We start from the raw sequence: 71,727 nt of genomic DNA, 5'->3' as shown, positions 1-71,727 counted from the left end.
TTTTAAGGTTTATTTATTACATATTAATACATTGTAGTTGTCTTCAGACACACCAGAAGAAGGCATCAGATCTCATTGCAGAGGGTTGTGAGGGACCATGTGGTTGCTGGGAATTGAACTTGGGACCTCTGGAAGAGCAGTCAGTGCTCTTAACCACTGAGCCATCTCTCCAGTCCCTGAGTCATCATTATTACAGAGCTATGGCTTCCCAAAGATTTCTGTTCTTTTCTCTCTTTCCTTCTTTCTTTCCACCACGATTCTTTCCTTATTTCCTTTCTCTTTTTTTAATAAGGATTTCTGTCCTTCCTTCTTTCCCTCTTCCCTTTCCTATCTCTCCTTTTTCTCCTTCCTTCTTTTCTTCCTTCTTTCCTTCCTTCGAGACAGATTCTCACCATGTAACACACACACACTACACACACACACTACACACTCACACGCACACACTACACCCACACACACATATACACACACTACACACTATACATGCACACACTACACACACACTACACACACACACACAGGACAGAGACACAGCATGCTTGTTGTCTTAGTCAGTGTCCTATGCTTGTAGAAAGTCACCAAAGAGTCAGCAGCTCCTTCCTTTGAGACAGGTTCTCACTATGTAACACACACACACTACACACACACTACACCCACACACTATATACACACACACACACTATACACACACACCACACACACACACACCACACACACACACACACATTATACACGCACACACACACACACACACACACACACACATTATACATGCACACACCACACACACACACACACACACACACACACACACACACACACACACACACACACACACACACACACACACACACACACACAGGGCAGAGACACAGCACGCTTGTTGTCTTAGTCAGTGTCCTATCCTTGTAGAAAGTCACCGTGACCACAGCAGCTCTTACAGAGGAAAGTATTTAACTGGGCTGGCCTACAGGTTCAGAGATTTAGTCTTCAGCATGGCAGGAATCATGGTGTCAGGCAGGCGGACATGGCACTGGGGAAGGAACCGAATTCTACATCTGAATCAGAAGGCAGCAGAAAGAGTGAGCCACTGGACCCAGCTTGGGCTTTTGAAACCTCAAAGCCCACCACCAGTGACGTACTTCCTCCCACAAGGCCACACTTTTTTTTTTTTTTATCTTTATTAACTTGAGTATTTCTTATTTACATTTCGATTATTATTCCCCTTCCCCGTTTCCGGACCAACATCTCCCTAGCCCCTCCCCCTCCCCTTCTACAGTGGTGTTCCCCTCCCCATCCTGCCTCCTTTACCGCCCTCCCCCCAACAATCACGTTCACTGGGGGTTCAGACCTGGCAGGACCAAGGGCTTCCCCTTCCACTGGTGCTCTTACTAGGCTTTTCATTGCTACCTATGAGGTTGGAGCCCAGGGTCAGTCCATGTATAGTCTTTGGGTAGTGGCTTAGTCCCTGGAAGCTCTGGTTGGTTGGCATTGTTGTACATATGGGGTCTGGAGCCCCTTCAAGCTCTTCCAGTTCTTTCTCTGATTCCTTCAACGGGGGTCCCGTTCTCAGTTCAGTGGTTTGCTGCTGGCATTCGCCTATGTATTTGCTGTATTCTGGCTGTGTCTCTCAGGAGAGATCTACATCCGGTTCCTCTCGGCCTGCACTTCTTTGCTTCATCCATCTTGTCTAGTTGGGTGGCTGTATATGTATGGGCCACATGTGGGGCAGGCTCTGAATGGGTGTTCCTTCTGCCTCCGTTCTAAACTTTAAGGCCACACTTCTAATCTCTCTCAGGTTGCACGATTCCCCGATGACCGAGCATTTATTTAAAGCTCCACACTTGGATATATCAATAAAAATAAAAGTAGATCTTTTCAAAAGTCTGCTGGGAGAGAATAAAAACCTCTAAATTATCAAAGTATCTTTCATCTGGGGGGAAAAAAGCTATGGCATGGTTGTGTCGCAGGAAAGCTGGCTGCTTCTGGAGGAAATGAAAAAACACCGAGTGATCAGGAAGGTCTTATCCACTAGGACAACAAAACAAAACAACAAATACCAAAACCTAACAAGAATAAAATTAACAAGCTAAGCAGAAGACTTTTATACCACGATCCTACAATCTACACACAAATACATATAAACAGTAAGATCTGGAAGGATAAACTTCCAATTAGTAATCTTGGGGACCCAAAACTATACTGTATTAAATGGGAGAGAACAATTACATTTCTTTTTACTTTCTTTTTTGAGATGGGGTTTCATGATACACCCCCGAGTACCCTGCGATTCTCTAGATAGTCCAAATTAGCCTCAAACTCACACAGATCCATCTCTGTCCCCAGTGCTGGGATTAAAGGCATGTGCTACCATGCCGGGTCACATTTTGGTATTTTTATAATGTGCATATATAATTTTTCTTTGAGATATAATATATAATATATAATACATATCATAAGTTCTCTTCAACAACAGCAGCAACACCCTTGCCATGATGGGGCCACTGAAATAACATAACCTAATGTCTCTGCTGTTGGTTGGCACCAACATCTGAATATTAGGACTCTTTTGCTAAAGATGGCTCATGCTTTGGTTGTAAGATTTAAAATAAAATCAAATTGGAACTGAAATGGTAGCTTTCTCTTTGTTGGGTAGCTTTTGTGGTGCTGGAGGTGGCTATTTAAGCTTTTAAGGGAGAAAAAGCATCAATATTCTTACCTGACTGTGAATGCTGACTGCTACACAGCAGGATCGCCAAGCAAGATGTCTCCAGTGGTACAATAGCGGCACGACTGTCATGTGGAATACCAACTGCTTTCTGGTTGGAATTGAGGCTCACTTCACAGGAGGGAATTCATGCCTTGTACTGTGAGCTTGGTCAAAAGCCTATATCTGAGGAGTTATAGCTCTTGGGGCAATAGTAATAATGTTATTGTGCTATCTGGTCATGATGTGACTTTTGAATTAGCTTCTAAATGTTTATGCCTATAGATTAACGCTGCTCTTAGTCTGGGGCACAGAAGCCTCATGTTGCAGTGGTCAGTGATTACTGCAGAGACTCATCTGGTGAGGGTGCTGAGAATAAGTGACTCTTGAGTTTCCAGCCCCCAACGAGATAGGTTTATTACCTCTGTTCCCCAAAGCTTAGGATAATCATAGAAGAGGGGAAAGAAAGGATGGAAAGAGGACAGGAGAATGTTACCTTCCAGACATGATGAGGTTGCTTTGTTTATGGACTTAGCTGTCGCTATCTGTTGTTTTTAACAGAATCTCAAGCATTCAATTTTACCAATAAGAGACTTGGGAGCCAGATGCTCGGATGACATCTGCTAGCTTAGAGAGGCAGAGAAAGCACCCAGCTGAACGTCCACAGCCGACATGCCAAAAGAGGATGCGATCTTTTGCCAAGCTGTCTCAAAAACCCTTCAAACGGAATGTCCCGCCCTTCTACTTCCTGTATGTCTCTCTATCCATCCTCCTGACCTTCTCTTACTCTCTGTTTTTTTCTTACGTTCTCTCCCTATCAACTGGTTTCTTGCTCTGCCTCTTGACCTATGGTTGACTTAATTTAATCCTGTTTACAATGAAGAGAGAGGTATGAGCTGGGGCTGAGCCACACAACAACTAGAAACAGGTTTTTTTTCAGTAACACAATCTCGGGAGTTCTCGGTGATCAGATATCCTGCAACAGCTATCCTCACAAGATCTGCAAAGGATTAGGCTTCTTAACATGGAAGAAGCTCGGATCTGCCAAAAAGTTTTTTTTGTTTTTTTGTTTTTTCGTTAAAGATTTATGTGAGTACGCTGTAGCTGTCTTCAGACACACCAGAAGAGGGCATCAGATCCCCATTAGAGATGGTTGTGAGCCACCATGTGGTTGCTGGGAACTGAACTCAGGATCTCTGGAAGAGCAGTCAGTGCTCTTAATTGCTGAGCCATCTCTCCAGCCCTTCAAAAGGTTTAATTCAATGTTTCTTAGTGCATTGGCAACATTGTACAATCACTGTAACATCTGATCCTAGACCATTTTAACATTCCAAAAAAGAGACCTGTGTTTAGTAGAGATAAACTAGCTCTCCCTACCCCAGTAAATTTGAAATTAAGGCATAGAAGGAAGAAAAAGAAGTTGAATGATAGAGAACATTATCATTTCTAGATGTTTTGTGTGCAGAATACAAGAATCTAAGCCTTTCCTTTCTTGACCACGAAGAACTAGAAGTGGCATTACTAACACATACGGTATAAGATACTCTTGGCAAAATGACAGAAATAAATGTCCATCTTTCTGGGGCTGGAAAGAGAAGGCTCAGCTAGTGAAATGCTTATCTTCTAAGCATGAGGACCTGCCTTAGTCAGGGTTTCTATTCCTGCACTAACATCATGACCAAGAAGCAAGTTGGGGAGGAAAGGGTTTATTCAGTTTACACTTCCACATGGCTGTTCATCACCAAAGGAAGTCAGGACTGGAACTCGAGCAGGCAGGAGGCAGGAGCTGGTGCAGAGGCCATGGAGGGATGTTACTTACTGGCTTGCTTCCCCTGGCTTGCTCAGTTTGCTCTCTTATAGAACCCAAGACCATTAGCCCAGGGACAGCACCACCCACAATGGGCTGGGCCCTTGACCACTAATTGAGAAAATGCCTTATAGCTGGGTTTTATGAAGGTATTTCCACAACCGAGGCTCCTTTTCTGTGATAACGCCAGCTTGTGTCAAGTTGACACACAAAACTAGCCAGTACAGGACCTAAGTTGGATCTCCTGAACGCACATTAAAAAGCCAGGCTTGGTGGTGGGTGCTCCTAATTTCAGAGCTGAAGAGATGGAGAAGGGCAAAGCACCAGGTTTTTGGAGACCTTATCTCAAAAAAACAAGAGGGGCAGCTCCCGAGGAACAACACCTAAGGCTAACCTCTGGCCTTGGCTTTTTCTGGCATGTGTACATACAGTTGCACCCACACAAACATGTAAACACACCAGGGCAGCGTACGTGCACCCCTCCCCCCATAATTCTTCTCCCACCCCTCCTCCAATTCTTCTTGTAATAGTCTATCCTATTACCCATCTTAAGACATTTTAACCTGAACAGAGCAGAGACAGGGGAGGCAGGGTTAGGGTTATTAGGGTGGTGGGACTATGGACCGGCTACTTGAATGGATAGCAGGGAGACAGAGGCTGTGCCCAGTGACGTCTATATTTTCGGAACAATTTACCTCTTTCATTAAGCATGTAAGATAAATAGTCTTTGTTGCTCTAATTGTGGAACTGCGGCACTGGGGTTATCCGAGCATGTTTTAGAAACGCAGACTATCCGATCCTACTTCAGCAGCAGAACCTGCACTTCAACACGGCCCCGCGTGAGAAGCTCGGCTTTTCTAGGTTCTAAGGTCACTTTACAAAAAGTAAGAGAAGGCTGAGTCCTGTGTACTCAGTCACTAGACCTGCAAGGGCAGGTGGCTTGGGAAACAGAAAAGGGGCGGGGCCTCACAACCAGAGCTTCAGAGGCTATCTAGTCGCTTTTGTCAGTTATTTCCAATATACATTTGGTTACCTGTCCTCTTTATCTTTGAGAATCCTCTTCTACGGCTCTAGAAACTCGGCCTTCCCAGCCGAGTAAGCCGGGAAAGCTCCTCTTGCTGGTGAAGACTGCAGATCAAAGTCACAGGTGCCGCTGTCAGCAGACGCCCGGGCTCCTCCCCAGCCCCTGGAGCCCCGCCCCATTCCGCCTCAGGGGGCGGAGGGAAGTCAAGCCCCACCCTTCCGAACCGTCCGGAAGTGACGTCATGCAGGAGCGGGCAGGTCTTTCGGTGCTCTTCCCCCTACCGTGCTCTTCCTCCCTAGTCCCTTCCCTCCCTTCCCCCTTTACTCCTCGGTCTCGGGGTTCTGCGGCCTCGGGGGTGGCGGAGGAGATGGAGTAAGCGTTCGGTGGCGGCCAGGCGCGCGGCCCGAGCAGTCACAGCCCGGAGGCATTGAGGGAGCGGGCGGGGGACGGGCCCTAGCACCTCCCCTCCAGGTAGCCGGCTGAGAGGTGAGTGACCTGTCGCGGGCACCGGGCGACCTGGGTCAGCGGCCAGCTAATGGGCTTCGGGCCTCCCTGGGCCTCGCGGCTGGCGACTGTTGCCTAGGGACGGGCCGGGTTGGACGGGCCGGCGGTGGGTGGCCCGGGAAGCCGGACCCAGGTAGTGACAAGCGGTAGGGAGCGGATCTGAGAGGCCAGTGACTCCAGGCGAGGCCTTTAGGCGACTGGAGACTCGGTGCCTGTGTCGTTCTGCTGCTAGGAGAGTCCCCAGAGCCGGCGCAGGAGCTCGGGTTTCCGCCGTGGAGATCTCGGTATCCTTTTGGGAAATTGGATACTGCTCCGGGACTGCTGAGACAGCCCCCCTCGTTTCTGAGACTCGGTTCCGGTAGCTGGGGGTCACCAGCTAAGGCCCTGCACTCCGGACGCCCTTTTCTGTCGGTAGTTGTCTTTCTGGCCTGGACGGTTATTGTGTGTGAGGTGGGTGGGGCAGATAAGGTTTGAGAGAATGAAATCCCCATCGGGGGCTCCTGTCCGCTTGTTTGTTTAAGCTACAGAGGAAGGTTTAGACAGAGAAAGCTTGCAGAAACTTCTGGGGATTCACCTGGACGCATTACCTGTGATCAGTAATTAAGGACACCAGTGTTTCCCTCTCCTAACAGGATTGATGAGACTTCAGACCAACGACTTAAAGTGATTTGATTGTAAATTATCAGCTAGAGTTTTTTGCACATCAAAACCAGGGATTGTTTGTGTGGTGACACTTTAAAAAAAAAACAACTGTATTTAAGTTTTCTGAGCCGGGCGCCTCAGTTCAGAAAAAAGCAATTTAACAAAAATGCTGTAAGTCAGTCAGCCATTATAAAACTCCAGCGTGTCTGGTGTTTGCTCGAAAGATTTCCTTTTCGACTTTGAAGACTTTCCCCCTCCTTAATAAAGGTTGGAGGAGAAGGGGATCGTGGTTATGTAGAGGAAAGGAACCTAATTGAAGATATGGACCTTTATTCTGTTCAGATAGATCTTACGCACATGTGAAGATTATTCACTTTGTCTGTAAGAGACGATTGCATATGTAATACAGGTGGGTTGTAATTCCATACAATAGGACACTGCTCTACAAATTCATTCTATATGTGGGAATTATATCATGTTGATATAATTGAAATTTGTGATTTATCCTCTCAAGAAAAAAAATAGGGCCGTCATACTATGTTTTGATCCTATTCTGTAGGAGTTGAAATTTGTTGTTTCTATTATTCCTTGTTAGCCATCTCTTAGGAGGTCCTATTGATTTTCTTGAATCTTCTTTCTCTTCATCTTCAGCATTACCTTCTTGTTCCAGCCACACTGATCTCTTGCATCTAGGGTGCTTAATTCCTGTAGTTTCTATGCTAGAGTTGACTTTTTCAAAATAGAGATCTGATCACGATTGCCTCTTCTCAGTTGCGTTGGAGTAACTGAAATTCTTTCTTTGTTGTTGTTGATTTGTTTTGTTCTGCTTTGCTTCTGTGACATAAGGTTTCCCTGTGTAAGCCTTGGCTGTCCTGGAACTCCCTTTGTAGACCAGACTGGCCTTGAACTCACAAAGGCCTCTGCCTCCCTGTCAATGCCCAGCCTCACTCCTACACAACTGTTCCCCCCGTATCTTCGTCTAGCTTCATCTCTACAGTACCTTTGGCAGTCTTCTTCTTCCCTGTCACTGTGTCTACCGTCTATTTTCCTGTTCCTCCTCCAGACACATGGCTATTGGTTATACTTCCTGGAAGTGTCCACAAGAGCCCGGAAATGTTCTTTTTCCAAACTCCCGGTTAATGCCTGTTTATCATTCAGTCCACTTCAAATAGTCTTTGATCAGTATAGATCCCCCTTATTAAGTGTTCTCAGGACACCACTGCAGCTCCCATAGTCATGTTTCTCACCTCCTGATACCGTGTACCTGTTTGTTAACTGAGTGTATTCACTGAGAGCTTACTAAATGCACCAGAAATGTACTGTGTTCTAGATGTATCATCGTCTTTAATTCCTATAACAGTCAACTAGGAGGTATTGGTGACTCCCCCACCCCCTATCATAGATGAGAAGTTAGATAGACGAGTGTGTGAGTTGGGTTCTCTAATATAGAATCAGTATATATTAGACGAGGATTATTAGGTTGGCTTCCATCGTAGGCTGAGGCAGTCCAGCATTGGCCATCTGCATGCTGGAGAGGCTAACCTGGTTACTGTGGAAGACTTGGGTATTCGTGGAGGACTGCTTGTCTTCAGGCCACACTGGAAGGTGGAAGAAACTGGGTTCTGCTGTCAGCAAGCAATAGGTTTGGTCCCCATGGACTCATATGTTTGAATGCTTGGCCCACAGGGAGTGACACTGCTGGGAGGCGTGGCCTTGTTAGAATAGCTGTGGCCTTGTTGGAGAAAGTATGTCACTGTGTGGGTGGGCTTTGAGGGCTCCTAATGCTCAAGCTCTGCCCAGTGCAGAAGGAGTCATTCTCCTTCTGGCTGCCTTTGGATCAAGATGTAGAACACTGAGCTCCTTCTGGATTACCATGTCTGCCTGGACACTGCCACGCTTCCTGCCATGATGATAATGGACTGAACCTTTGAAACTGTAAGCCAGCTTACAACTGTAAATGCTTGCCTTTGTAAGAGTTACCTTGTCTCTTCACAGCAATAAAACACAAGTTAAGACAGATGGCAACTACAGTGGCAGCAACAAGGTAGATTCAGTAGCCTGCAAGGAATGAAAGCAGGCAGGTGAAAAAGCCCCACTCTCTGTACATCAGGGCTGTCTCTAGAAGGGCTGCCAGCTCTACAGGACAGTCTTCATCTCCTCAGTTAACTCTCCCAAGAAGTACCCTTGTGGAGCCACCTCGAGGCCTGTCCCTTAGTTGGTCCAGACCCAGTCACATTGACAGGCAGTAGTGACCATCATACAGTAAGTATTAGAATTGGCATTGGCTGCAGTGGAGTTGGTATTGGATATTATATAGTAAGACACTCCAGTCTCGTACATGCTGTGCATCTGTCTCCCAGGGTTTGATCAAGATCCAGATTCTGATTCCTTAGAGGTCCATAGGTCCTTAGAGGTCCTTACACAGTCTGTAGGGTGTTTAGGTGTTTGCCAGTCTGAATCCTTTGTCTTGTAGAATTCTTAAGCACTTCATGAATTCGTTTTCACACATTGTGCTGTGCTCTGCTTACATTTCCCTTTCCTTCCCTCCTCCTTCCCTCCCTCTCTCCCTCTCCCCCCTCTCCCTTCCTTCCTTCGCCTCTTCTTTACACTTTTTCCTTCCTTTCACCCCTTTCCCTTTCCTTTCCTTTTCTTTTCAGTTTTTACATAATTTTTCTGAAAGTACATGATTTGCACTCGTGTGGGTCTGTGTGCTGTGGGGTACGCGTTAGGGCAGAGGAGACTTGCCACAGTAGGTTGTCATCTTCCACTGTGTGGGTCCAGGGATGGAACTCGGGCATCAAGTATGGCAGTGAGTGTCTTTACTGGCCTCGCCATCTCAGCAACCCTGGGCTTTTAGATAAGACTCTTATGGAGACCAGGCTGGCCCCGAACTTAATAACTGTTTAGCTGAGGCAGGCCCTGAAATCCTGATCTTTCTGCCACTGGGCATGGTAGGTTTCTTTGTCTATCTTCTCTCTTTCCTGCTTCCTTGCGTTCTGGGATCTGCCCTCTCTCTCCAGTTCTTTTATCTTCTGATACTGTGTAAGTATAAGTATTTTAACTATCAAATGTATTTTAGATAACAGTTTCATTGTAATACATTTAACAGAATACAATTTTCATTTTCTTGGGTGCTAAAAGGACTCTAGTTATTTGAAATTTAAGAGTTATTCTAGCATAAATGCAATTTTACATATTACATTGTTTGTTGTACCTAATGTTCATGATCAAATAATTATCTGCTGCTTCAGCTCCTGCCATCAGTGTCAGATGTAACATGCTACCCACTTTGCCAGGTGCAGGTGCGATCTAGTATACAGCAGAGTCACCTGTTGGTCCCATTGAAAGCCAGGTGAATGCTGAACCGGATGACAGAGTGAGGCAGCCTTCATTACTTTCATTTGTATTCTCTGAGCTCTAAGGGGCAAAGATGGTTGAGTTTCAGATGTCTTCTGAGTGTATGAGGAGAAATGGCTTATATTTGAGCAGACATTTCTGTTATTTATAATTTTGTCTGTTACAAAAAGTGGGGTTGGGGATTTAGCTCAGTGGTAGAGCGCTTGCCTAGGAAGCGCAAGGCCCTGGGTTCGGGTCCCCAGCTCCAAAAAAAAGAACCAAAAAAAAAAAAAAAAAAAAAAAAAAGTGGCTCATTTCTCTTCATTAATCAAATAAAATTGAAAGGCTATTTTTTTTTAAAAGATGCAACCAACCTGGGTTTTGCACATGTCAGATTTCTAGTGCTGGACACCTTTAATCCAGCACTGGAAGCAGAGCTCGGTGGGTCTCTGAGTTTGAGGCCAGCCTGGACTACATGGTGAGACCCGTTTCACGCAAACAACCCAAAACCAACCAACCAAGTGTAATTTAAAGTTTTAGGTTGCATCCCACTGTCCTACTTTTGTGTTAGTGTCATGTTTGTTTCAGGCATTCTGTCCTTGGCCACTTGTCGCAGTTATGATGTACTTTTCCTTGAGTTTCCTTGGGTGACCCTTCCCAAGTCATCAGTCTACAGTACTCAGTCATGGTTTTACCTTCAGTGAAGAACCGTTTCAGAATTTTGGGTCTCTATATCAAAAACTCTGTATTTTCTTATACTGTCATTTATACAACTCAGATTATACATATCCAAAATTGAGTTCCTCTTCCCTTAAAAACAGCTGTTACTCAATGTCCTAGCTTGGTAAAGGGTTTCTTCTGAACTTCAGTTTTGACCTCGGAGATGAATGTGAGGAGTGGGATTCCTAGTTTTAACTCCTCCCTTTATGAAGTTTCCAAGTTCTCATCCCTCTGAGAACTTATCTTGACAGCCCTCCTTGCTCACTGCTATCTCCTTAATTCAGCACTTTGAAATGTGAAGTGTAACAAAATCACCTAACAGTTACTTTATAATTATAAAACACATTTCTGTGTAGCCGGTCATCTTTGTCTCTATTCTTGTTTTGTTGGCTTTCCACACTGTACAGACTGAAGTTCGCTGAGGTCTTTCCATGCTCCCAGCTCCCCTCCCACGAGTAGATCTTGTACTCTGCTCAGTGGATGGATTCATCATCTACTTAATGCCAGGAACCTTCTGTGACTTCTAGCCTGGTTTGTTCAGTGCTCTGGGTAGTCTGGCTTTTCTGTTGTCTTTCCATATTTTCTCTTCTGCTTTTGTCTGAGTGTTTACTTCTCTGTCCTTCCTGTTCTCTAGTCCTTTGCCACTGGCCTTAAAGACAAACATCTTTAACATTACTCTCTGGGTCTTGTAACACTGTATATCAAGTATATAACGCTTTACCAGCTGTCTGAAGAATAAATCCTTTATAGTTTATTTTCCTTTATTTCCCTCCTGTCTTTTTCTTATGGAGGTATCAGGTTCATGGGAGGTTTTCAGTAATAACTAACTGGTAGTTCCCATGTCGCCTGCCTGTGTAATTAGTGTTGATTCTGTGTGGATGCTAGCTAGCTACCTCAGATTGGAACCTCAGTTCTGGAACTGGCTTTTGTGTTCACCATGATTGTTTTATCATTTTCAGTGCACATCATTAGCATCTTTCTGTATTATGGCACACAATGGTCCTTTCTCTAACACTGTATCCCTTTTTTTGTTCCCACCAGAAAGCATTTTTGAGCTCATCTTTTTTTTTTTCTTTTTTTCGGAGCTGGGGACCGAACCCAGGGCCTTGCGCTTGCTAGGCAAGCACTCTACCACTGAGCTAAATCCCCAACCCCGAGCTCATCTTTTTTATGCCTTGCTTTTTAGTTTTTTTTTTTTTAATGTATGTAACTATTTTGCCTGTATACATGTATATGTATCATGTGTGTGCCTGGTATCCATGGAGGAGAGAAGAGGGTGTTAGATCCCTGAAATTATAGATGGTTATGAGCTACCATGTGGGTGCTAAGAACCAAAATTGGGTTCTTTGCAAGAGCAGCAAGTACTCTGTTGTTTGAGGGAGGGTTTCTCTGTGTAGCCCAGTGTAGCTTTCCTGGAACTCATTGTGTAGACCAGGCTGGCCCACAGCCTGCCTCTGCCTCCCAAGTGCTGGGAGGAAAGGTTGTGTCACCACTGCCCTGCTGTAGCAAGTGCTCTTAACTCTTCAGTCATCTCTCCAGTCCTTTTGAGCTCACGTCAGTGTTTGTATACCTTGGCACATTCAGGTCTCTGATTTGTTGTTGGGATTTGGGCAGTCTGGGTCAGCCGCAGGACTGATCGCTTGAGAACAGAAACATCCCATTCACGTCTGTCTGCATCCTCCTGGATGACAAGGTGCAGAGTGTGTGTGCAGTGAGGAGCCAGTCTGGCAGAGGTAGAAGAGTGCATACGTTGGTTTTGAACAGGATTTGTGTCCTTTTACCTTATCAGAATCAGCAGCAGATGCTCACAGAGAGCAACTTGGCACAGCAAATAAGTGTTTTTATAAATGCCAATAGCAACATTTCTAGCTGCTTACAAAACACAGTGTTACATTAAAAAGGGAAAGGGAATCCATTTCTACTTAATATAGTTCAAATCTTTAATAGCAGGAAGTAGGTTACATTTGCATTATTGTAACTAACAGAGCAAGTAGAACACAGGCAAGTGATGTGTTAGTCCAGTGCTCTTCAAATATTTTGTTTGTGTACCAGTAAATGCATTTTGTGTGTTTTTAGATTGATGGCTTCTGAAAATTGTAGGAGCTGAAATAGTTGTGAAGGTCTAATTTCTAGGTTGCCATATAGTGTGGTTGTTCATTATTTCATGCAAGTCCGGAGTTCATGTAAATCTTATCACAGAGATATGTAGGACCTACACTTTCCATTTTTGTCTGGTACCAGGGCCTTGGACATGGGTGAGCTTACTACCACTGAGCTTCAGGCCAAGCCGTGAGTTAAACAGTTGATAGTGGCGGTTCTCTTTATTTGGTCTTTTACTGAAACAGAACCCTCCTCTCTGTGCCAGATGCCTTTTTCATATTTTGCCTTTGGCTGTGTCTGTAATCCTCTTACTTTTTAACTTGAGATAGGGTCTCACTACGTTTCCCAGACTAGCCTTGAACTTGTGATCTCTCACTCAGCCCGTTAGGTGGCTGTGATTACCGGCTTGTGCCTCAAGGCCAGGCTTAAGAACTCTTGATGTCTCCAGCAAAATGGTGGATTTTTATTTTTTTCTTAATGATGTCAGTTTTTGCTGTATTTATTTCAAAACTGTCTTGTTGCATATATAGACACTCAACAATTGAGGACGAATTGATACCTTTGTCATTACCAAGTGTTTATTTGTTTTAAAGTCTGCTGTGCCTGTATTGATATATTTTATAATGCCATTTTGTTAGACTTTCACATACCTTTGTGTTTTTAGTGTATTCTCCTATAAGCTGCTTATAGTTGGATCTTGCTTTTTAAGTAGTTGCCACCTCTTTATTGCAATTTAAATTTTATTTCTCCTGATGTCCATATTTCACTTGATTTTTGAAAGTTTTTCTCCTAACCTATATAGTTTGAGGCAAACTATTACTTTTCTTTAAAGATTTATTTTATGTGTATGAGTGTGCCTGAATGTATGTGTATGTGCCATAAGTATGTCTGGTGGTCACAGAGCCGGAAGAGGGCATAGCATTCCCTGGAACTAGAGTTAAGGATGTCTGTAAGACATCAAGTGGGTGCTGGAAACTGAAGCCAGGTCCTTTGGAAGAGCAGCCACCATCTGAGCCAACTCTCCAGTGGCTCCAGTGGAAGACTGCTTGAGCACTTTCCAGACCTCGTTCAGTTAGCTGTACACCCATAGTTTATAGTATGAAGTATGAGAAATGTGCTATTTCTGTTCTGTCTGTAATTTACCTGTTCTGTGGACACTTTTAGGACTTAATCCTGATTTTGAGTTACTTAGTATGACAGTTTTAGACATGTTTTCCTTTGTGTTTATTTTTTGGGGCTTACTAAATTTCTTGGAACTTTGTAGTTTGATGAGATTTGGAAAAGAAGTGTGCATTATTTTTTGAGATAGTTTTTTCCATCTCTCAATTTAGGGATCTGTTTATATGTCAAGCATATTAGACCTATAATTTTGTCTGATTGGTTTGATTTGTCTGAGTCTGTCCCTGAACCCTTAATCGTCCTGCCTCAGCCTTTTGAATGCTAGGATTCCACCACACATGGATTGGTTTGTTCTATAACTAAGGCATGGATATTCTTCGGTTTCTGCTAACTACTATAGTTGTCAGTGAGCCCCTCTCCATGGAGGAGTCTTGTGTGGACTCTGAAGCTCTTGCTGTCACAGCTCCCCTATTGGGCCTTGCAGTACCCTGGTAGTTTGACACTGTATAAGGCGTTCAGCATTCAGCCTCTGAATTCCTTCCTAGTGTTGTAGCTTTATGCCTTACCGTAGAACAGGAGAGAGAGCCCATCATGACTTCCTCAACCTAGCTAGGTTGTTGGTCAGACTTTTGTTCTTTTCCCTGTGGTTTGAAACCTTCCTCTTGGTAGAAAACTGGGACAGCATTCGTTGTATTTCTCATTGTAATCACAGACCCATGCTGCCTATTGGGTGCTGGAAGTTGTTTAAGAGGGCAAATTCACTCTCTGTTCTTTCTTCCATTACAGTCAAATGTTAGAGTAATATTAATACACAGTATTGAATATTTGAGGGCTAGAAAGGAAACTGATTGAATTTGAAATAAAATTTCAAGAGGTTTTGAAGTCTATGCTGAGGATATGAACACTTTCAATGCTTAAATAAACAAAATCTAATATGGGGATCTAATGATAACTCCAGTTCTCTCCGAGTTTTTTTTCTTCTTCTTCTTCTCTTTTGCTTCCTCCCCTCGCCTCCCCTCCCGTCTCTTCTCTCCTTTTCTCTTTTGAGACAGGATCTCCATGTTGTCTTGCTTGTCCTGGAATTCTCTATATAGACCAGGCTGGCTTGAACTCACAGATCTGCCTGTCTCTGCCTCCTGGGTGCTGTGATTAAAGGTGTCACTGTCACCTGACTCTCCGATTTCTTCATCTGACTTAGATTAGAAACTTCTACTTTGAAATGTCTCAGCCTGTGTAGTCTATGAAAAATTTTCCTGTGACTATATTTTAGGGATACTTTAGCTTGAAGAAAACTTCCTTTGGACAACAGATTATTATTAAATGAGAAAAGTTAAACAATTATTAATTTTAAAAAGTTACTGATGATTCTGTTTACTAAACAATTACTAATAGATGGTCATAAAAACACCTAATTATATCTAACCCTCATACAATGTTAAGCATGTTTTATGACCTCATGTTCGTCCATTTGAGTGTGGCTTGAAAGGGGGGGGAGGGGCATGAGGGTGAGAAGGTGCAAGAGCGGTCAGGTCCGGTCAGGTCCGAGGACAGCTGCAGGTGCTGGTTCTCGCCTTCAGCTCTTGGTGGGAGCGAGTCTTTTGTTCACTGCCTGATACCTTAGCTGGCCCAGGGCTGGGTATTCTGTCTCTGTCTCTCCTGTAGGGAGATGCTGGACGTCCGGATGCCTGCTCTCCGGTGTCTGTTCTTTTATGTGGGCTCTTGTGTTGTCAGGCTTCTGCGGCACATGCTTTCCCCACTGGGCTATCTCCCTTGCTTTTGTGCTGGTTTTTTTTTTTTCTGTCCTTTTGTTATCATTGTTTTGCTGTTCCTGCTCCTCCTCGTCGTTCTCTTCTTCCCTTCTTCTTCCTCTTCTGAGAGAGGCCTCACTCTGTAGGCCACATTGATTTCCACTTGTTGTAGCAGTTCTCCTACCTCAGCAGTCTAACAGACTGTTGTTGCCTAGGTTGGTTTGAACTGGAGGACTAGAGGGATCCTCCTGACTCGCTGTCATGAATAACTGAGACTATGGCTATACATCACTGTACCAACCAATACTTTAGAAAACGTTAGCAGATCATTTTAGGGTTCATATATTTTATATGTATCTATACATACACGCACACTAAATATATATATATATATATAAAATATAACATATATTTATATAGTATAGATTTACTGCTGTATAGGACACTGGGAAGAGTGTGTTCTTGACTAAAATTTATACTTGTGGTCACATTCTCTGATGACAAAAATCAACTTAGAACTTGCATGTGTTGCTCTTTTGGAGGGGACACATTTTTGGAACTTATGTGAATATGTGCCTGAGACAAGAACCGTTCAGTTTTCCATACCCTTTTGTGTTTCTAGGTGACTCGCACTACCAAGTACTGCAGCCATGGAGTCCATGCTCAATAAACTGAAGAGCACCGTTACAAAAGTAACAGCCGATGTCACCAGCGCGGTTATGGGAAACCCTGTCACTAGAGAGTTTGATGTTGGGCGACACATTGCCAGTGGTGGCAATGGGTTGGCCTGGAAGATTTTTAATGGGACAAAGAAGTCAACCAAACAGGTTAGTTTTGAATGTAATTTGAAAGCGCACACATATAAAATATCACAGAGTGACTTTGTTTTTGTATTAAGAAATGCCAAAAGGTCTCGGATGGATTTCCCCTGAAGCACAGTTCAGGTCGTCCTCTTCCTCCAACTCAGCTGTGTGGGTGGTGCTGCTGCCCTTGAACTTGAGTGTCCTGTTTCTACCCACCACACGTGAGGATTATAAGAATGAGTGCCATGTTTTGAATAAATTGTTTTTGTGTGTGTTTTCGGCATGCCTAGGTTTGGGTGAGTGTGTGTGTGTGTGTGTGTGTGTGTGTGTGTGTGTGTGTGTGTGTGTGTGTGTGAAGGCTGGAGGTCAACACTGGGATGTCTTTCACAACAATTCTCCATGTTGTCTTTTGAGCCAGGGTTTCTCAGTGAACCTGGTACTGGATTGTCTAGGCTTGCTAGCCAGTGAGCTCTGGGCAGCTACCCACTGTGTCCTCCTCCTGGCAGGCACATGCTGCTCAGCCTGCTTTTATGTCATGCGGGGGATCTGAACTCAGGTCCTCATGTTTGCACAGAGATCACTTTACCTGCTGAGCCGTCATTCCAGCCCTTTAAGGGAATCTTAAATGGACTCTTTCAGTCTTATTTTGTTTTATGAAATCAAAGCAAATGCTTTTAAATATCTTGTTATCTCTTGGTTGCAGATTCATCATTTGATATACCTTATCATCTTGCAGTTTTCTTCTCCTTGATTAATAAAATAAAAATCTCATGTTAGTATATTAGATGGTAATATTCAGTAAGGTATATGTTTTAGGATAAAAATTCTCAGTCTAAATTTTAATATTTGTCAATATGTTACTGGGCAAATATCCTATTACATTTTGCCAGCATTAGGTATAACTGTACAACTGTTGTTGTTGTATAATAGTACTGAGAACTGAGCATGGGTCTCACATATGCTAGGTAAGGACTTAACCACTGAGATGTGCCTCAGTCCAGTTGCTCTGCTATTTCCTCTTTTATCCTACAGAATTATAGAAAAATAGATCTCTCTAATTTTTATTTCATTTATTCATATTTATTTATTTTGGTGTATTGATACCTGATAGCTTTTACTACTACCACAAGAGAGGTACAATTATGAAATATAGTAAGTACTGTGTTTGGCTATATTAATTTTATTGTTTTAAGTTGTTTTCAAGTTAACTTTTTTTTAGTGGAGTAGTTTGAGTAAGTTATATTAAACAAAATTGGCCTAAGAGACCAGGAGGTAGTTTTTAGAAATGTAAAGGATGATTATTTAGTTAATAGATTATGTGTATTTGTGGAGTGGCGGTTGTACAGGTGATCGCATGGACCTTTTACAGATCCCCTGGAGCTGGTGTTACAGGTCATTGTGAGTCACTTTGCATGGGTGCTAGAACTGAACTCAGGACCTTGGGAAGAGCAGTCTGTGCTGTTAAGCACTGAGCCATCTCTCCAGCTCCTGGTCAATGTTTAAAATACGGATAACTTCTTGTTTTTTACATTGTTACGTTACATTTGCCTGTACTCACAGCTGTGCCCTGTGCTGAGGGCAGCGTGTAATTGATGGCTTTTTCTGTCTAGCTCAGGTCCTGGGCTTAGAAGTCTGCTGGTCAGGCTTGTTGGCAAGCGCCTTTCCCCATATCTCACTAGCCCAATTATTGTTAAATTTTATTAGCAATTTCTGTTGGGAATTGTTAGGGTTAGAAATACCCAGGCTTAAATTTTCTGTAGAAATAGGATTTTCTTATTTTTATTGTCATTTGTGTGGAAATCTATTTTTTTTCTTTTTTCTTTTTTTTCGGAGTTGGGGACCGAACCCAGGGCCTTGCGCTTGCTAGGCAAGCGCTCTACCACTGAGCTAAATCCCCAACCGTGGAAATCTATTGAGATCCAAAGCTGATCCTTATTTTAAATGATCGTTGATTTAAATTGTCAAATTTAAAGCTTATTTTCTCTTTGAACTCACCAAGTGTGTGTAAAAAGTGAGGGGTTACAAAGTATCGACTAGTTTAGAATCATTAAGGACGTTGTAAATGGGTACTCTACAGAATTAGTATAGACTGTTTCTCTGCTCATTTTCAACAATATAGTGCTGAATGACTAAGATATATTGTAAGAAATATTATTGATTTTATCATTGTAGGACTATCATAGTGTATCCTTAATAAACTAAAGCAACTTTGCTATTGTAAGGCACTATAATTTTGGGGGTCCACTGTCATGTACTTGATGACTGACTAACACATTGTTCCACAATGATTATGAATAAGATGAAAAGCCACACCAAACTTACAGAATTAAGCATTTTTATTAAGGACATGGAAATAAGCATTGTCTTTATGCATAACCAGAGAGTTTTGGGAGCAGGTCTTAATATTCGTTGGTTGTGAATATCTTAAAATACCATGATATGGTAGATGCTTAGAACAGGAGAGTAACAGGCTCTACAGGTGGTAGAGCCACAGCCCTGTTCTCAAACGTTAACTAAGTGTGGGAGCTGGCTTCTCCCAGGAGGCTTTACTTTATTCTATTCTTTCCTTAAAGATACTGCTTTGGGGTTAGAATGTATCTGGATAAACCATTGTTCTTGGTGGACATAGTTTTTGTTTGCTTTTGTTCTTAACTTTTTTTCATAAAATATATTTTGATTATATTTTTCTCTTCCCTTAATTCCTTCCAGATCCTTTCTACCCACCAACTTATGCTTTCTCTCTTAAGGAAAAAAAAAAAAAAAGAAACAAGCCACAAAACACAAAAATCACAGGAACAAAAATTAAAACAAAACAAGTAAAAGACCAATAAAACAAAAAATGCCAAAACTGCAGTACAGTTTTGAGCTATTTTCCTTTGGTGCCTGCAACCCCATAGTACTTCTCCTCAGCCTTCTAGTGCTGGCGTTATTGGTACCTGCTGTGGTCAGGGCGTGGCAGGGTTTCTTTACCCGAGAACCCCTAGGAATGCTCCTAGGTGTCCATGCCACATTGCCGTGGCGTCGTCCTCTGGTCGGTCGTTCTGCACCAGCCTCTTCAGTGGCTGGATCCGCGCAGGCTTTCATCAGCTGTTAGTTTCTCATGTTCCTGCCAACCTTGTCAGAGTTACTCTTGGTAGGGTTGTGTGTTTGGGGAGAGGGTCTGTGTAAGCTTTGAAATTGCAGTGAGACAGTTCCTTCTCACCTCTTAAACTTTTAGAGTACTGTGTAATTACAGGTATGGAGTTTACCTCATTGAGTCTCTGAATAGTTCTGTAACTGAGTCTTTCCCTAAAATTTCAGGTTCAGGCTTAAAAGATTAGCTAAACATAGGTATTTGGGTTTTTTTGTTTGTTTGTTTGTTTTTTTTTTTTGTGCTCTTAATTGCTGAACCATTTCTCTAGCACCCATAGGTATTCTTTTAAAAAATATTATGTACTCTAAAAATATTTGAGAGATTTTCTGAAACAATTATTTTTTTTATTTCATTCACTTTTTTTTTTCTTTCTTTCTTTCTTTCTTTCTTTCTTTCTTTCTTTCTTTCTTTCTTTTTTTTTTTTTTTTTTTTTCGAGCTGGGGACCCAACAGGGCCTTGCACTTGCTAGGCAAGTGCTCTACCACTGAGCTAAATCCCCAACCCCTTTATTCACTTTTCTGATCTTTGAATTGCACTTAAAAAAGCAAGATAATTAAGAACTAGAATTTTTGGAGCCAAAAATGTTGTATAAATAAGAAAATTATATAAATAAGGAATTTTAACACACACTGCCTCTCTCTATATATAAACATATACACACATACACACATTTTAAAAATTGATATACTGTTGCTTTATGTCTTTATGTCTGTCTCCTGTCTGTCCTGTCATCCGTCCATCTGAGGTAATGATGTCATCCTGGAACTCAGAATATGGCTGAGGATGACCCTGAGCGTCTCAATCTCACCTAGATTAGGTTGGCTGACTCTGAGTAGTCGTCACACAGCAAGCATTTCCCTGTCCATTTTAGTCACGCTGCTGAGTCTAGGGTTAGAAATGTGCTTTCACTGCTGCAGGACAGCCGTGTGCTTTATGCATGTGTGTGCATATGTAAATGTATAAATAAATAAACATATAAATAGGGAGTGGGTCAATATGTGTGAGTGAGGCTTGTTTATATTATGTAGGCAAAAGCATAATTCAATTATAATGACTATAATTAAAAGTTTTAAAAGAAACTTTTATAAAATGTAATATATTAAGTCACTTAGAGAAAAATGATCACAAAAGAAAATGATTCTAGGTTAGTAAATTTTATGAGTATATTATAAAAAATAAAGCAATCTCTATTTTAAAATAGGGATTGAACCCAAGGGTGGTTTGCAGATACACATGCCAGGTGAGTGCTGTACCACTGAGCCCAGCTTTTTTTTTTTTTTTTTTTGGTTCTTTTTTCCCGGAGCTGGGGACCAAACCCAGGGCCTTGCGCTTCCTAGGCAAGCGTTCTACCACTGAGCTAAATCCCCAACCCCTGCTTTTTTTTTTTTTAGAGAGAGAGAGAGAGAGAGAGAGAGAGAGAGAGGGTGTGTGTGTGTGTGTGTGTGTGTGTGTGTGTGTACACCACGGTGGTGTGGAGGTCAGAGGACAACTTTTGGGAGTTGGTCTCTGTACCATGGGACCTAGGAATCAACTCAGGTTCTCAGACTTACCCAGCAATTGCCTTTAACCACTGAGCTGTCTGTCCAGTCCTTTACAGACCTGCTGTAGCCCATACTGATCTGCAGTTACTGTGTGTCCAGGCTGCTCTCACACTCAGAGCCTCATCTCAGCCTCCCCGTGCCCATTAACGTGGTGTAAATAATACCTGAACTTCAGTTCAGCGTTTTGAAGAACTGTTACCTAAAGGAGATGACAAATGAAGAGTATAATTGATACTCAGCATTCCCTGCTGAGTCACAAGGATCCACAACGCAGAGCTCATAAAGAACATCAGAGTTTGAACAAAGGGCTGGTGGGTCTGAGGTGATTATACATTTCATTATATAATTTAGGTTTTACTTCTTGAACTATATTCTTTTCAGTAGAGTTCAACTTTACTGTAAGCAGGTAGCTTTTAAAAATTATGAACAGGCCTCAGCCTCCCGGATGCTAGTATTATAGTTGTGTTACTGTACACATCTGAGCATTTATTTCAATAATTTTATAGTCTTTATTTAAAGTTAGGCTAGTAAGAAAACAGTACTTTTTTATTTTTAAAGATTTTTTTATTAGTTTTTTGAGAATTTTATAGAACTTTTGAATACATTTACCTTCCCTCCCTTTCTACCTCCCTCCCTCCCTCCCTCCCTCCCCCTTTAACTATCCTCATATTTCTTCCACTCGGTCCATCTAGTCCAGTTTGTGCTGCCCAGCTAGTTTTGGCATGTGGCTGACCTATCAGGAGTCACACTGTTAAAGAAAACTGATTCTCCCTTACCTAGTGGCTGTCAAATGCCAGCTGCTCCTCAGCTAGTGGTGGGATTTCATGTCCACTTTCCCTCTCCGTGCTATGATTCTGTCTGCCTGGAGCTCGACAGATCTTATGCAGCTGTCACAGTTGTTGTGAATTCATGTGTGCACTGCCCTGTTGTGTCTGGAAAACACTGTCCTTGATGTTACCAGCCACCTCTGGTCCTTAGAATCTTCCCACCCCCTTTTCCTCTAAGATCCCTGAGCCATGGGAAGGAGGGTGTGCTGTATTTGCCTAATTTATGGCTGATCTCTCCACTATGGCTCTACGCTGTGTGCTGGCCAGTTGAGGCCTCTGTTATTTGCCGTGCACTGCAAAGAGAAGCTCCTGAGTGTGGTTGAGATGCTCTGATCGGTAGGTAAGCAATACGTCATTAAGCATATGTCCATGTAGCAGAAAAATAGCATCAGTTCTACCCTAGAGCCTGTGACTAGTCACAGGGGAACAGTACTTTTAATGTATGTAGTGAATATAAACAATGGAATACCACTTCGTGAATTTTTAAAGGTTTATTTACTCTTATGTATATGAGTGTCTACATGTGATACCTGTGCCCAAGCTCTTTGTTTTGCTTTTCAGTTTTTGCGTTTTAAAAACAGGGTTTAGCTGTTCAGGGCAGGCTCACCTCAACCTTGTGATCCCCCCTCGCGCCCCCCCCCCCAAGCCTGGTGAGTGCCGAGGTGCAGGTGCGTGCTGCCACACTCACTCCACTTCTGTAGTCCTGACGGGAATCAGAAGTGCTGGATCTTCCCGCACACTGGAGACTGTTTGCTGATAAGATGAACACTTTAGTTCAAAATGATAATAACAATTTTATTAATTGCTAGTCTTTATTGATAATCAGTGGACAGTAAACATTTGAGAATCTTTTAGATCTAAGCCATTGCTAGAGTCTGTGACTTTGTAATAACTACAAGGTAACAGGCGAAGCTATTTTTCTGGAAGTGGTAATTTTTAACTAATTAATCTCCTCTATTTGATGTGCTTGCAACCAGAAGAATTTCAGATTTTAGAATTTTTTGGGTTTTGAAATATTTGTTGACTTTACTGCTTCAGAACCTCTAATAGCTGAATTCTGAAAACCTTCAAACATTACAGGTTTTAATTTAAGAAAAGTTTAGGTGTCAGGTCTTCAGATTATGGCTGCTTAATCTGATAGAAAAATAATAAAAATACAAACTGGAAATCATGTTGCTCTAACATTATGAGAAGTTTCAGAATGCTGGCTTTAGCTTAGAGTTCTCAGGAAGCTTGAAATGGCTAACAACACAGTTTGGTTGAGATTGATTAATTGTAAGTAACTGATTGAAGCAGAAAAGTCCTAGTGCTAGTTGATAACCTGTTGTGATCTATGGAGGCAGAATGTGTGGTTTTTGACCCAGCACAGTGCAGTTAGGATCTGCTGATAGGGTAGTCTCTGTCTTCATGACCCGAGTGCTCCTCTTTAAGAGCAGTGAAAAGGCAAGAGCGCCAGAGCCATTTCATGTGATCCGCTCTGAAAGGAACTGTGAATAACACATTTAAATTAGATGCATTTATAAAAGGTGTTAGAGAAGGGCACTTACTAAAATAAAATCCTTCACGTGATTGCAAGGGAACAGTGAGGTAGGAACTGGACATTGAGGTCATCCAGATTTAATTAGTATCATATGAGACCTTTGCCTTCTGTATGCTGTATTTCCTAATGGTCAAAAGAGGAAAGATGTCTCGTTACAGTCTGAACATCCCTACTCTAAAAACCCAAATTCCAGCAATTTGAGTGACAACATGATGTGGTAAGTAGAAAATTCTACACCTGATTCCATGTAGCAGATTGCATTTAAAATACAAGTGCCTAAGTTCTGTTTAAAAATTATCTTCAGGCTGTGTGTAAAGTGTATGCAGAACATGATGGACTTCATGCTTACACTGCATCCCATCCCCAAGAGAGCATTTGTAAAATCCCGTGTCTGCATCAGGAGCAGCCTGGTCCCAAACCTTCTTTTGTATAAGGGTTATGCAGACTGTATATGAAACTTAAAGCTGCCACTCAACTTCCTGACCCCTATCCCAGGGGTATGATCACATGAATCTTTTTCTGTTATTTCTAAACTGACAGATTGGTGTAGTTTATCTAGAATTAAAGGTTAGGTGCCCTGAGTCTTGACTCCTCTCCTTACTTGTTTTGGAGTCTTACAACATTCATTCACCAGTGACTCTTTAATGAGACAACTATAAATTAATGTCTTTGGTAGACTGATGCCCTGCAACTTTAGCTGTGAGGTTTGTTGTGTAAGTGTTCTCCTCCTTGCCTTTTATAATGCTGTGGTTTGAAAATAACAAGGGCCAGGATTTGTGTTCATAGTCAGTAGAAGGACAAGTGGCCATCCAGTGACTCCCCATAGACAGGGCAGGGACAGGGAAGGAGGAACACAGGTCACTCACATTTTAAAGCTTCATACATAATAGATTTTGTATAAACAATAATCTCTGACAGAGAACCTGTCTTTGTAGTGTCCCCCCCCCCCGCTTATATTTTGTTGCTGGGCTGGGTTTTGTGGTACAGATCTGTGATTCCAGCCCTTGTCATGTACAGGGACCCTTAGCCTACCTTGCCTGCGCTACGGGAGTCTGTCATTGTGAAAGACCTTTTGAAGTTCTCAGCATGTGTTAGAATGCTTGAGTTGGGAGTACTACATGGTGGAAATGAGTGGCACATGGTTTGTCTGTGTGTCTCCTAATCCCAGATGGCATTTCCTATGGTTCCTTATGTCAAGTGAGCCGCACAGGGGCTGGGGCTGCTGAGTATGTTTGCATTTCCTTATCTCCGTTTGCTCTGCTTTTTCATGGTATACTACTGTAGTATTGCTAAACTCGCTATACCGTTCGTTTTCGTTCTTTGTTCATAAACTGCTATGACACTCGTATATAATTTTACTGCTGTGATATATTTCCTGATAAAATTAGCTATATATTTTTTTTTAATTAGGAAGTGGCTGTTTTTGTCTTTGATAAAAAGCTGATTGATAAATATCAAAAATTTGAAAAGGATCAAATCATCGATTCTTTAAAACGTGGAGTCCAACAGCTAACCCGGCTACGACACCCTCGACTTCTTACTGTCCAGCATCCTTTAGAAGAGTCAAGGTAAATGTTTGAAACTTCATACAGGAATTGTACTGAATAAATAGTTAAAAGTAACTATGTGGTCTATTACAGATATCAACAAAATTTCTTGAAAAGTAAGTGTTGCGATCAGATGGATCGTTACCCTAAAATTTATATCACCATGCATGAATATGTCTTTTTATTTTTATGTGCGTGTGTTTGCTTATGAGTTTATGTGCACCGTGTGTGTTAATGTGATCTATTTGTCTTATGTCTCATAACGTGTTTGAAGTTTCCTGAGGTGAGAAGGGCTAATGGACTTTCCTTATCATACAGATTTTTATACAGTGATTTAAACATAATGACTTAGGAAATTAAACATTTTTCTTTCAAGTTATTAAGTTGGGTGTGTGATGTATATGTGTGGGCATACATGTCATGGTTTGTGTAGAGGCCAGAGGACAATATCAGTTCTCTCCTTCCACCGTTATATGGGGCCTGGGAATTGAACCCAGGGCAATAGACTTGCATGACAAGCTCTATCTTCTGAGCATCTTTCAGCCTTGAAAATAGGAATTTATTTGCCGTCAGGAAGAGACGCAATTCAGAGATTACTTCATGACATGTAGTTGTAAGGTTTATGAAAATTGTAGCAAGCATTAATCGTAGGAGGATGGACGCTTTAAGGACTAGAAGAAATAGTTTCCAGTTTTCAATGTATTGTTAGACTTGAGGTGATGGATTTAGATTCCACATTTCTTTTCATTTGAAAAATAGGCTCAAGAAAGAAGGAAAGCTGCAGAATCTCAGACACGGTAGATCAGAGTGCAGAGCGCTGTCCAGTGACTGGCTTCTTGGAGCTGAGCTCGGCTTGTCCTCTGCACTCGTAGGTTTTCATTGCTCAGCCCAAAGCCAAAGACTGGTTGGGCCTGGAGTGCTTGGTAATTACGACATCAGCACTTAGTCCATTGAGCATGCACAGCAGAAGCTGGTGCCTGCCTTGTACTTTCCATGGTTATCTCCCTCGGTTCTTCCTGTAACCCTCCGGAGTGCGTCTTTTAGCACCATCTTACAAATGGACAGAGAGAGGCTCAGAGAGATGGTGTGTGGCATCACCAAGACAGTAAACAGAAAAGCCACAGCTTGGGGCCAGATCTTACCTGTCTTCCAAGCTCCAGGTGATCATTACAGCATGGGCGCACACCGTCAGTACCCATGGCAACAGTCCCTGAACGTTAAACTCTCCAAGTCAAAACAACAGTAATTGAAACTTATCCTCTCAAAATGTTGTACAGAGTAGATAAAGCTGTTCTGATTGATGAAAGAATGGGGGCCTGTCTTCCCCGACTTCCCGCTGTGGGATGTGAGAGAGCTGTAGGTTTCTTGGAGCATAGTCTGAAGATTACAGCCGTACAGGTAAGTGTAGACTAGGTTTACTGAAACAAGTTTTTCAGTTTTAAAACTTAAAGTGAGCTGCATCACAGCTGTCACAGTGCTTGGTTTAAAAGAGAGTAACGTATCCCATGTGGCTTGTGTGTAAAGGGGACTCTGTTGGTTGCGGGATGCCATCGTCATGCTGTGTGTCAACCCCACACTCTTACTCATAGGAAGAGGCGTCTTAGCCAACTGCACTCTTTGCTAGGTCATCTGTTATGCATATGCATTTAATTTTTATACATACTGTGAAAATGTAAAAGTGACAGTGACTTTCTTTTCTAAAACAGGGATTGCTTGGCATTTTGTACAGAACCAGTTTTTGCCAGTTTAGCCAATGTTCTTGGTAACTGGGAAAATCTACCCTCTTCAATATCTCCAGACATCAAGGATTATAAACTTTATGATGTAGAAACTAAGTATGGTTTGCTTCAGGTATGTAGTTTTATTTAATATGAGACAAGTTTCTTTCTCTTTAAAACAATTTGCAGCTATTTCAAATTGATATGCCATGTAGACTACATTATGTAAACCTTTGGCCCTTGACAATAATTTGAAAATTCTTTTTTTTTTTAAAGATAGATTTATTTATTTATTTATTTATTCATTCATTCATTCATTTATTTAATATGAGTGCACTGTAGCTGTCTTCAGACTCACCAGAAGAGGGCATCGGATCTCACTACAGATGGTTGTGAGCCACCATGTGGTTGCTGGGATTTGAACTCAGAACCTCTGGAAGAGCAGTCAGTGCTCTTAACTGCTGAGCCATCTTTCCAGCCCCGGAAATTATTTTCATGACTAAGAATTTTTGTCTTTAGGCTTAAGTTATATATTATGCTCCCCCCTACCCCAAAATTAAAAACAAAACAAAACAAAAAAAGAACCCCAAAAAACCCCCAAATCAGCCAAACTTAGAAATCAGGTCTCACCATAAGCTCTGGCTCATCTGGTACTTGCTGTATAAGCCAGGCTAGACTTGAACCACAGTCCCTTGCTAAGTTATTTTAAATATATGAAGCTGATAACATTGGTAACCTTTGAGGGGATCACTTATTGGCTATTGGGTAAGTTCCTTTTAGTTCTTTTGAATCATGTAAATTTGGGGTTTTTTTGTTATTATAGTTCATAAACAAAACAATAATGAAAATAAAGGTATTTAATAACAAAATAGCTTTAAGGAAATTTACACTGTGTTGAGAGGTATTGTTGGTCTTTCATGTATGCCTAATTTTTAAGATTTTTTTTTCTATTTACTAGATTTGCTAGTAAATTCTGAGTTCCTTTGAAATAAAGATTATATTACTTACTAAAATTTTAAAAACAATTTACAACTTTATCATTATTGTGCATCCCGTGGGGAGTGTGTGTGTGAAGGTCAGAGAACAGCTTGTGGGAGTGGGCCCTGCCATGTGTGTCCAGGGGTGGAGCTCAGGCCTAGGCTTGGCAGCAGATACCTTACCTGCTGAGCGCCACGTCAGCCTTGAGCACTTTTCCCTCTCCCTCGTGCTGTTGGTCACATCCGAGCTGTGAGAACCAGCGCCATGAAGTGCCCCGTTGTTGTCTTAGGAGGTTGGTATTGCTGTTCCTGTGGAGGCCTTGTACATGCTCAGCTCATGCTCTGCCATGCTGCTGCCTCTCTGGCTTGGTTAAGTTTTGTAAATGTCATAAAGGTCCAACTTCATTCTTTCGTAGATAGTTTGTTTTCCCAGTGTCTGTCACTTATTAAGAAGCTGGACCCCCACCCCTCACTGGTTTTAGTGCCACCATAAAAAAAATCACTTGAGCACATGCAGAGACTGTTTCTAATTCTTCTTTCTGACTCACTGTTCTGTCTGTGCCAGCACCACCTCCATTTTGCTTGCTGTTGCTTTATAGCAAGCAATGGGACTGTTTTCCCAAACTACAGAATAGTTCAAAGATGAGCAGATAGTTAAAATAAAAAAGAAATGAAGCAGGAGAGAAGGCTTAGCAGATCTGAGCACTTGCTATGTAAGGACAAGGACCTAAGTCTGAATTCTCTGCACTCGCTTGGAGAACTGCATGTGTGCATGCCTGCAGTCCAGCTCTGGGGTGCAGAGTCTGCAGATGGGTGCTGTCTGCCAGCCTAGCTCTGGGCTCCGTGAGAGACCCTGAGAATGATAGCGTAGTACACTGACGTCCTCCCCCCATCCCCCATGCATGCACATACCCACTCCCACTCACTGACTCTCGTACATAGAACAATAATATATACCATACATATCTGTTTACATAGCACTGATGTGCATCTTAGAGTTGATGTGCTACAACACTGGCATTTTGACTAAAGTATATGGGACGTGATCCCTGTATATAAATATAAAATACTAAGTCACTCTTCTAAAAATATACAGTAAATATGTAGCTTGTTTTCTTGTGATGTTAAGAAAACTTCCAGATTTGAAAAACTTTGTACTTTTTCAAGTTATGTTTGGGAATAGTATTTTTGAAAATGTACAGTTTTACAATATTTTTATCATTGTTAACTATGCAACAGTGGGTTTCGTTGTGACATTTCACAATGTGAAATGTGTAATGTGTTTCAATCCTGTTCTTCCATTACTCTCTTGTCATGGCTCCCCCACCCGCTCCTACTCCCCCTCTTTCTTTAAACATGAATGTTTTTGCCTGCATAAATATGTGCACCACACACAGGCTGGAGGAGGCACCCCTTAGAGATGGTTGTAAGGCACCATGTGGTGCTGGGAATTGAATCGGGGCTCTACTGCTCTGCCCTGCTGAGTCATCGTCTGTCCATCCCGTCATCTTTTTAATTAGTCTTTCTTCTGCTTTAATGTCCTTGTTTCTTTAGTGACCCAATAAGCACCCGCCTCTGCTTCCAGGGAACTTTCTTACCGGAGCCTGGGAACCTTACCAGTGACTCCATCAGTGAAGGGGTGCCTCCTCCTGTGAGAATCAGTAAACTGCCTGTAGGTCCTCAGGGAGGGTGGAGCCTCATGAGTCCCCCACTGTGATGAGGTGGACAGGGCCAGTATTGTGTCGGTAGTCACACTGCTGTGTGGCTCTGCGGGCAGCTCTGCCAAATGTAAGAAGCCGCAGACCAAAGGACACAGCCGTATTAGTCAGTGGACATACACGGAGGGGTCTGGAAAGCAGTTCTGTCTGTCTGCTTAGCAAAGCAGCAGCACTGTCTTCCCTATTGCCTACAGCTGCCTCAGCCAGAGGCTTTTAGCCAGACTTACACTATTGGATATGAACTTCCTACAGCCTGGGCCTTAATGCCAGTCCGAAAGTACTTGGTTACCCGGTAACAGACTTACTGTTGCGCCTGTATAAATCTTACCTGACAGGGAGGGAGTCCACAGCTAAGGCCCTTGCCAGCCATTTCCCTAGCATCTTGTGAGCTAGCCAGCAGGTAGGAACCAGCCAGTTTAGTACCAGCTCGGTTTCTCTGTGTTCTGTGATCAACCGTGTTATCTTCTATAGTAAAGTCTCACATTAAATATAGTTCTGATGGGCAGTCAACAGTGGCAATTATATTTTGGAGGCCTCCTTGACCTGTAGCTCATAGGAAGGTAGTCTACTCCAGGGAGTGGGATCTTATTTAATTATCTTTGACTTCTGGGAACATTTATACACCCTAACCTTGCATGACCTTTATGGGTTCCTGGAAGCCAAAGAAATGCTTCAGATTTTATTCTGAGAGGAAGGAGGTTTGAACCGGAGAATGAATGGTCTAGGTTATGTTTTAACAGAATACTGAAGCGACTGCACTGACTAACTGTAGGAGAAGGGTAAGCCTAGAGCTGTGATAGGTGTGGCTCCTGGGGCAGCCCTGGCCAGAGACAGTGGTGGTTTAGAAGTGGGAAGGGGTAAAACTGGATCACATCCCTAGGTCTATTTTGAAATAAAAGTACGATGCTTTGCAAATATATGCATGCATGTGCAGGAATGTACACGCGAGCGCGCGCGCGCGCACACACACACACACACACACACACACACACACACACACACACACACACAGTGACAGGGACTTCCTGTGTAACCTTGGTTCATCTGGAATTTGCTTATGTAATCCAAAACTGTCCTTTTTTAACTCAGCAGAGATCCCCCTGCCTCTGCTTCCAGGGTACTGGGTTATGGGTTAAAGTCAGGTACCTCCATGGCAGGCTGATTGGCTAAATTAGAACAAACAACTCATGGTAATTTAAAGATTTTTGTTCTTAGTAAATAGAAAAAGTAATTATTAACTAGTATGGAAGACATTATAGAAAGAATGAACTAATGAAGGAAAGAAGGGATGAAGGGGTAGAAGCTCAGTTTCAGATTCCTCTGGGATCCCCATGCTTCCAGGAGAGTGAAGGGAAGAAATGGCGGTGGACACAGAGCCGAGGCTCTGCTCCATGGCGGAGGGAATGATGGGGAGAATGGAGGACGTGAGCAGATCCAGAAAGCCAGGAAAGCACACTAGAAAGAAGGGACCAGTAGAGTTTGAGGAAAGCCAGGACAGGTTTCTCAGAGAGCGGCCGCTTGCCAGAACCCACCTCTCCTGGTACAGACGTCTGTTTGCTGTTTACCTGCTCCCACAGTCATCTCCAATCCCAATATAAAAGTTACCTTGTGTCAGTTTACTGTGCCTGTGCGCAAACAGTAAGTACTTGAAACTAAACACACTATTCACTACTTAAAAAGTTGAATTTTAAATATAAAGTATAACTACACAAAAATATCCAACTCAATGAGAATTCTCATGTTTCAGACTGGAAATGAATAAATTTATACAGCGGAAATTTATCTTTTTGTTATTATAAAAAGGGACATCTTTATAGCTGTACTTCAGTTTTGTTGCACGATTTCCCCATTAGTTCGATTGCTAGCTGACGTGTGAAAACTCTTGACTAGGAGATCCAGCAGGTGCTGTGTTCCATACAAACAACTTTTTTTACAAGAGTCATTTTGGTTTTTTTTTCCAGGTTTCTGAAGGATTGTCATTTTTGCATAGCAGTGTAAAAATGGTTCATGGAAATGTTACTCCTGAAAATATAATTTTGAATAAAAGTGGAGCCTGGAAAATAATGGGTTTTGACTTTTGTGTGTCGTCGAGCAATCCTTCTGAACAAGAGGTAATGGCAGTTTTAGGTTTGTTTAGATTTTTTAATGTTTAGATTTTTAAAATCATGGAAATCTATGATTGTATCTGCAATGGACCAGAAAATGGGATGTCGCCTTGTACAGCACGAGGCAGGCTCAGCGATGAGCACTGTGTGTCTGACTGTGAGGGGACATCCGCTGTCTGTGCCAGAGAGCAGTTGTCAGGCGGTTAACTCTGTAGAGGGCTCCAGAAAAAGGCCCCGAGAAAACAGAACAAACTCAGTTAAACAGAAATTTCGTTTTTAGAAATCCAGATACACAAACTGCTATTGTGATTCCTTAATACCATTGCTCTGCCTGGGAGAATGTGGGTCTTCCTCAGGGATGACAGAACGCTAGCAGTGATACATGCCTTCACTTATTAAAGTATTTTCTTCATCTTAAAAATCAGTTCAATGTATTCTTTGACAATCTCACACGTGCATGTGACAGGTCTGCCCCACCCCTTCCTTTTATTGCCACAGCGCAGTGTGGTTTATATCTTACAGAAACAGTGAGCTTGGGGGGATGCTGCGTGTTCAGCTAGGATCTGAGCCCCATTTTTCTGCTCCCAAGCACGTGTTTCTCAGTGATTCAGGATACCTGTCCACTCGTACTTAGAACACTGCCTTAGGCCAGCCGTGCTTTGCGTGGATTGGTTCCCGATGACATAGAAAGCCTTTGTGATGGGACACTCACTAGAGCTCGGTGTTTGTTGCACACATTTTCCAGATTTGCTGATTTGGGAATTTTAGAGTTGAAGGTGATGGTAGCATTTTCCCTTGCTTGACTCTGTAAATGTAACCCTGGCTGTCCTGGAAATCACTGTGTAGAACAGGCTGGCATTGAACTCACAGAGATCCACCTGCCTCTGTGTCCCACTTGCTGGAACTAAAGGTGTGTGCCACCATGCCTAGCTGGGTGAATACAAATTTAGAGATAGCCGTGGCTGGTGGTGGTTTGCTATTACAAGTTCTAACCTTGCCCTCCCCTTCCTGTCTTCTTACAGCCCAAGTTTCCTTGTAAAGAGTGGGACCCAAACTTGCCATCATTGTGTCTTCCAAATCCTGAGTACTTGGCTCCTGAGTATATCCTGTCGGTGAGCTGTGAGACAGCCAGTGACATGTACTCCTTAGGAGCTGTTATGTATGCTGTGTTTAATAAAGGGAGACCTATATTTGAAGTCAACAAGCAGGATATTTACAAGAGTTTCAGTAGACAACTGGATCAGGTATGTGCCTGTTAACATTGGTTTAGATCTTCCCTGGGCTTTTTTTTCTAAAATGAAGGCAAAAAATTCTTCTTAAAAATATAGTATCTTTATTAATTTTTAAAAGATTTTTATGTACACATCTGATGTCTTTTGATCATACTCACCTCTTTTCCACTAACTCCTCCCAGATTCACCCCTCCCCCATTTTCCCAAGTGCCCAACACATGTTCTCTGTTTATGTTAAGTTTATTTTGCACTGTTCATGTACTTGAGTGTGTGCTTATCCTCTGGAGGGTATCTTGTCCCAGCAGCCAGCAGCTGTCACAACTCCTTAGTGAGGGAGGGGTGGGGTCTCATGAGCGAGTGGTCCTTTTCCCCATGCTGGAGGGCTGACTAGCTTGATCTGAGCAGTCTTTGCAGGGGATCACAACTGCAGACATTTCATAACAGAAATGAGCACTTTATTTCAATTTGTGTAAAGTTGATTCAGTAAAAGTAGTTTCTGTAAGTAACAATTACATCAGTTCCTACAGTTTTTATCCTGACATTTACTAGAGTATCCAAAATACACCCCATCTTACTTTAGACATGGAAGTACTTGAGTATTAGAGACATTTTTAGTTGTATTGAAAAAGTAGAGTCAGTATTTGTGCAGTCAGCAGACACACTGAGTAGAAAGGGCTCGTAACCTTTTCACTGTTAATGTACTCATAATTGTTCTCGATCTCTTGGATAGTTGAGTCGTTTAGGATCTAGTTCACTCACAAGCATACCCGAGGAAGTTCGTGAACATGTCAAACTGTTGTTAAATGTAACTCCGACTGTAAGACCCGATGCAGATCAAATGACAAAAGTGAGTACGTTTAGATTTTTGTATTAGCTGATGGAACAAAAGAATAAAATTGAGACTCTTTCCCCCCCTTCCCCTAAAATTGAGACTCTTAAAATGCATAATTTTGTCCTTAGATGCTATGTTCTTGAATGTATTAAGTATTTAGTTTTTAGTGTTAACTAGCTAAATAATTTATGGACATAGTTGTGAAGGAAATTAAGGTCTCAAATAAACAGAGATCCTGATGGCACAATCAGGGATGCCGACATTCTGGATTCCCCGAAAAATCAAAAGTGTCATACTTAGTGAAGATGGTGTTCATCATGTTTTTGAGGTATTTTATTCTTAAGGGCAAGTGCTCTACCGCTGAGCTAAATCCCCAACCCCGTTATTTACTGTTTTTTAATGGTGTATTTATTTGCGTCTGTGTGAAGGTGTGCGTATGAGCACAGAAGCTGTCTGATGTTATGCCGGGAATTTAACTCATGTCCTCTAGAGTAGGAGCACATGCTCTTCCCTGCTGAGCCATCTGTCCAGCCCCAACTTTCAAACTAGTTTAACTTTTCTGTATTTTATAAATAATGTTACTGCTCAGCTGATTCACAGGTAGTGGTGATGTGAACTTGAAAAAATGAAATTTTTATTTAGATTTTTCTAATTATAATTTTTATTTAATACAATGTTTAGAATGTTGCTGAATGTTTTTGAATACTTTTTCACTCTGTTCGGGTAATTTAGAGATGAGTAACTTTAACTGAATATCAGAATAATTGGCCTCTATATTTTAGATTCCCTTCTTTGATGATGTTGGTGCAGTAACTCTTCAATATTTTGATACCTTATTCCAAAGAGATAATCTCCAGAAATCACAGTTCTTCAAAGGATTGCCAAAGGTTCTACCAAAGCTGCCCAAGGTTTGTTATTCAGTTTTTTACATAGTCAGGAGCTTTTAATTTAGTATTTAGGTGGACTTACTATGAACTACTCTTCCAGAGAAGTAAAAAGCTTTACGGAGGAACATAAATGATAGTAGCATGCTGCAGACTGAAGCCAAAGCTTGGGTATGGTGCACATAGGTAGGATCTATAACCTTGGGATGCTTCCTGCGTTAAGACTTCCTGTGCTGCTTATTGCATGTGTCCCCATCGGTGTCTACCGACAGCCATAGTGGAGCTCACTGCTCACCAGCAGCTAAAGGGTGCATCCAAACTGATGCAAACCTTTCTGTTTTCCCTACTTACTAAACAGTGTCAGGTAGTAGTCAAATGCTGGTGAGGCTGGTCTGGTGGCCCATGCTTTTGCCTTTAATCCCAGCACTTGGTGGGGCAGAGCAGGGGACTTCTGAGTTCTAGGCTAGCCAGACTACATAGTGAGATACAATCTTAACACCAAAAACAGTGAATGCTAGAGAAGATGCAGCTGTAAGCCTATCAGTTGCGGACTCTAAACTCGTTTGTGAAGCTTCAGCAGTCCCAGCCTTTGTCTGCTATCCTTTACTGACACAGTCCTCTCACAGCCACCACAGCAGACACAGGCATGGTTGCTGTCGGGGAATTAACAGGGTCAGATGCTGCTTCCCTTAGATGGCTGGAGTGCTGAGGAATGACAGGATTCAGAGAAGCACTGTCAGTGAACACGGTTAAACTTGTGAAGGCTGGAGCGAGCGTGTGGCCCGGTTTGCTGACGTCCGGAGCCTGTGCAGTTTGTCTTGCTATAACTAGAAGAGAGTCTAGAAAATATTTCAGTTTCAGCCATGAACTTTATGATCACTTTACACTTCAGTTGCAAATACTGAAGTTCTGGAATACATTTTGTTTTTATAATTTTTTTTCATTTTTCCCTTTCAGCGTGTCATTGTGCAGAGAATTTTGCCCTGTTTGACCTCAGAATTTGTAAATCCTGACATGGTACCTTTTGTTCTACCGAATGTTTTGCTGATCGCTGAGGAGTGCACCAAAGAAGAATATATCAAATTAATTCTACCTGAACTTGGTCCTGTGTTCAAACAGCAGGAGCCAATCCAGGTATGTTGTGAGTATTCTGAATATCTGTGCATTATCGTGATAGCTACTACTGCTGAGAACAAATCGTGTCTACTTGGGCTTTTAGAAGTTGAGTTTGCAGGCGCTAGAGAATGGCTTAGTGCTGGCTGCCTTTGCGGAGGACCTGGTTCAGTTCCTGGCACCCACATGCTGGCTCATAGCCATCTCTAACTCCTGTCCTAGGGGATCTGACTCTGGACTCCAGGAACCAGACACAGACTACACATTCAGGCAAAATACCCATTCATATCAAATAAAAATAAATAAAAATGTTAAATGTTTAAAAACTTGAGGTGTCAGTATATTAGATTTTATTTTCAGTATACAGAAAGATAAAATTATAATTAAACTTGGGGGTTGGGGATTTAGCTTAGTGGTAGAGCGCTTGCCTAGGAAGTGCAAGGCCCTGGGTTCGGTCCCCAGCTCCGAAAAAAAGAACCAAAAAAAAAAAAATTATAATTAAACTTAACAAATGAATGTTTGTGGCTTTTCGAATAAGTCATTGTCTTAGAAAATAAGTTGCAATCAAATTTTGCATGTGTTATATTGCTCCTAATTAAAACGTAGCAGTTTGGAAAAATCCAAGTTTTAGATATTTTTATTTGGCTTGATAATTCCATTAGTTAATTTTTAGATGATGTATTTCAGTTGTTTCTCTCTTTTTTTAATAAATTTATTAAAAGAGGAAAATGTGTAAAGCATCATGGAACTAGTATGTAATCCGTGTGCATGAGAAAGATACAGATTATATAGATACAAGATGCATGTACATATAATTGTATGTGTGAGTGAAATAAATTATGTAGATTTTCTTATGGTATATATTTATTTTGAGTTTAAGAATCGTGGAGTTATGTACCTGGATTAGAATCTGGGTTTATGCCCGTTCTAAGAAGTATGCAGTAGTCATTATCATCTGAAAGCTTTTATCCTCATTTCTAACAAGCGGAGTTGATGGCTGAAATGCTATTAGATGTTTCTGGTGACGGTGGCTTATTAGTCAGCTATGCACTCTGATGTACTGGCTTTGTGATTGGTTGCAGTTGTTTCCTTGAAGATGAAGAGTTTACTTTTTACTTCTTAGAAATTAGCGTATCAGGTATCATTCTGACATTTGGAATAGTGTGCATTTGAGTGGTTCTTCTTTCCCATCCCTTTCAGCCCTCTGATGACCCTCATCCGTAATCCGCTGAACCAGGGTCTCACCACGTAGCCCTGACTTGCTTGGCACCCTCTTTGTAGACCAGGCTTACCTCAAACTCACAAAGATAGATCTGCCTGCCTCTGCCCCTGGAGTGCCAGGATCAAAGGCACGTGCTTCCAGGCCTGCCGCCTGTCCTTGTGGCTTCTCCCTCAGTCCCCTTTCCTTAAAGAGGGAATGTAGCAGCAGTGTGGGGTGCTCCTACTAACCAGGGAAAGGTCACAGGACAGAGCTCTCAGCGTCAAAGCAGGGCTCCCTGACAGTTATCACAGTGTTGAGGACGAGTTGGCATCACATCACCCAAATTGTTCATCAGTCATGATGAAAATCCCAAGACACCCGTGGGTCGACTCGTTCTTTTTATTCTGGTAACTTTTGATAGTTGGCTATGTAGAATCACCTGAGAAGAATCTCACTATGCAGCTGTCTGGATTAGGCTGTTTTGTGGCTGTGCTTGGGAGGGCTTTTCTTAAGTAGACTAGCTGAGGTGGGAAGCTGTACCCCGAATGTGGGGAACAGCGACACTTCACAAACTGTGTCCCGTTCTGAAGAGATGGAGACAGCTGAACGCTAGCAAGCGTCTGTCTGTGTGGTTAACTACCGCTCCGGTTCCGCTGCCTGACGTCTCTACCACAGTGCAGCCACTGGAACCGGGGTCCAAACAAACGCTTTGTCCTTAAATTACTCTTACCACAGCATCAGGAAATGAAACTAAGGTACCCTTTCCTCTTAGTTTTTCAGTTAATAAGCCCTTCCGAAAAAATTTTAATTGGGCATTGGAAAAACTGAGTATTCTCGTGCTTGGAGAGGTGGCTCAGCAGTTCAGAGCACTAACTGCTCTTGTAAGGACCTGGGTTTAATTCCCAGCACCCACACAGCCCAAAACCTGCTGTAACTTCAGTGTCCGGAACTCCAGTGCCGCCTTCTGGCTTCCTTGTAGTACACAGACATATTTGCAGGCAAAGTACTCATACATATAAGAATAAATAAAGATCTCACCTAAGTATTTTGTTTTCTTTCTTACAATTTAGGTATGTAGAAGTAGCTAGCAAAATAATGTTAGGAACAATTAAAAATTCCTCAGAGATCTTTTCATTTCTGTTGGTTTTTATTTCCTTTTAAATGCAGTACTTTTCTGGATAATGGGAATGTGTAGGGAGTCATGTGCTCCGTAGCTCTGTGGAGCTAGTCTTTGTTTGAATGATTAAGCATTGCTACAGACATGTAAGAGACTTGATTTGTGTGTTTTTCTCTTCCATGCCTTCAGGCTAGCAACATGGTGAGTGTCCACATGCAGAACTTACTCTTCTGAAAACACTTTAAATTGGGCAGGTACTGAATTTCTTAAAGATTGTAGATTTTAATAACCTTCCCTTTTCTCACACAGATTTTGTTAATTTTTCTACAAAAAATGGATTTGCTGCTAACCAAAACCCCTCCGGATGAGATAAAGAACAGCGTCCTGCCAATGGTCTACAGGGCTCTGGAGGCACCTTCAATCCAGATCCAGGCACAGTATCTGCTTCCTTTGCCCTCATGAAGGTCGTAAGGCAGGAGAGAGAAACAGCAAGGCACATTTTAGGATTAAATTTAGCCTTTTATGTACAGCTCAATAGTTAGTATATTTTGAATTACACTGCTGGTCCACTATCTTTACTAAAGAGTCAGTTGGACGGGGCTGGAGAGATTGCTCAGGGATAGAGCAGGCGCTGTTTGTATGGAGATGGTCTTCCTCTGTAGCCCAGGCTGCCTTGAGTTCAGAGCTCCACCTGCTTCTGCCTCCTAAGTGCTAGGGTTAAAGGTGTTGTCACTGCACTGGGTACGTATTCCTCTTACAGAGAACACGTTAGGTTTCTAGCACTTGTGTCAGGCTGCTCACCACTGCCCGTAACTTCAGTTCCCCGGGATGTGGTACATTCTTCTAGGTACCCCTCCACCCCCAGCACCAGCATTCACATAGGCATAAACCCACATTCACGCTCACTACCAAAATTAAAAAAAAAAGAAGACGTTAGAGTCCGGTGTAGTGGCATACACTTGTAATCCTAGCACTTGAGGGATAGAGGCAGGAAGACCAGGAATTAAAGGCTAGCCTGGGCCTTGTAAGTTTGTACTGCCTTGTATATATCTGCTCCTGCCATAGATTTCAAGTCCTATTTTTGATGTATTTCTGTCTTTCTCTTTAAGTTTATTTAAGAGTGTGAGTTGAATTTTTCCTTGTAGTTAAATTATGCCCTAAGCATTGGAAGCCGTACTCACCTCTTCTTTTCAGTTCTCTACAGTTATAGCCCCGTATAATTAGAGGTGCTAGCCTCATACTTAGGCTAAAGCAGAGGGCGTGTAAATTTGAGGCCAGCCTGGGCTACATAAAGATCATGTCTCAAGGGAAAACAGAACAGCACAGCACTAGCTGTAATTACAATCCCTTGAAGCACTACGCAGGCCCTGTTAGCCATGCCATTTTTCATCTGATCATAACTCCCCGCTCCCCCATTGTGTAAGGACAGATAATGTGAAGCAGCATATGGAAGCTTACTTCATGCTGCGACAGATTAGCTGAGCGGGGGAGGAGGAGGTTGGGTGCCTTTCTTTAACACTGATCAGATTTGTCTTTTCAATAGGAGCTCTGTCTAAACATCATTCCAACTTTTGCAAATCTTATAGACTACCCGTCCATGAAAAACGCTTTGATTCCAAGAATTAAAAATGCCTGTTTACAAACGTCTTCCCTCGCTGTAAGTGCTTACACGTCATTGTTTGTCTAACGCTCCGTACCTGACATCGTTTCTCTTCCCAGTGAGCGATGCCTCCCTTATGTTGTATTTACAGAATTCGTTCTAGTTGGAGGTAGCCTATATAAACCATTGTAAATGTCTGTATGTAACTTATGTGTAGATGTCCGTGTGTATGTGTGTGTGCACGCAGTCGTGCGTGCAGCGTGTGTTTGAGTCTTAGCGTGTGGGTTGTGGGAGTTGGTTCTCTCCTTCACCATGTGGTTCCAGGGTTCAAACTCACAGTCAGTTTGGCAGCTCCTTTACCTGCCATCTTTTCTGCCCTTCATGAAATTTATATTTCCCTGACTTAATAAAGGTGCCTTTTATAAAGCTTGGTTTCTGATCCCTCTTTATCTGGTGCAATGAGAGTTAGAAAAATCCATAGCCTTATGGGCAAAAGCAGCGGAAGTGGCGTGGCTTCACGTTCTGGACTCACCTATTTCAGTGGGCGTTTCTTCTGGAAGAGCTCTGCAGTTGAAGTCGGGATAGTGAGGTGGTAGGGAAATCAGTACTGAAATATAGGCATGCCGGGAAATGGGTTATTCTCCGTTCGTTACTAACTGCCCACGGCCTTGAGCGTGTCCTTATACTGCTAGGGTGTCCTGGTTTTATAATTGGCTTTTTAAAATACATGATAAAATTTTAGTTTCTGAAGCACTGCTTCAGATGTCTTATGCTTTTTTTTATGCCATTATGAATTTATCTTACCACATCTTCTCAGTGTATTCTAGTTCAGTACTCTGTTAATATGCAGGGCTAGATGTAGGGCACACAGATACTCAGTGACCTGTGACAAGTGTCTTGTTGAGGTCTGTGTCTTCTAAAACTGCTGACTGGCCCTGGTCCTTCAAGACAATGGCACTTCTGAGGACAGATGTGAATACCTTTTAGAATGCTAATTCTGGAATGGGTGAGCATTTGCTATCTCACTTACAAATGCAGTTTAGATGGAGCTCTCAGGCTCCTTGCTTGCCTTTGAGTGTATTTATAGCCTTATTCTCTAGGCTCTGGCAGCCTTACTTGGGAAATGCTTAAAACATAAATCATTAAAGTTGTCCAAAAATGAAGAAAAGTACTGCATAGTTAGGTAACTGTTTCAAGAGGTGTATTTGTGACTTGTCTAATATTGTATACATTGTGAAGGAAAATAAAATTGCAGCGGCATTTGCAATTTATACCTAGCAAGTGCATTAGTTCTTCGTTATAATAAACTGATCCTGAGAACAGTTAAACCTGCAGACAGTATTTTACATTTATAGTATTCTGGGCTTAAATTTCAGAAAATAGTTGTTCATATATTTTCTGAAATGGAAAATTTACATTTTTCTGTACAAATATTAATCAATGAATTATTTTCTGCTTAATTTTTTTAGACTTGAGTTTCATTGATATTATGGTTTAATTAATACTATGGACATGACTTTATGCTACTCCGGTTTCTGGAGTTTGAGGGAAGATTTGGTACTCAAAATTGAATCCATGATCTTTTTTTTTCTTTTCTTTTCTTTTTTCTTTTTTTCGGAGCTGGGGACTGAACCCAGGGCTAGGCAAGCGCTCTACCACTGAGCTAAATCCCCAACCCCTGAATCCATGATCTTAAACACACAGAAGAAACCTATGTGTAGAGCACCACTGCCTTTTGTGTGTACGGGGCTTCTGCTCTTAGAGTAACGCAGGCTGAAGCCAGCCTTGAGCTTGCTGTATCAGCTGACCTTCTGCTTCTCCTCCCAAATGCTGGGTTCTAGGTGCATCGCTGTGCTGAGCCCCAGCCCACTTCTTGCATCTTAGGACGTGGTCTTACTGAATTGCCCAGGCAGGCCTTGAACTTGAGCTCTTCCTACTCCCATCTCCTGAGTAACTAAATTACGGTCCTGTCCAACAGACCCAGCTAATGTACTTTGTCCTACTAAATCCCAGCCTTTGGGCCAGTGAGATGGGTCAGTGGGCAGAGTGCTTGCTGCCAACCTTACCCTCTAATTTGATCCCCACAATGTACTTGCTGGAAAAAGAGACCCAGCCGTGGCAAGTTATCTTCTGACTTCACACGCAGGTTATGGGAGGCCATGCGGCACACAGCCACCCACATTCAGCCAGTCAGTAGATGTAATCAGTTCCAGCTAAGCCTAGGGTATGATGGGTATCAAAAGTGGAGTGAATTAGATATTTTAGGAGGTTACACATGGTAGACCTTAGTAAATATGAAGAACAACTGTATACAGATATGGATAATTTTATATGAGGTCAGGAGCATCCAGGGTGGTCTGGCCATAGTAAATATGGATAATTTCAGTTAAAGTATTTAGTTTTAAGAAGGACTTGAACCTCAGAGTAGCTGAATCACTGTGAAATTGGCCACTTGGTGGAATATATTCCGTTTTATAGTTAAATCTTACTAGTAAACACATATAAAAGCTTTTAAAGACCTGATATAAACTGTAGGACTGGGATTGTTGTGTATCGACAGCTTGGTTAGGCCCTGGCTTCCTTCCCTAGCATCATAGAGATGAATGAGTGGATGGATGAATGGGTGAGTGGATGAATGAGTGTTCCCAGGTTGACCTGTTCCTCCTCTTGTCTACTAGTATCTCAGTTAAGCAGTCTGCAGCTCTTTCTGTAACATTTGGGAAAATCAGTAAATGAGTGAACTTCTTATGTTTTATAAAATCTACTTCAGTAAACCAGTTTTTATTGAGATTTTAGTAAACCATTTTATTGAGATGTTTATTTGATGACTAAGTTTACATTAAGTATTTCATTTTACATTAACAGAATTGTACATGACAAATTTACATGCAGTTTCTTTGTTTTAATAGGTTCGTGTGAACTCATTAGTGTGTTTAGGGAAGATCCTGGAGTACTTGGATAAGTGGTTTGTACTTGATGATATCCTGCCCTTCTTACAGCAGATTCCCTCCAAGGAACCTGCAGTCCTCATGGGGATTTTAGGTACTGAAAACTTAATGTCATTTGCTGTCATCTTCATTTCATATAATAGTTGTATAATAAAATGTTCAATCTATAAAACATCTAACTTTATGTATATGACTTTAATCAGTTGTAGAATGCTTAGATAAATGCTACAATATAACTTTTCTCTGTTTAACAGCAAAGGAAGTAGACTCTTGTCATTTATAGAAGGCCTGGGCTATATGGGACACTTGACCAGTATGGGCAGGTTCTGGATTTGATTTCCAGGATTGGGGGAGTGAGGAGAAGTAATATAATCCTGGTTGATATGACAGTATATAATTTTCTTCTGTGAAGTAGTCTAAAGCACAAGAGGCAAAGCTACTGCAGTGAGTCTTCCTTGCAGAAGAAACGAGTGGACCTGTAGACTAGTCCTCACAGGCCGTAGTCCTCACAGGCCGTGGTCCTCACAGACCGTAGTCCTCACAGAGACCGTAGTCATCCTCACAGAGACCGTGGTCCTCACAGAGACCGTAGTCGTCCTCACAGAGACCGTAGTCCTCACAGAGACCGTAGTCCTCACAGACTGTAGTCCTCTCGGCACCTGTATTTAAATACCGGGAATAGATGCTCCAAATTTAAGGATGAGGGGTCACTCTATAACCTCATTGCTGGGTTGCAGTAACCATGCCTTTAGTTTTGGGTTGTCATAAAACCAGAAGAGCACAGGATGAATAGGCCATGGTGTTTATAAGCCTTGGCTGACAGTATAGCCCAAGTCATTGTGGTCCGCAGGAAAGAGGAAACTTCATTCTAAGAAGAGCAAAGCCTGCACCACGTCAGTTTCCAGAAAGACTTGCTATATATCCAGTACTTTCATGGTTTGTAAGAACTTTGTGTGTTAATTTCTTTTAGGTATTTATAAATGTACTTTTACTCATAAAAAGTTGGGAATCACCAAAGAGCAGCTGGCTGGAAAGGTACTGCCTCATCTCATCCCCCTGAGCATTGAAAACAACCTCAACCTCACCCAGGTGGGATGCTTTATGTGTATTCAGTTTCTTCCCGTTTGCAGCTTGCATTGTGTGCTTTATTATATTACACATGTAGGTGGCAGAATAGGAGTAAAAGGATAGGCCTTCAAGCCTCCTTGGAGGAGGTGGGAAGGGTGCTGAAGGATGTTAAGATTGCCCGCCTCTACTTTAAATTTGGGTCTGTGTGTTGACGAGAACAGTCACAGACTATTTGGATATTATTGCTACATAAATGGCCATAAGTTGAGTGTTTTAGTATTTTTAAGCAGTGCGTACTTAACTAATCTTACCTTTTCTATGGGCCATGCCAGGTCTTAGCTTAGTTGAATTTGTTACTGAATTCAAGAGCTTAGGTCTCTTTGAAGGTCCACCTGAGGACTCCTAGGGTTCCTAGTTTGCTTTAATGGTTGTTGGTAGGCTTTGGCTCCCTTTGGGCTGTTCGGCTGAGGGCCTTAGCTGCGTGTTAGTCAGATGCTGCTGTTAATTCTGTACACAGTTCCCTCCCCAATCAGCCTTGTTCAGCCAGACTGGTCAGTGTCTTGTTATGTAGTAAAGAAAGTGTGATACTCTGTTGGCCTTGTCACAGTCTGTTGTTTACAAGCAAGCGCGGGTCTTACCTGTACTCAACATTAGGGAAGTCTATAAACAGTAGGAAGCAGTAGGAATCGTGAACCATTTTAAGACCCCCTGCCACAGAGAAGGAGTAATGAGACAAAGTAAGGTAATATTGGTGGGCTCAGATATCTATACGCTTTAGAGTAAGAATTTAACTGTGAAGATGTGAATGTTTGGGCCCAGGGGAGGCGTGTGTTCAAGACTCGTTACGGCATTGTCTTTCTGCATGCCGCTTGAGGCAGTCCTCCAGCTGTGTGTCACAGTCTGGAGGCCGCTGTGCTGCTTCTGCGTCGTTAGCCCTGTCATAGAGTTAGGATGGAAAAGCGAATCACAGCAGTGAGGAAAGGAGTGGGAGAGCCGGGGCTCGGCCCCGGGGAGAGAGTGCTGGGCAGGCAAGTTCTGAAGATGAAGAGCGGTGTGGTCCTTGAGGTAGTCAGGCAAGCTTTCCCCCTGAGGCTTGCTTTCTGCCTCAGGTGTCAGGTCACTGTTGGCGGACCGGAGACGTGACTATGAAGAGGAGCCCTCCAGTCTGCCTAAAACAGTTTTCAACTTTTTGTTATTTTCTTTCTGATGTGGGATATTTCCAAACATTTCTAGTAGGAAAAGGCTGGCGAGAAGGCTCAGTAACCGGTTATGTAGAGGGTTTGGGATTGCTTCCTTACACCCACATGGTGGTTCACAACCATTAGATCGAGGGGCTCCACTGTCCTCTCCTGACCTCTTTGGACACCAGGCATGCACGTGGTCTGCATACATACTTGCAGGCAAAAGAGTCACACACATAAAATAGAATAAATCTAAAAATCCCACTGCTTATTTTAGGATACATAGTTCTGTCTAAAATGCCTTCTGATTTTGGAGGGCCTATTATCTGCAGAAATCATCCTGCCTTTTGTTAATTTCCTTTGGTTTAGGATGGAGGTGGTCTCTTTCTCTGTTTTGTGATTAAACTTGCTAGCTCAAGAGTGCCCTCTTCTGTTGTGATTTTAAGTAGTTTAAATATATTAAGTAGAAAAGAGCGTATTTATACAGAGAGTTAAGTATTGAAAGCCACCATTATCAGTTCTAAGATAGCCAAAGTCTACCTTGCAGACAGATCTAGGACCTGCCGATGGGACCTGCTGCCTTCACCCATTCTGTACGATGTCCGTGAGAGAGTGGGGTGGATCTCGCAAACAGAATGTTGAACAGCTGAAGCTGGGTACAGAAGGCGCTTCACGGAGTGCTTTCACTCATGCATGTATGAAAACCGTCTGATGCATGCTACTGCAGAGCAGAATAGTGTTGACACGGAGCATAGGGCTGGGAGACACCCAGAAGAGAGGACCAGGAAGCCTCCAATTGCTGACAGGGTTTTGTATAAGTTGCCTTGGATAAGTTCAGGCATAGCCTGATTCTAACTCTGCCGTGCTAGCCCTTTGCTGTCGTGTGAGTGACCGTGTCTCACTCAGTCCAGCATCCTCATCTGCAACGTATAAATCTTGAACTTAGTTTGAAGAGCTGTAAAGACTGAAAACATTGTAATACATGTTCATACATACGTGTAAGATTAATGGAGTGGAAGAATGCTGTTTCTAGTTTTTGTATATATAGTATCAAATTATTTATATATATAATAAATTATTATAGCTAGGAAGCACCATAAAACTAAAGTTTAATGAAAATTTAACCTATATTAAATTGTAGCATTGGATTACTTTACAAACTTCCATTATTAAAGTAGAATCATGAATGTTTAAGGTTTCTACTGTCTTTTCAGAAAACAAGTTTATTTTAGCCAAGCATTGTTCTTTATGAATAAACAAGGATTTCTAAGTGTTTTAAAGTGAACTTTCTCCTAGTTGGCACAGATTATCAATGTGTGACTGCCAGTAGTAAACTTACTTAAAACCTCTCTGAGAAGACACCGTTAGATAAATAAAGAAGTGACACTTGCTCAGATCATGTCACCGCCACACAAGACTGGGCACTTGCTCTGGCATGCCCAGTTAACCGGACTGCTCTTGTGCCCGTGTGTGTGTGTGTGCGTGCGTGCGTGTGCACGTCTGTGTGTGTGTGCGCATGTGAGTGTGTGTGTGAGTGAATGTGTGTGCGTGCGTGCGTGCGTGCGTGCGTGCGTGTGCGGTGTCCTGTTTCCCAGGGGTTGTCTCACTGAGTTGTTGGGATTGACTCCCTGAACTGCTCAGGCGCTGTGCCCTAACCACATCTTCACTCTGGCAGTTCAGCTCCTTCATTGCTGTCATAAAGGAGATGCTGAGCCGACTGGAGTCGGAGCACAGGACTAAGCTGGAGCAGCTTCACATAATGCAGGAGCAGCAGAGGTGAGCAGGCTGCACGGGTGAGCATGGGCCTGGGAGTCAGGACGGCTCGTGATTGCTTCTCTGGATGTCGAATGGGAAGATTGATGGATTTTTCATTTGATTGTATATGGACCATTTAAAAATTTCCAATAGATTAGTGATTTTAAATTCAGTAAATTAGGGTGTTGTTGAAAACAGAGTGCAGGTATGGACTATGATATGATTTTATCTATCTGAGGAAATCTGTTGTCGTCATCAGCCAGTGGTATTGTCAGCCCTGGTCGCTGAATACTGAGAACAAGGACATAGGTGTTTTTGGAATCTGCGATTCCCAATGTTATGATTTCTTCATCTCTAGTCCCAGGAGTATGGAAGCATGTAGTACTACAGCATTTGCCTCATTAATTTTTCTAGTAAGTCTTAATTTTTAAAAAAAGGAGAGGGTTTTTTGTTTGCTTTTGATGTGTATGGGATACGAATGAGTCGTACATGCACAGCATATGTGGATGTCAGAGGATGGCTTGTAGGACTTAGCTTCTCCTGCTACTCTTGAGCTCAGATTGTCAGTCTGCAACAAGTGCCTTTTCCTGCTGACACATTTCACTGGTATAAATATTTCCCCCAAGGTTTATTTATTTAATCTAGTATATGTATGTGTGTGTACCAGTATGTATGTTTGTGCATGTGCAAATGGGTGCCCTTGTAGTCCAGAATAGGTCATTGGTTGCCTGTGTAACTGGAGTTACAAGTGTGTGAGTCCCCTGGTGTGGGCACTGGGAAGTGAACTTAGCCCATCTGGAGGAGCAGCAAGTGCTCTTAACTGCTAAGCCAGCTCTCCAGCCTGCCGACCCAGATGATAAACATTGAATTAAAAAACAAACAAAACAAAATATATGCAGACATTTCAAAGATTATTGATTGTGTAATTAGGAGGGTGAAAGAGAGGGAGAATGAAAGAGAGAGAGAGAGAGAAAGTGTGTGTGTGTGTGTGTGTGTGTGTGTGTGTGTGTAACGTGTATACAAGAGTGCAGATGCATGCATGCTGCAGAACATTAAGGGGGGCTGGCTCAGAGGACAGCTTGTGTAGGAGGTGTTTTCCACGTTGTTGACGCAGGGTCTCACGCTCCTGTGTGCTGTGCACTCCAGGCTTGCTGGCCCTGGAGCTTCCAGTAGATTCTCTCTCCAGTCTTTGCCCGTGTTGTAGGATTGCTAGAGTTACAGACATGCCGCCACCTCTGGCTTTTCTTATATGTGGGTTCTGGGAGTTGAATTCAGGTCATCATGGCCCCGGATGATGCTGTCTTTGTAGTTGTCGTCATTATTTGGGCAAACAGACATTAATAGTAGAAAATAATGGGAAATCTCAGCTGGGGAATGAAGTTAATGTTTGTTTCTTTTAATTACTTTTCCATAATTTTGTCTATCTTGTAGGTCTTTGGACATAGGGAATCAAATGAGCGCTTCTGAGGAGACAAAAGCCACACCTTCTGGAACTCAGGTCAGAAGACATTTATCTTATAGGAAATGTCTGAGAGTGCCTCATTTCACTTAAGAGTTCTTAGTCTTTCAGGAATACAATGACTTCATTATTGAAATGTCTTCAAGTATTGGACTTGTATTTCAGCAGATTGATAAAGTCTTTAACAACATTGGCGCAGACCTTCTAAGTGGCGGTGAATCAGAAAATAGAGAAGACGGGCTGCAGGGTAAACAGAAAAGAGTAAGTTTCTCTACTTAAAAAACACATTTCTACTGTGAGACTTCCTACAAACCATGTATAGTTTCTATGTAGCCTCTTGTAATAGTCTATAAGGATGTTTGTGAAATGTGTTGTGAAGGAGTGTAGAGGCTGTTTTTATTTTCCTTTGCTATTTGACTACCCCTCCACCCATGGGACCTCTCCATAGCTTGACTTTGCCTGCATGGTGCCATCACGTGCAGTAGGCGGCCGTCTACCTCTTCTGCACTGCTGCTGTACAGCAACTGATTGTGTGGTGGTGGGGTTGTCCACATGAGTGCAGGTGCCCACAGAGGCCAGGAGCAGGGCTTGGGGCCTCTGGGGCTGGAGTGAGAGTCATGAACTGCCTGAAACAGATGTGCAGAGCCGACCCATGTCCTGAAGAGCAGGTGCACCCTTTCTAACCCCTGAGCCATCTCTCCAACTCCTGCTTTTCAGTGTTCGAGCTCTCTTCTTACTGTGTTCCTATCAGTGTGAATACCAAGTCATCATCCATCATTCCTTGTTAGCTCCAGCCGCCTTGCCTTTCTCTGTTTTTGTTTTTTATTCTGTGGTGACACCTAACATTTATGGTCTTCAGATATTCACTCAGGTTGTTTGTTTGTTTGTTTCTGATACAGCTTAGGCTAGTCCTGAACTTGCTATGTAACCAGAGGCTAGCCTTCACCTCCTGGTCTCCTGTCACCTTTACATGTAGTGGCTACAGGCTCATGCCACCCCAGCTCATTTCCCTTGGCATATTCACAGAATACCTGCCAGTTATTGGCTGTTTGGAAGTGTGCAGTATTTTCTCATAAGTATACTGAGGCTCTAAACTCCTTTACTTACTCTTTTACTTAGAGTGTGAATCATGTCTGCCTATGCGAGCATGCCCGTGCCGTGAGGTAGAAGGCAGTTTTTTCCTTTTATTATGTGAGTCCTGGGGATCAAACTCACTGAGCCCAGGTTATACATTTTTGGCAGAAATACTATAAGAGTGGTGGGGGTCCTTTTTTGTTTTATTTTACTAAGGATATATAATGTTGATATGATTTATTAGTGGTGAGTGATAATTTTAAAGAAAAATTTAAATTAAATACCATTTTACTTTATAAGTAACCTGAAATTTGAGTACAGGTTTTATTCGGTTTCCATTTTAAGGATTTCTTATGATTTTGAATAGTACACTATTAAGGTAATACTTTCCTATTGAAATTTTGCTTAGTATCCAATAAATCACAATAAATTTCCTACTACTGTTGAGCTCATTCTTGTATTTATTTGCAAAGTATAATTGTCATATTTCTGTGTGCACATATATCTATGTGTATAGAGCTGATAGACAATTGGATACAGAGGCTTACAAAACGGTAAAAAAAAGTCCTATGAGTGTTTAGTGAAATAGATGAGTGCGAAGTCAGATATCGACCTGATGCAGACAGGGACAGCAGAACATGTTTGTCTAATTCTCTCACAGTTGCTCACTTACTTCCAAAGTTTTGTGGTATTGAGATTAAACCGAGGGCCTTGGAAATCCTAGGCAAGTACCCTAGCACTGAGCTGAATCCCCAGACCCCTTTTAAAATTTATTATATTTATCTATTTTCTTATTTTGTATGCGGGTATGTGTATACATGCCAGAGCATTCGTATGGTAATCAGAGAACAACTGTAAGAGTCATTTGTCTCCTTTCTACCCTGAAAGACCCTGGAATTGAACCCAGGTCATCAGACTTGACGGCAAGCTCCTTTACCTGCTGAGCCATCTCATTTGCCTCTTTGTCTGTGTGTGTGTTCATGTGCACATGTGTGCATGTGTGTGTGCATATACTTGTTTGTCTGTATGTGTATGTATGTGTGTGACTTTGTGTGCTCACGAGTATGTGTGTGTGTGTATGTGTATACACATACCTGTTTTGGTGTGTGCATGTATATGTGCATGTGTGTAGCAGTACGCAATTCTTTTTTTTTAATTGAATATTTTCTTTATTTACATTTCAAATGTTAACCCCTTTCCCAGTTTCCCCTCCAGAAACTTCCCATCCCATCCTCTCACCCCCTGCCTCCATGAGGGTGCTCCCCCACCCACCCACCTACTATCTCTCACCTCCCTGTTCTGGCATTCCCATACACTGGGCAATTGAGCCTTCACAGGACCAGGAGCCTCCCCCCATTGATGCTCAACAAGGCCCACCCTCTGCTACATACGTGGCTGGAACCATGTTGCTCCATGTGTACTCGTTGGTTGGTGACTTAGTTCCTGGGGGCTTTGGGATGTCTGGTTGGTTGATATTGTACTTCCTATGGGGTTGCACACCCCTTCAATTACCTCAGTCTTTTCTCTAACTCCTCCACTGGGACATCATTCTCAGGTCATTGGTTGGCTGTGAGAATCCACCTCTGTATTTGTCAGGCTCTGGCAGAACCTCTTTGGAGACAGCTCTATCAGTCTCCTGTCAGCAAGCATTTCTTGATATCTGCAGTAGTATCTGAGTTTGGTGACTGCATATGGGATGGATCCCTGTGTGTGGCAGTCTCTGGATGGCCTTTCCTTCAGTCTCTGCTCCACACTTTGTCTCCATATTTCCTCCTGTGAGTGTTTTGTTCTCTCTTCTAAGAAGAACTGAAGCATCCACATTTTGATCTTCCTTCTTCTTGAGCTTGATGCAGTCTGTAGATTGTATCTTGGGTATTCCGAGCTTTTGGGCTAATATCCACGTATCAGTGAGTGTACAACATGTGTGTTTTTTGTGATTGGGCCACTCAGGATGATATTTTCTAGTACTATCCACTTGCCTAAGAATTTCATGAAGTCATAGTTTTTGATAGCTGAGTAGTATTCCATTGTGTAGATGCACTACATTTTCTGTATTCATTCCTCTGTTGAAGGACATCTGGGTTCTTTCCAGCTTCGGGCCATAATAAATAAGGCTGCTATGAACATAGTAGAGCATGTTTTATATATTATATGTTAGAGCATCTTTTGGGTATATGCCCAGGAATGGTATAGCTGGGTCCTCAGGTAGTAAGTACTATGTCCAATTTTCTGAGGAACCTCCAGACTGATTTCCAGAGTGGTTGTACCAGTCTGCAATCCCACCAACAGTGGAAGAATGTTCCTCTTTTTTCCATATCCTCACCAGCATCTGTTGTCACCTGAGTTTTTGATCTTAGCCATTCTAACTGGTGTGAGGTGGAATCTCAGGGTTGTTTTGATTTGCATTTCCCTGATGACTAAGGATGTTGAACATTTCTTTAGGTATTTCTTGGCCATTCAATATTGAGAATTCTTTGTTTAGCTCTGTACCCCATTTTTTAATAGGAATATTTGGCTCTCTGGGGTCTAACTTCTTGAGTTATCTATATATAATGGATATTAGCCCTCTATCAGATGTAGGATTGGTAAAGATCTTTTCCCAATCTGTTGGTTGCTGTTTTGTCCTAATGACTGTGTCCTTTGCCTTACAGGAGTTTTGCAATTTTATGAGGTCCCATCTTGATCTTAGAGCATAAGCCATTGATGTTCTGTTCAGGAAATTTTCCCCTGTCCCCTTATGTTTGAAACTCTTCCCCACTTTCTCTTCTATTAGTTTCAGTGTATCTGGTTTTATGTGGAGGTCCTTGATCCACTTGGGCTTGATTGAGCTTTGTATAAGGCGATAAGAATGGATCAATTTACATTCTTCTACATTCTGACCACCAGTTGAACCAGCACCATTTGTTAAAAAATGCTATCTTTTTTTCCACTAGATGGTTTTAGCTCCTTTGTCAAAGATCAAGTGACCATAGGTGTGTAGTTTCATTTCTGAGTCTTGAGTTCTGTTCCACTGATCTACCTGCCTGTCTCTGTACCAATACCATACAGTTTTTATCACTTTTGCTCTGTATTATAGCTTGAGGTCAGGGATAGTGATTCTCCCAGAAGTTCTTTTATTGTTGGGAATACTTTTTGCTAGCCTGGGTTTTGTTTTGTTTTTTGTTTTTGTTTTTGTTTTTTTGTTATTTCAATGAATTTGCAAATTGCTCTTTCTAACTCTATGAAGAATTGAGTTGGAATTTTAATGAGGATTGCATTGAATCTGTAGATTGCTTTCAGCAAAATGGCCATTTTTACTATATTAATCCTGCCAATTCATGAGCATAGGAGGTCTTTTCATCTTCTGAGAGCTTTGATTTCTTTCTTAAGAGACTTGAAGTTTGGGGTTGGGATTTAGCTCAGTGGTAGAGCGCTTGCCTAGGAAAGGCCCTTTCAGTCCCAGCTCCAAAAAAAAAAAAAAAAAAAAAAAAAAGAGACTTGAAGTTTTTTTTGTCATACAGATCTTTCACTTGCTTGGTTAGACTCACCAAGGGCAGAATTCTGTCCTGTCTTCAAAGAAGACCTAATACCAATACTCTTCAAACTGTTCCACAAAATAGTAACAGAGGGAACACTACCCAATTTGTTCTTTGAAGCCACAATTACGCTTATACTTAAACCACACAAAGACCCAACAAAGAAAGAGAACTGTTGTTGTAAAAATATAATAAATAAAAGGCTGTCTTTTATCCCGCTCTAGGTCTGACACCACAGTGCCCGATGATATCTGGTCGATATCTTAAAACTCAGTCAGCAAAGCCTCTCACCTGCTCTGCTCCACCCCCTATCACACTGGCAAAGGCCTCTCCCTGAGCCTGGCAGCAATCTCTCTACCTATCTAGTTCCCAAGGCAGGTTTCCATACCAGAAACTCACATCCCAATTCCGTGGTGGCCCAGACCAGCCGCCCCACACTCCCTTACACTTAAATCTACACATGAAAGAAAACACAACACAATAACCTTTGATCCAATTGATAAGATATAATTGCCCACCTAAACATACAAAGCCCTGTACACATCCATCCCTTAAAAACATTTATAACAACCTGTAAATGTACAGTGTGAATCTTTTTTTTTTTTTTTTTTAAGATTTATTTATTCATTTATGTGAGTACACTGTTGTACACTGTTGCTGTCTTCAGACACACCAGAAGAGGTCATCAGATCCTGCTCCAGATGATTGTGAGCCAACATGTGGTCGATGAGAATTGAACTCAGGACCTCTGGAAGAGCAGTCGGTGCTCTTAACCGCTAAGCCATCTCTCCAGCCCTACAGTATGGAATCTTAACGTCACTTTCCATGTTGTCTTCCAGCTACTCTCTCCTTCTCTTCTGTTCCCGTCTCCTCCTCTTCCTTAAGACTTTTCTCCCGCCCATCCTTCCCTCTCATCCAGTGATAGGCCTCATTCTATCCTGTACCTGCCCCTCACCTGTGACATCATCACACAGACAACTTCAGACCAATTTCCCTTGTGAATATTGATGCAAAAATACTCAACGAACTTCTCAAAAATCAAATCCAAGAACACATCAAAACAATCATCCATCATGTTCAAGTAGGCTTCATCCCAGGGATGCAGGGATGGTTCAATATACAGAAATCCATCAACCTAATCTACGATATAAACAAACTGAAAGAAAAAAAACACATGATCATCTCATTAGATGCTGAGAAAGCATTTGACAAAATTCACCAGCCCTTTATGATAAAAGTCTTGGAAAAATCAGGAATTCAAGGCCCATACCTAAACATAGTAAAACAATATACAGCAAAACAGTAGCCAACATCAAACTAAATGGAAATAAACTTGCAGCAATCCCACTAAAATCAGGGACTAGACAAGGCTGCCCACTCTCTCCCTACTTATTCAATATAGTACTCGAAGTCCTAGCCAGAGAAATCAGACAGCAAAAGGAGGTTAAAGGATACAAATTAGAAAGGAAGAAGTCAAAATATCACTATTTTGCAGATGATTGTATACTTAAGTGACTCTAAAAATTCCACCAGAGAACTCGTATAGCTGATAAACAGCTTCAGCAAAGTGGCTGGATATAAAATTAACTCAAACAAATCAATAGCCTTTCTCTATTCAAAGGATAAACAGGCTGAGAAAGAAATTAGGGAAACTGCACTCTTTACAATAGTCACAAATAATATAAAGTCCTCAATTTTTGCTCCTCAAATCGGTTCCAGCAGTGCAGGCCCTCCTCACTACCTACCGCAGTCAGTGCTCTGGGTTCGCAAATGAATACATACAAACTCAGCCTTGATATTTTGATATGCCTTAAACAGGTCAATGGCTGGGCCACTTCTTAACCTCCATGTCGCCAGTCCACCCTCCGATATCCCCACATTATTACTTACTAAGATCTGCATCCGATATCCCCAAGTCATTACTTACTAAGGTCTACATCCGATATCCCCACGTTATTACTTACTAAGGTCTGCATTCCATCTTTGCTGACCCAGACCCAGACATACAGACCTCTTAAGCTTTGACCCCCTGACTCCTTCATGGCAGCTGTGTTCTGTCCAGCACTTCTCAGGCATATCGTCTTGGTTCTTATCCTCAGCACGGACGATTTCTCCCTTCCTCCTTCCTGGGTCCCTTTCCCAGGAATCCTAAAAGCTCCTTCTCCTTCTCTCTACCCAGCCATTGGCTGCCGACAACTTTATTTACCAATCAAAGCCAACTGGGGGCAGGGTCCCTCAGCCTCATATGTAGGACACTGTAGGTTTCTGGGGAGCCTAATTAGCATGATAATACAAGCAGCTACACATGTCATGTGCATGTTTGTACATACCTGCTATAGTATATGCTTGTCAGTGTGTAGCTGTGTATATGTGTGTGGGAGTATATGTGAGTATGCGCACTCATACCTGTTATGTGCGTGTGGAGATCAGAGGACAATTCAGGTGTCGGTGCTGGCTCTCTGCTTTGAGACAAGGTCACTCGTTTGCAGCTGTGTAGCCAGGCTGGCTGGCCTGCAAGCTTTCTGGGATTCTCTGGTCTCTACTGTGTATCTCCCTGTAGGCCGCTAGGGTCACAGATGCTGCTGTGTCTAGCTTTGCTTGGGTTCTGGAGTCCAAATTGAGGTCCTCCAGCTGCTTTACCCATTAGTCATCCCTCTAGCTTCTTTTTTTAGTTTGGGAGTTGAGACAACATCTCTGTAAGTTGACTTGACTGGCCTTGTACTCAGAAACCCAAGTCACTGAACTTGTAATGCTCCTGCCTCAGACCTTCAAGTAGCTGGAATTCCAGGTCTGTGCCACTAGGACTGACTCCCTACCTCTTCAGACTAAGATTTTAAAGTTGAACAAGAAATCAGTAATTGTAGTTGTAAGTTGTTTTACACTGGACACGTTGCAGCAGGTCCTGAGAGTTTCCACCTGAGGTCAGATGTGGATTCAGGTCCCACACCACACCACCTGCCTTTCACAAGGAGGACGCACTGCTAAGTGAGCTGTGCTGCACATGCCTTACCACAAATGGACTTTTGTTCTCCAGATGGGGTATAAAGTTGTGGTTGAGTTTTGTTTTGTTTTGCTTTGCTTTCAGGGGTCACTAACACTTGAAGAGAAACAGAAGTTAGCGAAAGAACAGGAGCAGGCACAGAAGCTGAAGAGCCAGCAGCCTCTTAAGCCCCAAGTCCACACGCCCATCGCTCCTGTCAAACAGGTCTGTCTCTCTTTGCGGTTTCACACTAAGAGTGCGTGTCGGCTCGTGGCAGCCGGAGTCACCCACCCCACACGCAGTGCTTAGTCTCAGTGCTGGCAACCGAAGAGGAAGGTGGGGAGCTGGCGCCTTCAAGGAGTCTGTGGGTTAACAGTGCCATTCAGGTCCTTCAGTTTCTCCGTTGGAAGAAGCTGCCTGACTCTGGCTTCTCAGTTCTACCTGGCGTTGTAGCATAGGGAAGAAGGAGAACCTGCATGGCCTTATTAATTAACGTCCCTCTGGGGCCAGCTCTGCACCCCGTGCTGCCGCCCTCCAGGGTCCTGCTCGCAGAGTGTGCCCTGAGCGCTCTCCTCACTCACCACTGCCTGTTCTCATCCTCTCTCACTCACGACAGCTCTTCTTAGAGGGAAAGATGTTTGCAGGCTAAGGGCAAAATCAAGAATAACTGTTAGATACTTACGGAAGAACAGAGAAAATAAATTTTCAGAAATCTTGATGAAATTCAAAATAAAAAAATATAAAATTTTATTATGATCAGTCTAATGAGAAGAATACCGTTCTATCTTGGGAGCATTTCACTTGTTTTAAACTCATCATGTGCTGTCATTAAATCTCTTTCTGGAATTTGCTTATAAGCTGTAAGGAGGAGTCATTGTTTGCTCTGTAGGCTGTAGTTCTCAGACTTGGTGTAGATCATCAGCTTGACTGTAATTTGTCCTTTATCGTGTGATCTGTCAAATGGTTACTAGTTGGGAAGTAATTTGGTTTCTTGGAGATAAAGTAATTTGCTCTTATTTTTCAGACTAAGGACTTGACAGACACATTGATGGAGAACATGTCGTCCTTGACCAGCCTTTCCGTTAGCACTCCTAAGATTTCTGCTTCAAGCACCTTCACCTCAGTTCCCTCCACAGGCCTCAGCATGATGTTTTCTACACCAATTGATAATACAAAGAGAAATTTGACAAATGGCCTAAATGCCAACATGGGCTTTCAGACTTCAGGGTTCAACATGCCAGTCAATCCAAACCAGAACTTCTTCAGTGGTACGAGCACAGCTGGTGTGACCACCATGACTCTGGGAGCACCTCCTACTATGTCAAACTTCAGCCCCTTGAGTATTCCTCCTGCTAGCGTGAAGCAGACTCAACAGAGACCACCTGATATGTCTGCCCTTAATAATCTCTTTGGCCCTCAGAAACCCAAAGTCAGCATGAACCAGCTGTCCCAACAGAAACCAAATCAGTGGCTGAATCAGTTTGTACCTCCTCAAGGTTCTCCAGGCATGGGCAGTGCAGCCATGGGCACACAGGTGAATGTGATGGGACAGGCTGCCTTTGGTATGCAGGGCAACCCTTTCTTCAACCCACAGAGCTTCGCACAGCCACCCCCAACTACCATGACCAGTAGCAGCTCAGCCAGCAATGATCTGAAAGATCTTTTCGGGTGAGGCGTCTCGCGCTGCCTTTTGGAGGGTCACTGCAGTTTCAGTCACGGGAAAGCTGACTTACGTCAGTGTGAGGCTGGCTTGAAGAAACTGCTTCTGTGGGAGCTGATGGTTTCTGTGACAGAAAGCACCTGCTCCCATGCCAGCCGGTGTAGGAGCTGTGTGCATCCTAGCAAGTGGAAGTGTTTAAAGCATGGAGGATTTTCTCCCCATTACAGACTCCTCTTCAGGTTTTTAAAGATCCAGTCCTTACTAGTCTCAGTGCAACAGGACAGCTGAATTATCCTGAATAGCAGTTTTTAAATCAGATGTTTTATTTTGGCTTGTAAATCTTCTTGTTATTAAAATCCTTGAGTTGATGGTAACTGGAAGTCCCCTTGGTATCTCCCTTCATATTCACTTGTCTTCACTGAAAGGGAAGAGTCTTGATGCTGTGCTAATGTGTGTGCATTTGTAAGATAGTGGGCAGCAACACAGAAAGGATTGGGTCATTATTCGCTTTTCTAGTCTTATTTTTCAAAGAAATGTATGCTTAATAAAAGCACAGCAAAATGCTGCAAAATTTAACTTATATTAATTTCATTGGTTTATAAAACATTAACCATTCTAAATGCAAACTAATCATTGTAAGTTATATTTTAGCATGATCTGCCTCAAATAGCAATGTATTTTTCTGCCTTTACTTGAATATATTTAGGCTCACTTTCTTCCCTGTTGTATCACAGAGGAGCTATGTACCGATTTGTACAGAAAACAGACAGAGCACTCGGACACGACTTTCTCAACTACTGCCTTCATACTTGATTTTCAGTTCAAACTTCTGAGGTTGCGGCATATATGAATTACATTTTCGAAAGGAGATTTGTTAAAAAATTAGTTAAGCTATATTTAATGAGTAACTTTTGAGATTTCTGCCATATTGTTTCAATATAGTAAAGTCTAAAAATGAGCAAGCCATTAGCTACCATCAGGTTCGATGTTAGCTTGCCGTGATGCCTGACCTCGCTAGTACAGTTGAATTCTTTTCTAGACGTCCCAGAAACTTTGTTTGGACATTTAGTGTCTGTAATCAGCCACTGTTAGGAAGAAAGGAGTCAATTCTAATAGGCCACACCTCACTTTTTGGAACCGTTCTGATGTCTGTCGTTAACTTGCTGATTCTACCACAGAGCCTTATGCTATAGACATCATTTGTATTTTTAAAAAGTATATTCCACTGTTATGTGATAATTATAAAACTCCTAAAAAAAAACCTCTGTATGTATTATAGTTGCTGCCATACAGTTTGTGGTTTTTAATTATCTGGAACCAGCAATCCTTAAATAAATCATATGAAGTTTATTAAATGGCTGAATGTTCATTCAGATTATATACGTGTGTGCACATGGTGGGTATAAATTGTAGGACTGATTACAAAGTACATTTCATGCTGATACCAATGCTGAAAGCATCCAGTTAAAGCACACTTGTGAAAAACGTGAGTCAGCAGTCACACCTCACTCCTGAGTGTACTACACTTGGGTGGCATGACTTAAAAAGGACTGGAGGATGCAAAGAAGTCACTCAAAAATTAAAAGCCGTTTATCTTCGCAACTTTGCCTGATTCATTTTTAACACGATACTAATATTTCTTTTGGGAAATGTTTTATATGGAATAAAATTGTTATTGAAGAATATTTCTTTGGAACACTTAAGTAGTTATTTTAAGTTTTTTATGTGTGTGTATGTTTTGTCTGCATAAATATAGGTGTATTATTTGCATGCAGTGCCTCCTAAGGCAGAAGAGAGGTTGGATCCTATCTTAGTTATTCCTGTGACAAAACACCATGACCAAGACAACTTAGAAAAGAAAGTGTTTAATTGGCTAATGGTCTCCCATTGTGGTAGGGAGCATAGTACTGGAGCAGTAGCTGAGAGTCTACATCCTGATCTATAGGCATGAGGCAGAGAAAGAGGTGTGGTGCTGGGAATGGTGTGAGCTTTTAAAGCCTCAAAGTCCAAGCACCCAGTGATATACCTCCTACTAGGCCATACTCCCTAATCGTTCCCAAACAGTTCCAGCAATTAGAAACATCACTTATGGTATTAATATATAGGGATATGCTTGCATTTATTAATGTTTATATTTATTGTATTTATATATTTGTATAGGGGGAATTCCCACTCAAACCACTGCAGGCACCCTGGGCCTGGTGTTAAGATATTTGTGAATTACCATGTGGTTGCTGGGATTCAAACTCAAGCTCTCTGAAAAACCAGCCCCATAACTATTCTTTCTGTCTTCTTTTCTTTTTTTTTCTTTTTTTTGGAGTGGGGGACCGAACCCAGGGCCTTGCGCTTACTAGGCAAGCTCTACCACTGAGCTAAATCCCAACCCCCTGCCCATAACTATTCTTTACTGCTGAGCCATCTCCCTAGCCCTCTTTTTTTTTTAATTAATGTAACTTGATATTATTGTTGAATTTCTCATTCGGAGATAATATAACCATCTCTGTGACTTAAACTTTAAATATGCAGAATTACTTGAAAAAAAAAATAACACTTGTTAAAAGTTACTTATTAGCCACCCCTCCCTGAGGACTTTTGCATAGCTAGTGAGGGAGGGAGAGATAACTTGCATGAGTGTAGACATTATAAAATTCCATGCTTCTTAAATCACCCTAATGAAATCCAGACATACTTGGGGGTTAAGTTGGAGAAAAGGGGTAGTTGGACAGAGGAAGGACAGGAGTGGGAGAAGAGAGAAGAAGGTAGTGAGGCAGGGTGAATATTAATGAAAAACTATGTAAAGAAATGGAAATGCCAAAATGAAACCCACTATGTATAGTTAATATATGCTAGTTGAAATGTGATAACTAGGGACAGGGTATAGTTTCGTCAGTAACGTGTTTGCCTTGCAAGTATGAGAGCCAGGGTTAGATCTCCAGAACACATGGGAGATTCCAGGTATGACGGTGCATACTTGCAATCCCAGTAGTGAGGAGGTGGAATCCGGAGGATCCCTGAGGCTCGATGGCCAGTTGGCCCAGCCTAATTGGAGCACTCTAGGCCAACGAGACCTCCTGTGTGTGTCTGAGGAGGATTCTTGAAGTTGCTCAGCATCCATTCACATGCATACAAATGTGGGTGCTCCCTTCCCCATTAGAAAATTACTTTTAAAATACTGCTTTCGGGGCTGGGACTCAATGTGCACAATGGGCTTAATGTGCACAAAGCCGTGGGTTTGCTCCCCAGTGTTATATAAACCTCTTGTGTGTGTCTGTACTCTCGTCCATGTAGAGTTGGAAGCAGGATTAGAAGTGCCAGGGCTACCCTTGGCTGTAAGTTCAAAGCCAAACTGCTACAAGAGAGCCTGCCTTGAAAAAAAAATCATTGAGAATTATGCAATTACCTTTTTTTTTTTTTCTGGTTCTTTTTTTCGGAGCTGGGGACCGAACCCAGGGCCTTGCACTTCCTAGGCAAGCGCTCTACCACTGAGCTAAATCCCCAACCCCATGCAGTTACCTTTTAACAACATTGTTCTATGTTGTCGATGGGAGTTTACACTCTTTCTATCAATCAAGTTAGTGCCATTGCTGCTGCAGTGGTGAAATTGCCCTGTATTTAGGCTAATGTGTTTCTTTGTGAACCCAGTTTTTAAGTTGATAAACATTCTTAAGTCCATTTCAGAAACAAGCATTTAAATCTCTTAAAGTAGGAAGTCGGTGGGTATCTATAGGCATCAATCAAAATAAATTTCGTTGGTGTAAGTTTGAAATGAGATGTGCACCGGATGTATAAACAGAAACAGATGGCCTCTCTCTTGTTTTCTTTTTCTTTGGAGTGCTTATAAGCCTCCTTTTCTATATGTTCCCTATCTTAAATGACACACGTATGTGAGAATTCCCAGTGGCAGGCAGAGTATGCGTCAGGTCATGTAAGGTTCTGATTTCATATTTTTCCCTACTTGAGAAGTGTGTCTGTTCAGTTAATTTGCCCACTGATTGAATTATTTGCTTTAAACATTTGAAGTCTTGCTATTTCTGGTTGGCCTTGAATTCAGAGATCCACCTGCCTCTGCTTCCTGAGGGCTGGGGTTAAATGCCAGACAACTGTTGGCTTTTAAAAATATCTTCTACTATTTTGCTAGTTTCTTACATATATATGATGTATCTGGATCCCAATCACCCCTAATTCTTCCTTTGCACACCTCCCCGTATCTTGTAATTTACTGCTTTTGGAATATTTTAAGACAAATGAGTCTGTAACAATTCAAATTACTGAAGACTTGAGTGTCTTTCAAACTTAAGCACGCAGTAAGACATAATATTTGTTTGTTTTGATACAGGGTCTCATAGTATAGCTCAGGCTGGCTCCAGACCAGTGCCCCCTGCCTCGGCCTCCTGAATGACGTAAGTTCAAGTATTCACTGGCTCAAACACATTCCGTATGGCAACCACTATATAAAATTCACAACTGGAAGAAAATGCCTTTAGTTTATGGTTGGTTATTAAAACCCTGCTGCTGATCAGGATGACATGAAGACAGTTTTGGGGGGGGCAGGGTGAGGAACGGGGCGGGGGGCAGGGGAGGACATGACACTCAGGCCAATGGTCCTGGCAGCACCCAGATGTGTGATGGAATTAAAGTTTGTAGCCTTGGGGAGGAGAGGGTACAGTTCGACCAGCCATTTCACTAAATGGTGCCTATTGGATATTAGAAATCTTTTCCTATTCCAAGCACCAGGTTATTGCTGCAGTGTGGGTACTGACCTAGGCTGTAAGCCACGTTTCCATTTAAAAAGGTTAAAGTGATTTTACTATGTCTTATTTAACTTGTACCATTTGCACATGAGCGGATATGTTTTCCTTACTTTTCTGGCTTGTTAACAATTTGCATGTATTTTGCATTTAGCACATTCCCAGTTAGACTGCTGGGTCTCTACCTGTGGCTGGTAACTATTCTATTAGTGCCGTTTTCTATATAAGCTGAGCTCAGCAGTGCCACGGTGTAAACTGTGGCACTTTTCAGCTTAGCTCCAAGCTCCAAACTCTGTCAGAACTGGATGCTCTAAATGCGCTCTTTGCTGGCAAATGCCAGGCCTCACCAGGAGAGGGCCTCGGAGCTCCACCACAGAAGCCGAGCTGTCTAAGCACGGAGCTTCTTCCAGGCTACTGTGGAGCAGATCCAACCCTGCCACTGTGGCCCGATGCTCTCCACCTCATAGTGGAAACAGATTGGCATTTCCCACAAAAGCAGTAGCAGGCTTGAGCCTTCCCGTCTCAGGTACCCAGCTTTAAAATAAAGCCATTTCCTTGGCACACAGTCGCTGCCTTGCTGCTTTTTAAAGCGCCTGCTCCTTGGGTACCGTACTCCTCTTTAGTTAACTGGCTTCTAGCTAATGATTACTTTATTAAAAATTTCCCATGTACGAATCTTTCAGGGCCCTACCCCTCCATGGGAAACAGCTGACGGATGATGGTGAAGGGCACTGTCTTCGTTTAATATTAATTCAGTTAATTGGATAGCGCCCACCCATGTTCATGCAGATGGCCCTGGTTAAACTTAGTGGCTCACAAAAAGAAACAAACAGAAAAACGCCAACTGTGGGAATGGGACTTGTGAGGGGTTTGATGGGGTGAGAGTCATCAATACGGTATACATGACATCGACAAAGAATAAATATAATTACAATTTTTCCCCTGTTCAAATAGCGTGGTTTCTGCCTCCTGCGTGACCTTGCTGCAAGACTTTTTTTTTTTTTTTTTTTTTTAAAAGCAGGTCCAGACTGGTTTCCAGAATGGTTGGTTCCTCAGAAAATTGGACATTGAACTGCCTGAGGATCCAGCTATACCTCTCTTGGGCATATACCCAAAAGATGCCCCCAACATATAAAAAAGACACGTGCTCCACTATGTTCATCGCAGCCTTATTTATAATAGCCAGAAGCTGGAAAGAACCCAGATGCCCTTCAACAGAGGAATGGATACAGAAAACGTGGTACATCTACACAATGGAATATTACTCAGCTATCAAAATAATGACTTTATGAAATTGTAGGCAAATGGTTGGAACTGGAAAATATCATCCTGAGTGAGGTAACCCAATCACAGAAAAACACACATGGTATGCACTCATTGATAAGTGGCTATTAGCCCAAATGCTTGAATTACCCTAGATGCCTAGAACACATGAAACTCAAGACGGATGATCAAAATGTGAATGCTTCACTCCTTCTTTAAAAGGGGAACAAGAATACCCTTGGCAGGGAATAGAGAGGCAAAGACTAATACAAAGACAGAAGGAACACCCTTTCAGAGCCTGCCCCGCATGTGGCCCATACATATACAGCCACCCAATTAGATAAGACGGATGAAGCAAAGAAGTGCAGGCAGACAGGAGCCGGATGTAGATCTCTCCTGAGAGACACGGCAAGAATACAACAAATACAGAGGCAAATGCCAGCAGCAAACCACTGAACTGAGAACAGGACCCCGTTGAAGGAATCAGAGAAAGAACTGAAGAGCTTGAAGGGCTCGAGACCCCATATGAACAACAATGCCAAGCAACCAGAGCTTCCAGGGACTAAGCCACTACCCAAAGACTATACATGGACTGACCCTGGACTCTGACCTCATAGGTAGCAATGAATATCCTAGTAAGAGCACCAGTGGAAGGGGAAGCCCTGGGTCCTGCTAAGACTGAACCCCAGTGAAAGTGATTGTTGGGGAGGCGGCAATGGGGGAGGATGGGGAGGGGAACACCCATAAAGAAGGGGAGGGGAGGGGCTAAGGGGATGTTGGCCCATAAACCGGGAAAGGGAATAACACTCGAAATGTAAATAAGAAATACTCGTTAATAATAATAATAAAAAAAGCAGGTCCATGGTATACATATCTGCTAGCAAAAGGCATGGATGTTACTCACAGGTTCTATAGTAAAGCTTCCCTTTTGAAAAGTTCTGAGCTGGGCGTGGTAGCTCAGGTGTGCAATCCCAGCATTTGGGAGACTGAGCAGGTAGATGGCTGTGCACTGGAGGCCAGCCTGGGCTACATAGTAAGTTTAGGGGCAGTCAGAGGGAAAAGGTATCTCACAGGAAGAACAAGCAGGGTTATATGTGCTAAAGATGGTGGAGATATGGTTTAGTTCCTTCAGATCTGATGCTTGCTCTCTCTCTCTCTCTCTCTCTCTCTCTCTCTCTCTCTCTCTCTCACACACACACACACACACACACACACACACACACACACACACACATGCACACAAACACACACCAGCAGCCTAGGTTGCTGATGAACGTTGCGTCTGACTTTTTATGTTTTATGCAAAGGTTCAGTATAGAGACGTGTCTAGAATTTTTACATAAGAATCGACATTGGGGAAAGTTTAAATCTCCCTCATGACTCTAAGCCCGCTGGCCTTTCCAACTGCAGTGATGTCACGTCCCCAAAGTGAGGCACGCCGAAGGCATGCTAAAAGCATGCGGTGCGTGGACTCTGGAGCCAGATAAAGGTGTGTTTGTCTTCTGTGTTTTAAGGAATCAGGCCAAAGTTACTTATTTGTTCATGAGTCGGAACAAAGCCAAAATTGTAAAAGAAAAAAAAACCAAACAAACCCAAACTGAAGTCCTGTTTGAGTTTACCGGATTATGAGACAAAGTCTTGCTGTCTTGACTGTTCACCCCAGCCTTTTGGGTTCTGGGATTACAGGCATTCGTCACCAAGCCAAGTTACGGAAGGTCAGTTTTGTAAATGGAGGAAAGGGCTTTCCACGGAGGCAGTTATGCTTGTCGGACTGCTCACATCTAAGGACTTAGTTTACGTTTCAGGTCCAACTGTGTGACCATGTGACTGACGTTCTCCCAGCGACAACCCTACCTACACTTACCAGAGAGCACTTGTCAAAAATCTCCCTTTCAGAAATGTCTTTGAATAGACTCAGATGTAAGTATTCCTGTCTCTAGACGTTCTGAATTAAACCCACTGGAGCCTTCTGTGCCCCTGGTGGCTGGGTTGGGGCCATGGACTGTTACCTTTGTCACATTTAGCTTTGAACAGTTATGAAACCAATATTGGCGCCAGGAATGTCTGGCAAACTCTACTCCAGAATAGCTTCTCTGAGTTGGTGAAGGACAAACGTCGGACTTCAGGTCAGGGGTAAGGAAGGTTGTCAACCTGTTACAACCTGAAATCCTCCCAGATAATGGTCTCAAGGAAGGAGTGTCTACACGTAGTTGGCCTATGGACACGTTGGGGGGAACCTTAAGTAAATGGCCCGGAAGGACTCAGCCCACTGTGGGGGGCACCATCCACCACGCAGGAGATTCTGAATGGTATAAGAGCAGAGAAATTCACTGAGCTTGCATTTGCTCTCACTGCCCCTGATTGTAGATACAACGTACTTGCTATTTTCAAGTTTCTGCCTTGGCTTCCCCACCATGACAAACTATATAACCTGGAACTGTATTCCTCTCTCTCTCTCTCTCTCTCTCTCTCTCTCTCTCTCTCTCTCTCTCTCCTGATTTTTGTTGGGATGTTATCGCAGCAACAGAAGAGGAACTAGCACATGTACTTCTAAGCAACTGGTTGCTCTGTTCTTTTTAGAATAGCCAAATAGTAAATCAGGTACCGAGAGCAAAAAGGGACAACCAAGTTTTTAGGGCATTATACTAAACAAACAGGGCGTCACTAGGACACAGAGTTCAATGCTTACATTTCTAACTTCAACATTTTGTTTGTTTGTTTGTTTTTATGCCCTTCCGGACTATGATTTGCTTTTTGTATAAACATTTTATTTTAATTGATGTATATATGTGTATGCCTGGGTGCAAGTTTGTACAGCTGAGTGTAGGTGCTCCCAGAGGCCAGAAGAGTGTGTCAGATCTCTGGAACTAGAGTCCCAGATCGTTGTGAGCCAGCAGTGTCAATGCTGGGAACCAACCGTCGGTCTTCCATAAGCAGCCACACTGCTGGCTTGACCACTGAACCACGTCTCCAGTCCGTGATTTGCTTTCTTAAAAATAGAAGCACACAAAGTTCATGGAGGCTCCTGCTTTGGAATTAGAGTAAATATTTACACAGAATGAGGTTAAATCCGTGTCTTTCACAATGCAGAGTACTTTTTTTTTTCCAGGCAAATTACGGGTCACACCTTCCCAGCACAGGGAGGGTGGTAGAGTGTGTGAAGTTCCTGGCGTGGCTGCTGTAGATTGGTAAGTGCTCTAGACACTCGCACTTCGTCACAATGCCCGACGCCTTCCAAGTACTTGAATGAAGAAAAAAAAAAAACATCCCCACAGCTTGTCACAGAGCACAACTTGAGTCCATTCATTCTTTTTTTTTTTTTTTTGGTTCTTTTTTTTTTTTCGGAGCTGGGGACCGAACCCAGGGCCTTGCGCTTCCTAGGCAAGCGCTCTACCACTGAGCTAAATCCCCAACCCGAGTCCATTCATTCTTAAAAAAAAAAAAAAAAGCTTCCAAGGTGTTGCAGACTTGGAATTGTGAAATTCTTGGGATACAAATATCAACGGGCTGTGGCCTGGCTCCCGAGTTTGCTGAGTATGAGTAAGCAGGCAGAGAGAGTGATAGCGCTTGCGTGCGCCCACGCACACCCTGAAGAGAGAGAGAGGGGGGTGCGGGGGTGGGGGCATAGACTGTGGCTGGGAACCAGGGAGCAGGCACTTGGGCTAGCTTCTAGGGAAGCTCTTCACGGAGGAGACAGGGCCTGAGCTTGGGCATTCAGAGCCCTTTTAGAAGGATACTTGTGTTAACGAAGGGTTATGGAGAAGCCCCATTTTCTCATCTTAAATTGGAAATCTTGAGGAGATTGGTTGAGATAACTCAAGTCCTTCTGAAATCAGGGGTCATATTGAATTAACCAAATTCGCTTATCATCATCATTGTTATTTAGTCTACTGTTGTTTTGTTTTGTTTTGTTTTGTTTTTGAGACAGGGTTTTGCTATGTAGCCCTGGCTGCCCCACAGATCAGAATGGTCTTGAATTCCCAGAGATCCACCTGCCTCTGCTTTCCGAGTGCTGGGATTAACAGCATGCTCTACCATTGCCTGATAAATATTATTTTTAAACACGGTCTCACGATGTATCCTAGGCTGGTCTGAAACTTGAGATCCTCCTGCCTCAGCTTCCTCAAGGGCAGAGATCACAGGAGTGCATCACTGTACGGGCTAGCCAAATAACATCTGTTTCACATTATAGCCCAGGCTGGCGGCCGTCTTGCTTCTATCTGTCAAATGCTGGCATGAAAAGCATGAACCACAGACACCTGGCTTTGGGGTTTTGGACACTTTCTATGCATGTGTTGTGCATGTGCATATGTGTGTGTTCACATATCTGGGCATGCATGTGTCTGGGTATAGATGGTTGGCATTGGGCATCTTTTTCTATCACTCTCTGTCACACTCTGAGGCAGCCTCCTAGCTCTGGAGTTACGCCGTCTCTAGAGTATGAAGCTTACAGGCATCCGCCATGACCTCTGGGTATCAGGACTCTGGTCCTCATGCTTACGTTGCAAGCGCTTGTGCCTGGTGGCCCATCACCCCAGCTCTCTTTCAAAAACTTTCGATGAGTAGAAAAAATGGAATTAGTGTTAGGTTAACATATTTGGTATTAAGGCAACAACAAAACAAACACCAAAGCAACCAACAGTGTTATTTGTATCAAACCATTGATATTTTGAAATATTTTATTAAAGTATTTTAGAGATTTAATCCACAGGGGTTTGAAATGGTTTAGAATAAATAACTTCATTTGAAGACTGGCTGATTTCTGGGAGGCAAGCGTGTATGCTGTGAATCTGTTTAATCTACAAACTGCCAGAAGGTGTCGCTGTTCCCCAAGCGATTCACATTAGCCTGTTTCCCAGGGGCATCCTAAAGAGGCTGGAGAAAGCTTTGTCAGGGTTATTTCCCCGGTGGGGAGAGTCATTAGAAGAACAGCACCTCAAGAGAAAGGTTTGTAGAAGATGTGTGAGTTCCTTCTTCTTCATTCTCAACACGATGAAATTATCTGGCCACTCAGGGTTTTGTGGAACCTCAGTAACAGGGAAGGTAGAGCCCGTGAGATAGCTTAGCAGGTGAAGGCGCTTGCGGCCACGCCCGACAACCTGAGTTTGATTCCTGGCATCCACATAGTAGAAAGAGAGAATCTACTCAGGCAAGCTATCTTCTTCACACGCACACAATTGGAAGCGAAGGCAATAAAAATATCTCAATATGGTTTGTGGTCCTGGCTTTTTGTAACATTTCGGTATGCATCATTCTATCACAATGGCATTTATTAAGTTTACTTTGGTTCTGGATGCCACCTAGGTATCTGTGAAAATTTAAAAATCATTCTGCACGGAGTATAAAGCAACCCCCCCCACCATGGTTTAATGACACACGGTCAAAGGAACCAGTGTCTTCCCATTTCCTCAAAAGGAGGGGAAGTGATTCATCGTATTTACCAACCAATATATTTGCACATAGCCCGCAGGTAGCAGGTGGTTCAGGAGCAAGAAGGACAATTCCACTGCTGTTGCCACTGGAAACCAGGGTAAGATATTAATGTGTTTTGTCGTGGAGAACGAAGCCTTCTGAACAGAACAAGAGGCAATCAAGGACAGCAAGCAAATGAATGAATGGCGCTAGTTTACTCGTTTTTGCTTGTGGGGACAGGCTTTTATGGGGCGGGGGTCTTGGAAAGTCTCAAGCTTGTGGTGATTCCTTGCCTCTACTTCCTACAGTCAAAGAAACACGCCATTACTCTTGGTTCATAAGTATGAGTTCGTTTGTAATAAGTCCTTTAGAGTGCGAGTGTCCGTGTGTATGTGTGTGCACTTGTGTGTGCATGTGTGTGTGCATATGTGTGTGCACATATGTATGTGTGCATGTGCACATGCAACAGTGAAAGAAAGAATGTGTGTGTATGTGTGTGTGAGATGCAGGATGCACATGCACACGTGTCATGGTGGTCATGTGGACGTCAGAGAACAACTCTTGAGAGTCAGTTTTCTTCCACCTTGTTGAGTCAGAGTCTGTCTTGTTTCTGCCATCCTGCCATAGGCCTCCGGGTAATATTCCTGTATCCATCTCCCCAGAGGAAGGCTGGGGTGACAGAGGCATACCCTCCCATCACACTTCTTTTTAAAGCCAGGGTTCTGGGAGTCCAGGTTGGGTGACCCGGCTTGTACAGCCAGTGTTTCTCCTGAGCCACCTTGCCAGCCCACGGGTGTGATTCTCATCCCATCTCTGTCTGATGCCCCAGTACATTTAAGTTATCTCCATTCCTTTACTTTCAGCAATGAGGGGCAGTAGAGGGCCTGACCCAGTTCTGTGGGAAGTTACAAAGCTTAAAAGGGGGAAGTTAACAGTTTTATAAATACAACAAATCACTCTATTTTATTTTATTTATTTTATGTATACAGATCCCATTACAGATGGTTGTGAGCCACCATGTGGTTGCTGGGATTTGAACCCAGGACCTCTGGAAGAGCGTCAGTGCTCTTAACCACTGAGCTATCTCTCCAGACTCCAATGAATCATTTTAATTTGTAAAGAAATTCTTTTGTGTGTGAGCGTGTGGATGTATATGTACATGTGTGAGTATGTACATGTGTGAGTATGTACATGTGTTTTGTGTGTGTGTTTCGTGTGTACCATGTGCCCGTGGAGACCAGAAGAGGCATTAGAGCTGAAGCCACAGCTGACTGTGATCTTCCCAACAGAAGTGTGGGGACTGAACTTGGGTCCCCTGGAAGAGCTCAAGTAAATTCGGTGAGAAGTTCGGCAGAGTAAACTGAGAATTTGTCATGGGATTTACATATGGCTCCTTCCCCAAACTGACTTTGGATAAATGCTTTATTAGGCTTCAGATGGCTTATATGTAAAAATGGAGTGATGTTTGCTCATCCAACTTAGCATAACCTCCTCTCCATTCTAAGTTATGAGAGGGGAACCCTAAACCTAAAACCACGAGGAAGCAGTCACAAGGGATAAAGGGTTGGGATAAAGGTTGCTATTTGCCTCCCTATGGGAGCGTCTCATCCAGTCTGCAGTCCACAGTAGAACTCCTGAGCCAGGACCTAGGGAATCATTGTGTCAACTTCTTTTCAATTTGTTGTGAGTTTAACTTCAGTCAAACACTTTATCGAAAGCAAATGTGTTACTGTGTAATCTTGAAAACCAGCGCCCTGCTCCTTTTAAAAAAAACTTCTATAAGCTTACCTACCAATAGGATACACGTTAAGGTCCCCACATTAGCAAGTTCATACAGTACCACACAGCGTACCCGCTACGATGCCATTGTTCCTGCCTGTTTTGGTTTGCCTCACTGACTCTTCCTGAAGCTCACACCATTCCCTCCATCCTAAGGAAGCCCTCTTCCAGTCCTATCTGCCGGCTGCAGTTGACATCCTCGCTCACACTTGAGGGACACTTTCCTTCTGCACGTTTATTTGTTTCATTAAGAGAAGTATTGTTTCCATGGTAACACCATTGCCTAAGACCTTCATGAAAAGGAACAACAACAACAACAAAAATCAGTGAATAAAGGAGCCTCAGTTCTGAAAGGTCTGTCCCAACTGCCCACCCCTATAGTAAACCAACCAGTGCACAGAGAATATCCATTTTGGCTTCTGTTTTGGGAAGCACTGGTAAATGATTAGTGCGCCCTAATCCTTTGGGTCTGTGGTGGCATGTTGTGGTGAAAGACTTACTGGAATGTCGTTTGCCCTGTGGCTAGGAAACAAAGGAATAGAGGAGAGGAACAGGGTTCCACAGTTTGCTTCAAGCATCCCAATGTCTTTAAGGGTCTTTTTTTTTTGGGGGGGCTGGGGATCGAACCCAGGACCTTGCGCTTCCTAGGCAAGCGCTCTACCACTGAGCCAAATCCCCAACCATCCCAATGACCTAGAGACCTCCCACTCGGCCCTGCCTCCTCAGGACCTGGTAACACCAGGCTAAGGAGGCAGCTTTTATTTACCACAGGGACATTTTGGGGGGCGGGGGAGCAAAGTGTTTATTTCATCTTACATTCCCAGGTCACAATCCATCACTGAGGGGATTCAGGGCAGGAACTCAAGGCAGGAACCCAGAGGCAGGAACTGATGCAGAGTCCATGGAGAAGCCCTTTTTCCCGGTTTGCATTTAGTTCTTCATTTAGCTAGCTTCCCCTACCCCCATCTTTCAACAGAAATCTTTTTGTTTTTTTGAAGATTTTATTTTTTTTTTATCTATATGAGCACACTGTAGCACACCAGAAGAGGGCATCAGATTTCACTACAGATGGTTGTGAGCCACATGTATGTGGTTGCTGGGATTTGAACTCACGACCTCTGGAAGCACAGTCAGTGCTCTTAACCATCGAGCCATGTCTTCAGCCCCCCTCAACAGAAATCTTAATACCCCACAGCAAGAAAAAAAAATGAAGTTGAATCAGTATATTAGTATAAATACCTGACTTAGAAAGCACACAGCCACTTTGAGAGGTAATTGGCTAGAGATTAA

General features: G+C 42.6%; 1 protein-coding gene and 1 long non-coding RNA gene across 5 annotated transcripts in view; one reads left to right on the top strand and one right to left on the bottom strand.

Annotated features, from left to right (window-relative positions):
* The window catches only part of LOC116907918, a 7,063-nt gene extending 1,365 nt beyond the window's left edge, over positions 1-5,698 (bottom strand). Inside the window, exon 1 of the long non-coding RNA XR_004388854.1 lies at positions 5,548-5,698. This is a non-coding gene — a long non-coding RNA (uncharacterized LOC116907918). The remainder of the gene's footprint in view (positions 1-5,547) is intronic.
* Positions 5,699-16,333: 10,635 nt separating this feature from the next.
* On the top strand, positions 16,334-58,920 carry Scyl2 (SCY1 like pseudokinase 2). Of its 4 annotated transcripts, none has more exons than XM_032911103.1 (18): positions 16,334-16,534; positions 24,962-25,119; positions 26,805-26,949; positions 31,473-31,622; positions 32,639-32,860; positions 33,579-33,695; positions 34,463-34,588; positions 35,522-35,698; positions 38,185-38,196; positions 38,305-38,427; positions 39,539-39,652; positions 42,505-42,637; positions 43,514-43,632; positions 46,468-46,568; positions 47,979-48,045; positions 48,175-48,267; positions 55,681-55,800; positions 56,600-58,920. In XM_032911103.1, exons 1-18 carry the CDS (start codon positions 16,358-16,360, stop codon positions 57,245-57,247), a joined length of 2,802 nt encoding a protein of 933 aa, XP_032766994.1. In that variant the 5' UTR covers positions 16,334-16,357; the 3' UTR covers positions 57,248-58,920. The 4 variants fall into 4 exon arrangements, with proteins under 4 accessions (XP_032766994.1, XP_032766986.1, XP_032767009.1 ...); XM_032911095.1 differs by having other exon boundaries at positions 48,172-48,267; XM_032911118.1 differs by lacking the exon at positions 38,185-38,196.
* The last annotated feature ends 12,807 nt before the right edge of the window (positions 58,921-71,727 follow it).

The sequence above is a fragment of the Rattus rattus genome, chromosome 1, assembly GCF_011064425.1.
Source record: "Rattus rattus isolate New Zealand chromosome 1, Rrattus_CSIRO_v1, whole genome shotgun sequence".
Lineage (NCBI taxonomy): Eukaryota > Metazoa > Chordata > Mammalia > Rodentia > Muridae > Rattus > Rattus rattus.
The sequence above is the reverse complement of the archived record's forward strand: the minus strand, read 5'-3'. Positions and strand labels throughout refer to the sequence as shown.

Coding starts and splice junctions, on each gene's coding strand:
- Scyl2 (XM_032911095.1), top strand. CDS start 16,358: ATGGAGTCCATGCTCAATAAACTGAAGAGCACCGTTACAAAAGTAACA. Junction 16,535..24,961: donor CAAAGAAGTCAACCAAACAG/GTTAGTTTTGAA, acceptor TTTTTTAATTAG/GAAGTGGCTGTTTTTGTCTT. Junction 48,268..55,680: donor TGCAGGGTAAACAGAAAAGA/GTAAGTTTCTCT, acceptor CTTTGCTTTCAG/GGGTCACTAACACTTGAAGA.